General features: G+C 39.4%; 4 protein-coding genes and 1 long non-coding RNA gene across 5 annotated transcripts in view; 3 read left to right on the top strand and 2 right to left on the bottom strand.

Moving 5' to 3' along the window:
• nf2a (NF2, moesin-ezrin-radixin like (MERLIN) tumor suppressor a) overlaps positions 1-10,891 on the bottom strand; it is a 46,486-nt gene extending 35,595 nt beyond the window's left edge. The window contains exon 1 of the mRNA XM_083527386.1: positions 9,023-10,891. Within this exon, the coding sequence (XP_083383512.1) occupies positions 9,023-9,136 (114 nt within the window). The 5' untranslated portion in view covers positions 9,137-10,891. The remainder of the gene's footprint in view (positions 1-9,022) is intronic.
• Positions 10,892-11,041: 150 nt separating this feature from the next.
• On the top strand, positions 11,042-25,661 carry fbxo21 (F-box protein 21; the record flags this gene model as incomplete). The annotated part of the gene is made up of 12 exons (XM_083527370.1): positions 11,042-11,265; positions 13,238-13,373; positions 15,092-15,201; positions 15,308-15,429; positions 15,623-15,769; positions 17,195-17,331; positions 17,411-17,547; positions 19,297-19,476; positions 19,605-19,737; positions 22,129-22,319; positions 24,393-24,550; positions 24,877-25,661. 12 exons carry the CDS (start codon positions 11,042-11,044, stop codon positions 25,104-25,106), a joined length of 1,905 nt encoding a protein of 634 aa, XP_083383496.1. The 3' UTR covers positions 25,107-25,661.
• A 2,363-nt stretch (positions 25,662-28,024) lies between these two features.
• Positions 28,025-37,177, top strand: tesca (tescalcin a; the record flags this gene model as incomplete). Its single annotated transcript, XM_083527535.1, has 8 exons — positions 28,025-28,202; positions 31,957-32,026; positions 32,362-32,442; positions 34,602-34,741; positions 35,649-35,710; positions 35,967-36,074; positions 36,912-36,959; positions 37,076-37,177. The coding sequence occupies exons 1-8, from the start codon at positions 28,139-28,141 to the stop codon at positions 37,175-37,177; spliced, it is 675 nt and encodes a 224-aa protein (XP_083383661.1). The 5' UTR covers positions 28,025-28,138.
• Positions 29,668-29,995, top strand: LOC310718597. Its single transcript, XR_014531201.1, has 2 exons — positions 29,668-29,797; positions 29,828-29,995. It is a non-coding gene; the product is annotated as an uncharacterized lncRNA (long non-coding RNA).
• A 939-nt stretch (positions 37,178-38,116) lies between the features above and the next one.
• fbxw8 (F-box and WD repeat domain containing 8) lies at positions 38,117-69,471 on the bottom strand. Its single transcript, XM_083527367.1, has 11 exons — positions 68,941-69,471; positions 65,904-66,008; positions 64,704-64,868; positions 64,484-64,572; positions 63,206-63,363; positions 62,932-63,128; positions 62,146-62,391; positions 47,187-47,314; positions 42,802-42,975; positions 39,903-40,019; positions 38,117-39,398 (listed from the first exon to the last, which is right to left on the bottom strand). Exons 1-11 carry the CDS (start codon positions 69,331-69,333, stop codon positions 39,230-39,232), a joined length of 1,941 nt encoding a protein of 646 aa, XP_083383493.1. The 5' UTR covers positions 69,334-69,471; the 3' UTR covers positions 38,117-39,229.
• Between the last annotated feature and the right edge of the window lie 2,618 nt (positions 69,472-72,089).

The raw sequence follows: 72,089 nt of genomic DNA, 5'->3' as shown, positions 1-72,089 counted from the left end.
AACTTTTGTACTCCGGTTGTGGTTGGACTGAGATACCAATAGTTACGAAAATTTTATTTGGTATATGACAGGAAAAAACGAGACTGTTATCTGAGGAGAACAAAACATCGGCATGGGACGGACACAAGCTAATTCTATTTATGGTAATTCGCCAATTCAATAGATGATGCAGCTTCAGGAGAACAAACAAACAAACAAACAAACAAATGCTGAGGTAAAATAAAACTGATTACAGCAGCTACCTATAAACGTGTTCTAAATCCAAAAGTTACATGTATTGATGCTAATTGAGAACCTAATTGGTTGGTTTAACTTTATATTATGAGGTACTAAAAGACTGAAATAATCAGTGATGGACAGTAACGAAGCAAATGTAATTCGTTACTGTATTTAAGTAGCTTTTTCACGTATCTGTTGTGAAATCAGTCCACCAATCCACCAATCAGGGTCGAACGTGTGCTCCGTTTTGAATGTGTTTTGATCGGCGCTTGGTGTTACAGTTCAGCATCAGTTCAACAGCAAGCAGAACATTTAGAGAGGAATAAATGATGAAGAAACTCTTGTAATAAAAATGATAATAGGAACATTATAATCATATTATATCATAGTACTTTGGATACTTAAGTGCATTCGAAGACAAAAACTTTTGTACTTTTACTCAAGTGAAAGTTTAAAGGGATCTTTTACTTTTACTGGAGTTACCGAGCGCATCACTACTTGAGCTGTAACGATTCTTCGATTACTTTAGTAATTCAATCAAAAAAATTCTTCATTGAGGCAAATTCATTTATGCTTAGTTTAGTCCATTTAACTAAACACGGAGCACTGTGTTTCCCCACGGACCATTACTACTGACACACCCCCCGCTAAACTCTGGAGCGCTCTGGACAGGTAACACAAAAGATGCTGCAGAAAGAGAGATGAAGGAACAGAGAGAAAACAGCGAGGGGAAGAGGAGAAGATTTAAACCAAAGAAAATATCATTTTAAACTTGAACATAAAGAAAACCCCGTACCGTGCGGTTACCGTTTTTAGAGTCATTTATAATTGATTTGCATAATTTTATTTATATACAGTGCAGTCGAAAAGTACAGCGGAGTAGCGGAGCGCTTTTTTAAAGCCGGCGATAAATACATGGATTCAGTGCGTGGAAAACTTCTAACAGCTTTTCGGAGACAAGAAAAACCACAACTGGGCGAGATTTAATACATAAATACATGTGTGAGGATAATAAGAGTTTCATTAAACTAATAGTTTCCCATAACCTACTTTACGCGTCCACTGCGGAGAGAATTTTTGAATAAACTTTATTTGTATTTTGATGTAATTTGGCAATTAAATGCACTAAATTGGTTTAGTTTTCACCAATATTCTTTTATGCAAATTTCACTAATAAAATCTTAAATTTTTTTTCTAAAAAGAAAAGAAAAATTACTTGTTAATTTTAAGAGACCCGTCTTACTTTCTCTTGTATATTTAGTTCAGCTTTTTAATAAAGAAAAAATACTTCTTATCCGATTATTCTTCGATTAACCGATGGAATAACCGCTAGAACTCAAATTTATGTACTTCGTCCACCATTGGAAATGATCAAATTATTTCCAGGATATCGATAAACAGATGATTAAGGCAATTGTACGAGACATCTGTCCTCTTAGTACTTAGTAATGCTGGAGGCCCACGATGGGTAGTAGCATGAAATAGTGAAATAGTGAATAGTGTATATATAAATATCTGAAGTTGCTGGACTTGCTTTTGTTCCCGGTCCTGCATCAACAAACCGGGGTAGGTATTAAGCGTGTCAGGATTTCACGTGTGTATATGTACACAGCTAGCTTTTTCCTACCTGGACGAATAGAATATTTAGTAGCTACTGAACTAATGAGGACTAAGAGCTACGTCTTTGTGGACATTAGTGTAGATGGATTTGAGTTAAGTGCTTGAGCCTCAATGCATGAAAAAAAAAACAATCGACTTCATTAAAAACTGCAGCGTCAGGATCTACTCAAGGTGCGTTTCCATCTGGCCTAATGTTTATGGTTTGGCGATGTGCCGTTTCCGCATTTGTCCCGATAAGCGCGCTCGTGTTCCCTTCTCCAGGTGCTAATGAGGCGGCAAGGACACATACGATCCAAAGAAGGATCCGAATGGACATACGCGATTAAACCGAATCCTTTCGGATGCCCGGTCTTCACATGCAAATAGTATATGGACTAAAATACGGCGACACCCGACTTTTCCAGCTGTATGTGGTTCTTCGTCAAACTGTTACCACGAAGTTGGAGTCACACGATTGTATAAAAGGGATGTGGTAGCATGAATATTAAAGGGTGACAGATTCATAGATTTTGCAGATTCATCGGCACCGATAGTTGATTGCTATTAATCCATACCAATAGTTTTTCCGGGTTGCGATATTCAGTAAGATATCGGCCCCTAGAGGCAAATCACTGATGCCATACGTTTGTTAGAAGCTATTTTTCTTTATTTTGGATGAAACTGTTTTTGGAGTGTTACTTTTTGTTTTGGCTTTTATCATTTTATTATTTTTGTAATACATTTTAGTACATTTAACATGAAGTGTTATGTTTTTTTTTTTTATTATTCAGTACATATTTTAAAAAACATCGGTTATCAGCAAGTACGATCCAACCTAACTATCAGTATCGATCGACCTCTAACACACACACACACACACACACACACACTTTGACGCTCTATTTAGGCAAATTCACAAACTAGAAAGAACAAAAAGCCTTCATCATCCCCCCCAACCAGAGTCCCATGCAGTGTTGCTCACGGTCACAGTAATTAAAAACCCATTACGCGACTTCAGCCTGCGTCTCCACGCAAACACGTCGTGCAACGTTCCTGCCGTGTTTGGGGAAATCACAGAAATCACACGTCCAGAACCATGTCATTTATTCTCTCTGGTTTCAGGGCAGAACTCCACACTCCACTCTGCACTCTCCACATGATCGTCTTAATCACAGCCCTGCGGTTCATATTAGCTCAGCAGATGTTTCCATCACCCTGAACCGTCAAAAAAAAAATATATATATATATATATATTTCTCCACCATGGCCCCTGGCTCCAACCCAGCATGGAAAAATACAGATTACAGATAAGAATGTGTACATTTAATAAGTGTTCTTGCTTGGAAGCAGACTGGTAAACAGTAACCCATGAGTGTATGCAGCAAAAGAAGGAAAAAAAAAAAGGAAGTGAAGGAGCACTACATCGTAAAGACATGCTGCCCCCTAGTGGGGTACCTTAAAAGATGCAGAACGCACTGCAGAGTCATAAATCATTTAATGTGATTTACAAGAAATTGAAATTTGTGTGCAAAATATAGATTCAGGGTTTTTTTTTTTTTTAACATGATACATTCTTTTCCTGTGTAAAAAACGGTGCCTCAATTGATGCCATGCCATGTATATGAAAAGGTAAAAAAAAAGAGAGGTAAAAAAAAAAAAAGCATTTGGAAAAACTTTTCTTTCTCTCATTAGAGGTCAATGAATAGCTGTTTTAGGCCTTAAATTCTATAGTACAATAAATTCAATAGTTTCTCCTTATACAGGTTGGTGCAGGAACATTTTGGAACTAGGAGTTGGCCAGCATGGGATTTTGCCCACAGTCTGGACCCGTTGCTCTTTCAGAACCCCTCGCCATTAGTTATAATGGAGCAGTCGAGTAGTCTGCATAACATGGGTGCATAATTTCGAGGAAACGCAGGTGGTGTTCAAACAGCGCCCACACCAGGGAATATCGAGGATGTTCGAGCCGCCATCGTATGGAAAACATGACTCCGTCATCTGCATTTTTTGTATTTAATTTCAATTAAATAAGAGGAAACATGGCGACTAAGTTGAATATAACTTTTGGTATATTTCATCCCAGTTTGTGTGCGTCACCACCTTTAAACCAAACAGGATTCAGAATACAACAGCACTGTTGTACAAAGCGTTGCGATCATCCCTACACCTCTCATTCCATTGCGAGTTTTATCCTGCATATAACTGTGGTAATAATACATTTAAAAAAATCTTAAATCTTGAATCCATAGCGCTAGCATTAGCTGCTAGCCACTTCCTGGTGCTAGCGCTATGGATTCTGTGTTAGTGTTAGTGTTTGTCCAACTTCAAGAATTTCTCTTCACAATACCACATATCGAGGGGGTGAATGAATGAAAAATGGAAGGAATAAATACATTTGTTTAATGAAGTCTATTGCATTAATTTGATTTATTCTATTTTGATCAAATATATAAAAAGAATATGAATTTAATTATATAACAAAGCAGGCATTTTATTAAAAATGTAAACAGTTCAAATGTTAATGATCACAAATGTCAATATAATTATAAAAGCAATTCTATGTTTTGCATTTCTTCCCACTGATCGTACCGAAATTAAACCGTGTACCGTGTGTGTGTGTGTGTGTGTGTGTGTGTGTGTGTGTGTGTGTGTTTAAAGGTGAGGTCTAATGCTATTTCATACATTGTGTGTGTGTGCGTGTACACATGTGATCGTATCAGAAGGAATGTTCAAGGACCTTTTACCTCAAAACGAAAATGCTAGCTTTCCAGTTTTCAAAGTGAGTTACATTGCTGATGAGAGAATGAAGGACACGAGGAGCGATGGACAGATGGACAGGGTCAAGTGAACCGATATACGTAGGCCCCATCCTCCAACTGTTTCCCATTTATTCGGGGGAAACGAGAGAAAAATTCAGGAACGTGTAGACGAGGTCACGTGTTGTGTGTAAATAATAGGCAGCACACGGGCACCTGCTCGTCCCTGCAGCTCAAACACACGTCCTGAGTCAATAAGAAATAAACAAAGAGACAGAGCTGGAGAGGCGTGGGTTTAGGAGATTTCAGATCTCACATGGATGGAGATTTTTTGGACCAACGTGTGAAATTCAGGAGACATTTAAAATCTGCAAAAAAAAAAAAGAAATGAATGGAGAGGGGAGTTCAGTTTCCTACAAAACCGCTGCCGTGTCCATTTACTAATTATGACTCTGTGCTGATGTGCCACAAAGACAAAAAATTTATTGCTAAATCCAAAAGTGGGTTTTAACCAAATCTTTCAAGTTTCTCGCAATTCTGTGATTTTTCGTGAAATGTCCCTATTTTAATCTTTGCTTTCCTTCGACTCCATTCGCTAAATATTTCGACTTTATTCTCGTATCGCTACGACGATAAGAAAAAAAATGTTTACGATGTGAATTCTCTAATCTGACTCTTCGGTTTGACATTCAAACGATTCCTGCCGTGTTCAGGAAGCTCCGCCCACGAAGCTCTATGGTATGAACCAGTAGATTGGATAAAAACTGAATGACAGCGAAATGTCTTACAAACTTATTTGTACTTGTAAGTGAAATAAATCAACTAATGCATGTTTGAGTTGGGAATAAGACACACTTTCGCCAGACAGAGTGCGAGAATCAAGATGGCAGCCTGCATGCCAAAGATCCTTATCTGAACAAACTTCCAACAGCAATAGACAACATAGACCACTCAAATATTAACTCATGGACATCTCCAATAATAACTCATGACACCAACAGTAATTTAGGAAGGTGGTAGTTTAGTGATTAAAGCAATCGAATTTGGCTCTGAAGGCTGTGAGTTTAAATCCCAGCCACAACAAGTTGTCACTTCTGGGCCCCTGAGCAAGGCCCTTAACCCCATATCTAATCAGCTGTATGAATGTGATAATTGTAAGTGGCCCTGGTTAAGGGCATCTACCAAATACCATATATGTAAATGTGACGGACATGTAATGGACAATTCCTGTGGTAACTCATGTACAAGATATATATACTTCCAAATGTAACTTATTACATGGGAACTTTAATTAGTATCTAATAAACAACATGGGCACTTTAATTAGTATCTAATAAACAACATGGTCACTTTAATTAGTATCTAATAAACAACATGGGCACTTTAATTAGTATCTAATAAACAACATGGGCACTTTAATTAGTATCTAATAAACAACATGGGCACTTTAATTAGTATCTAATAAACAACATGGGCACTTTAATTAGTAACTAATAAACAACATGGGCACTTTAATTAGTATCTAATAAACAACATGGGCACTTTAATTAGTAACTAATAAACAACATGGGCACTTTAATTAGTATCTAATAAACAACATGGGCACTTTAATTAGTATCTAATAAACAACATGGGCACTTTAATTAGTAACTAATAAACAACATGGGCACTTTAATTAGTATCTAATAAACAACATGGGCACTTTAATTAGTAACTAATAAACAACATGGGCACTTTAATTAGTAACTAATAAACAACATGGGCACTTTAATTAGTAACTAATGAACAACATGGGCACTTTAATTAGTAACTAATGAACAACATGGAAACTTTAAATAGTAACTAATAAACAACATGGGAACTTTAAATAGAAACTAATAAACAACATGGGAACTTTAAATAGAAACTAATGAACAACATGGAAACTTTAAATAGAAACTAATAAACAACATGGAAACTTTAAATAGTAACTAATAAACAACATGGGAACTTTAAATAGTAACTAATAAACAACATGGAAACTTTAAATAGAAACTAATAAACAACATGGAAACTTTAAATAGAAACTAATGAACAACATGGAAACTTTAAATAGAAACTAATAAACAACATGGAAACTTTAAATAGTAACTAATAAACAACATGGGAACTTTAAATAGTAACTAATAAACAACATGGAAACTTTAAATAGAAACTAATAAACAACATGGAAACTTTAAATAGAAACTAATGAACAACATGGAAACTTTAAATAGAAACTAATGAACAACATGGAAACTTTAAATAGTAACTAATAAACAACATGGGAACTTTAAATAGTAACTAATAAACAACATGGAAACTTTAAATAGTAACTAATAAACAACATGGGAACTTTAAATAGTAACTAAGAAACAACATGGAAACTTTAAATAGAAACTAATGAACAACATGGAAACTTTAAATAGAAACTAATAAACAACATGGAAACTTTAAATAGTAACTAATAAACAACATGGGAACTTTAAATAGTAACTAATAAACAACATGGAAACTTTAAATAGTAACTAATAAACAACATGGAAACTTTAAATAGAAACTAATGAACAACATGGAAACTTTAAATAGAAACTAATAAACAACATGGAAACTTTAAATAGAAACTAATAAACAACATGGAAACTTTAAATAGTAACTAATAAACAACATGGAAACTTTAAATAGTAACTAATAAACAACATGGAAACTTTAAATAGTAACTAATAAACAACATGGGAACTTTAAATAGTAACTAATAAACAACATGGGAACTTTAAATAGTAACTAATAAACAACATGGAAACTTTAAATAGTAACTAATAAACAACATGGGAACTTTAAATAGAAACTAATAAACAACATGGGAACTTTAAATAGTAACTAATAAACAACATGGGAACTTTAAATAGTAACTAATAAACAACATGGGAACTTTAAATAGAAACTAATGAACAACATGGAAACTTTAAATAGAAACTAATAAACAACATGGAAACTTTAAATAGAAACTAATAAACAACATGGAAACTTTAAATAGAAACTAATAAACAACATGGAAACTTTAAATAGTAACTAATAAACAACATGGGAACTTTAAATAGTAACTAATAAACAACATGGGAACTTTAAATAGTAACTAATAAACAACATGGGAACTTTAAATAGAAACTAATGAACAACATGGAAACTTTAAATAGAAACTAATAAACAACATGGAAACTTTAAATAGAAACTAATAAACAACATGGAAACTTTAAATAGAAACTAATAAACAACATGGGAACTTTAACATGGGCACTACTAGAATTAACTCATGGACACTTTCAACAGATCTGTTCCTCACTACCATATACTTGCAACTATTAAAAATGTTCCTATAAAACAATGATACCCAATATAATAATAATAATAATAATAATAATAATAATAATAATATAAGACTCTTACTCTCGTGTTCATATCCATTACACTTAAATGTAATTTTTTACGGTTAAACTCATTCGCCTGGTGTCTTTTATATACTTTTGGTGTATCGTAATCTAAGCTTTAAAAGGTCAGTAAATAAGACTGAAAGGTGCAATAGATTTGTGTTTTATATTAAAATGACGACGCTAAAAGAACAAGACAAACGGAAAGTACATTCGAACTTAATTTCTAAGAGTGTTGGAAGAGAATAATGGCTGAGTAAATCAACAAAGGATTTTAGTCCATAAAAAAATTATCCACATTTTCACCAGACACACAGTATCGTCTCAGAGAAAAGTTTGTGGACACCTGACAAGAAGATTTACTTTTACATTTAGCAGACACTTTTATCCAGAGCATTTAACTTATTCATACAACTGAGCAGCTATGGGGTTAAGGGCCTTACTCAAGGGCCCATGAGTGGGAGCTTGGAGGGACTGGGATTTGAACATGACCTTTGATTCCAAATGCTTTAACCACGACCACGTTTTTTTTTTTTTTTTTTTACATCCCATTCCACATTTCATCTCCATCACTGTTATAATTCCCTCCACTCTTCTGGGAAGATGTTCCAATAGATTTTGGAAAGTGCTTGTATACATTTGTGGTGAATTATCTTTATGGGTGGTTGTAAAGTCAGGTTCTGATGTAGGTGAGAAGGTGAGGAGGCCTGGGGTGTAGTCAGCGTTCACATTCATCCCAAAGGTGTTCAATAGAGTTTAAAGCCCTATAGAAGATCTTTCACCCGTAACAATGTGAAGTATATCTTCATGGAGTTGGAACAGGTTTGGGGTCTCTTAGATCAAGTGAAGGAATCATTTCATGCATCCAAAGACTCATGAATGAAAGAACTGCTGAAAAATCCAAAGTATTTCTCAGCACGATCTAAGATATGAAGCATCTACAGAATCATCGCCATGATGTACAATAGTGAGGAGGAGATTCGTTCATCTCCATCTACTCACCTCACAGCTGAACTCCAGGTCTGCATCAGTCGTCACGATCCTTACGCTGAAGGTCTTGGGTTGTTTTCTTCTCAAGGAACTGAGACTCATTTTTAATCCAAGTATACTTGCCATATTCAATGGAGGGAAAAACGATGATCTACTATCGATGCCTACTTACTGTCAATAACACACTTTTTTAATTATTATTCTTAACAAACTAATGGAGATGATTCTTGATCATCTTCTCTCAGCTGATTGCTTCCTTGCACCTATTCTAATGATTTAGTTCTTATTAACCACGTGTTATTGTTGACATTTTTTTTTTATCTTGAATTTCTTGAAAACATTGTCTCAAACTACATCATTTGCAGGAGACATTTGAAAGTCTCCCAATAAAGCAAGTGATCCAATGATACATGGAGCCCTACTATCGATGCAACAACAACAACACACAAACACACACACACACACACACACACTTCTTCAATTCAGCTTTTCCTATAATAAATAATTTGTTTACCAACAGAAACTGCTCCGTCTGAATTCTACTGCTCTTCTAATGGATCTGGCTGCACTTGTTGCTAGCACCATTCAATACTAATACAAGTACATCATTTATAAATAAAGGCAACCTTTTCCACCAAATATGATCCAATATACGAAAACAAACAAGTCGATTTAGCTTAACATGATCCACCGTCAGAAACATCAGAATGATCTGAGACCATAATAATCGCCAGTAGCTTCATTTCCTCATGCCATATACGAGCCAGCAGCCGCCTGGTTGCGTTCATATGCATCAACACGCCGACGCTTTTGCGCAGTCTCACGCAACAAAAGACAAAACAACAACAACAACCACAAAGCCAAAGCGCAAAACCAAAGGGTAAGCGTGCTTTGCGCATCAACACCACGTTCCTTCTGCGCATATTCTTCGTCCAAAACAAAAATAAAAAGTGAAAGAAATCATATCATTTGAAATGTGATTTAAATATGAATCATATAATATACGACCTGTTAGGTCAATAAGTTTGCTATGGCATACATTATAGTGTAGTGTAGTAGTTTAAGTTAAAATATAATTATTTATATCATGAAAATATCTGAGAAATGACATACAGAGTAGTAGTCAAAGTAAAACGTGTGCAATCAAGAGCTTTTAACAAATAAAAAAATCAAATGTTTAATATATAGATCCTAATCCTGATCCAGATTTATTTATTTATTTAAATGCAAAGTAATGGACAAAAAGAAGAAAGAAAAACTTGAAAGAAAGCAAGCAGCTTGTAAGATAATAAATGAATTCATATTGTAGTTAAAAAAATATATACATTTTTCAATTAACTGCTAATTGACCCCGAGCAACAAGCCTGCTGGTTTCATCGTTTTTGTTTGGTGTTGTAACTCAGCAACTGACACATTAATACATTTTCTAAAAACGTATTTAAAAATGAATAACAAATAAATAAATGTAGAAATACAGAAAAAAAAAATCAAAGAGATTCCAAGGTTAATGTCAACACCACTGTTGCTACAGTAATTAAAAATGACGTATCACAACACTACGGAGACCGAGGCGTGTCCTGAGAGTCACGCAGAATACAGATTAACATGGCAGAGGTAGAGCTGTAACTTTCTTGAGACACAACAGAAAAAGAACATCTGGTTTAATTGAATCTTTTTTTTTTTTTTTTTTTTTGCACTACAAAAGGCCTGTATGTAGAAGGGCGTTAGAAGTCAGAAGACACTTAATAAATTGATGATTTGTGTTTATCTGATGCAAAGAAATAAAAATCAGTAACACATTAAATTGAATAACAATATATTTCTTGCATCTATTGCATTAAATCTCATTGTGTTCAATAAAAATCGAAATCGTATCCCATTGGTAGTTTCTTCATCTGTATCTTCAAAGTATCGTATCGTTGGTCCACGTGTATGTAAAAGGCGGTGCAGGCGAAGCCCCGCCCCCTGCAGCATAAAGTAGGCGTGTGCATTTCCGCCTCGACCATGAGGTCATCGGGGTAAACAGTAAAGATGGCGTCGTCTTGCAGCGAAAATCGCGTCCCGGTTGCAAGTTCAGCCGCAGCGGAAAATCTGGCTAAAAAACTCACGGATTTACCGACGGAGCTGTTAGAATACATCCTGTGTTTCCCCACGCTGGACCATATCGACATCTCGAACGTGTCCTGCTGCTGCAAGCGGCTCCATGAAGTGTGTCACGGCAGCGGGAAGGTCTGGGGACACCAGTACAAACTCAGGTGACCTCCAGTGTCAGTGCGTTCAGAGCCCTCAGTTGTCCATGTGTCAGGTCTTCTGGTCAAAACCTGCCACTGATGCGTGGAGATCAGCCCATGGTGCATGTGTGCATGTTCCTCTGGCTTTGAGCTCTGCAGTGCAGTACATCATAGTGTGATATACACATGAAGCTCACAGGACAGGAATCATGCACATCTGCTTTCTAACATCTGCATAGATGCACACATGTAGTACCATAACTGGGTATGCGTTCCTTAGTAGAACTATGAGTACTAACAGAACTACACCATATGGGTAAAACTTGGTGCTTTTTAATTGGACATCCAATTCCACATTTGGTCTAGTGAGAAGATCAGATCATTTTAGTGACCTGATCAGGTCAAGGTAAATATAATAATATCATGTAATATTACCTACCTACCTTTTTTCTTTTACTCTTACTTTCGATTTCATTTTATACTGAACAAAAGCTGAACTCAAAGATCTAATCTTTTGTGATTAGACAGCGTGATTATTGCACAGGTGTGCTTTAGGCTGGCACAATAAAAGACCACTCTAGAACGTGCAGTTTTATCACGCAGCACGACTGCAGGAACGTCTGATCTGTTCCTTCTGAATTGAATGTTCGTTTCTCTACCATAAGTCGTCTCCAAAGGCGTTTCCGTAATTTGGTAGTACATCCAACCTGCCTCACAACCTGCAGACCACGTGTAACCATACCAGGACCCCCACATCCAGCATCTTTACCTCCGTGATCGTCTGAGACCAGACACCCGGACGGCTGCTGCAACAATCTGATTGGATAACCGAAGAATTTCTGCTCAAACTGTCAGCGTCTCAGTGAAGCTGCTCGTCGTCCTCATCGGCGTATACGTTCCTGCCGATATCCAGCATCTTCGCTCAGCCATTGAAGAGAAGTGGACCAACGTTCCCAGGACACAATCAACCACCTGATCTACTCTATGTGAAGATGTGTTACACTGTGTGAGGCAAATGGTGTCACACCAAATACTGACTGGTTTTCAGACCCCCAATACTGTAAATCTGCACAGTTTAGAGTGGTCTGTTATTGTGACAGCCTAAAGCACACCTGTGCAATAACTACTGTCTAATCAGCATCTTGATCTGCCACACCTGTGAGGTGGATGGATGATCTCAGCAAAGGAGAAGAACTTACTAACATAGATTTATGAACAATATTTAAGAGAAATAGGACTCTTGTGTACATAGAAAAAGTCTTGGATCTTTGAGTTATACATTTGTTCAGTAGATTTCTTTCCATTTATTATTTTTTTCTTTCTTTTTATTTAATTTCTTTCCATTTGATTTTTCTTTCTACTTGATTACTTTAATTCCACTTTCTTTTTTTTTTATTTCTTTCTTTCCCTTTTTTTTCATTTTCATTTTTTGAAATAATTATTTTTCTTTCTGTTTGATTTTCTTTCTTTTTTTTTCCCATTTTCTTATTTTCTTTCTTTCCATTTTTCTTACTTTCTTTTTCTTTTTCTTTCGGTCCTTTTTTCTTTCTTTTTAATTTCTTTCTTTCACTTTCTTTTTTTTCTCTCTTTTTTTCTTTCTATTTGATTATTTCTTTCCTGATTACTGACTACTAACTGAACAAATATTTTTTTTGGAGTCATGTAGTTCATTTAATTAAAAACAAAATGTTACATGTTTATTTAATAAGAATCTCCACAAACACAATCTAGAGGAACATCTTCCCAAAAGAGCGGAAGGAACTATAAGAGCAAATTGGGACTAAATGTGGAGTGCGATACCCAAAAACCACATACCGCACTTATGACCAGGTGTCCGCAAACTTTTGACAATAGCGTATTTAGTGTTGTGTGTAAACTCCGCAGAACATCAACTTTTTCTAGGGAATTATGTAAAAAAAATAAAAAATGGCAGAAATTCTTAAAAGAAAGAATGAAATCTTTACTACATGCAAACTCTCATGGTGTTGGTTCTCAGGTGGCCTCGGCTACAGAGACTTTATCGGTCGAACGAATCCTACGACTGGCAGCAGGAATTCCGGACCAGACTCAGGGTTTGTCTTCAGATCCAACGCACCGTCCTGTCCATCTCCAAGAGATTCTTCGCTGAAGTCGTAAGTCGTATTTATACGCCGGTGCTATTGAGGCACAACCTTTAATTGCAGATTTGAGTATACAGTCCAAATATTTATTTATGGGTGTATAACATAACACGTGGGCCAAACGTGTAAACAGTACAACCCGTTCTGTTACTTTATGTACTTTATGTATCTACGTTTACACACAATCACTTTCAAAATAGTCTCCTTGTGCTATTCGCGCCGGATCTCCACAGCGGTGTCTTTCGGTATTACCTCTTTCTTTCTTACCATCTTTTATTCTTTTTTCCATTTTTTTTTTTTTTTTGATTTCTTTCGGTCCTTTTTTTTTTTTTTTGGCCCGACCTTTGAGCCGGGAAAAGGGGGCGAAGTCCGAGGGAGTCAAACCTGGCAGGTAGGATGGGACAGAGTGCATGCTGTCTATGATGCGATCGCAGACGTGATAACGCACGTGGTCAGAATAGCACCAGTCGCACAGCTCCCGTTGTTCACAGGAAGGTCGGGGCTCCCTGTGACTGTGTGTGCAGCCTCGTACTGCCATCTGGTGTTGTTACATAACTAGCCTCGAAACCTTTTAATGTCACTTCATATAAGCTGTTTGTGTAGCAATGACGAAACACCTCCATTGGTTTGGTTAATTACATTTTATTGGTTATTTGCTGTCATGGGAGAAACAAGATGAGCCAATCAGGATCAAGAAACGTAGTTTCTTTCTTTCTTTCTTTCTTTCTTTTTTTAATTTTTTTTTTTCGTTCGTTCTTTCTTGATATTTTTTTTTCCATTTACTTTCTTTTGTTTTTCCTTTTTTTCTTTCTTACCTCTTTCTTTCTTTTTTTCCATTTTTTCCTTTTTTTTTTTTTTTTTTTTTTGAGCCGGGAAGAGGGTGAAGTCAGAGGGAGTCAAATCAGGCGAGTAGGGTGGGTGCGGAAGTGAGATCGTGTCGTCGTTGTCATGATGCGATCTCGGACGTGATAACGCACGTGGTCAGAATAGCACCAGTTGCACAGTTTCCGTTGTTCACAAGAAGGTCGGTGCTCCCTGTGACTGTGTGTGCGCAGCCTCGTGCTGCCATCTGGTGTTGTGTTTGTTTTACATAACTATCCTCGAAACCTTTTGCTGCCACCTCGTATAAGCTGTTTGTGTAGCAATTACGCCAACAGGTCAGTGACTTCATCATTCTTCTAAATCCTCCTCGGACGTCCAAAACACGTCCATTGGTTTGGTTAATCACGTTTTATTGGCTAATTGCTGTCATGGTGAGAAACACGATGAGCCAATCAGGATCCTCTTTTCAGATTTCCGTGGCTTTGATCTAGCACCTTCTAAACCTGTTCCAGCATGGCAGTGTTCCTGTACACAAAGCCAGCTCCGTGAAGGTACGGTTTCCACGGGTTCGAGTGGAAAATCTCCTGCTATGGAGCTCTGACATCAACCCTATTGAAATGAATGTGAATGCTGACTGCACCCCAGGACTTCTTACCTACATCAATCTCACATAAATCTCTACAAGCACCCTCCAAAATCTAGAGGAACATCTCCCCAGAAAGAGTGGAGGTTATTATATTATAAGAGCAAATGGGGCCAAATGTGGAATGGGATGTTCATCAAATAGTCATTAGGGTTTTTATTATTAGAAATTTATGGAAATATTGATGAGGTTGATGTTGGATTGAATACATAAATCGATGAGTACAAATTTTTTAAGTCCTAATGCAAGCATATGTGGATCTTAGCCTTGCGTTGGTCAGGTTCTGGGTGACAGCTTTACAGAAATCGAGTCTCTCGGGGCGCCTGAACACTTCTGTGAAGACGAGCTGCTGTCCATCCTCAACTCAGACAGAAGGTCAGTATTTTTATTGTGTTCTCAAACCTGACTTTTTATTTATTTATTTATATTTTTCATGTCCAGAGTGTTTGTTACAGCTTCTCTACTCTTTTCTTTCCTTCAGGAAGAGTCTGACTCTTAAGTACTACGCAAAGAAAATTCTCTACTTCCTTCGGCAACAGAACATCCTGAGGAGCCTGAAGGGCTTTCTGGAGAGGCCTCCAGAGCAGCAGGAGGCCCTGGAAGGTCAGAATCGCATCACGGTATTTTGCACATCTGAGCAAAGATATTTAGCTTTGAGTGTCGAATCCAAACCAGGCACCGATTCCAGGCACTTTGGAGAAACAGACTTTGTTCTACAACCCTTTTTTTTTGGTGCAATTTTCCCACAAACAAAATGAATTTTACACAAAATCCTACACATGGCTTGCTGTTGAAGGTGCGGTATTGGTGGATCAGTATTGTAATCCCCTGGCTGATTTTACCCTCGAGAGCATTTCTGCCCAGCTGGAGGACATCAGGGAGAAAGTGAAGAAGTATCTCCGAGTGAAAAACCCTTCTCATCCCAGCCTGAGATCAGCCCAAGGTGAATATTGATTGATTGATTTTCTTTCTTTCTTTCTTTCTTTCTTTTTTCTTTCTTTCTTTCTTTCTTTCTTTCTTTCTCACCTCTTTCTTTTTCCATTTGCTTTCTTTCTTTCTTTCTTTCTTACCTTTTTTTTTGTTTCTTACCTCTTTCTTTCTCTCATTTTTACCTCTTTCTCTCCTATTTTTACCTTTCTTTTTCTTTCTTTCTTACCTCTTTCTTTCTTTTTCCATTTGCTTTCTTTCTTTCTTACCATTGTTTCTTTCTTTCTTTCTTTCTTTCTTTCTTTCTTTCTTTCTTTCTTTCTTTCTTTCTCACTTCTTTGATTCTTTCTTTTTCTTTCTAACCTCTTTCTTTCTTTCTTTTTCTTTTTCCATTTGCTTCCTTTCTTACCATTTTTTGTTGTTGTTGTTTTTTACCTCTTTCTTTCTCTCCTTTTTACCTTTTTCTCTCCTTTCTTTCTTACCTCTATGTTCTCTAGAAGAGAAAAAAAATACACTATGTTCTTCTTGGTGATCTGCCGCCAAACGTTAATGAGAACACAGCGTGTAAATGCAGAGCAGTATTGGGCAAACAGACGAACGCCGAGAGAACCCTCACTCCATACATTTACATTTATGACAGACGCCCAGATCCAGAGTGACCTTCAACCATGCTCAAGGACCAGCTTGGTGTGCTGGAATCTCAACTTGTGACCTTTTGATCCAAAGTCCAATGCCTTAACCACTGAGACCACCTCCCTATACCTCCTGTACACACTGATTATTTTTATATATATATATATATATATATATATATATATATATATATATATATATATATATATATATATATATATATATATATATATATATATATATATATAATATTAGTACACACTTCTAAAGAACCCTGGGGTTACACTTGTTGGCTCTTAGCCAGGTATTGACCCAGTGTTGATTATATTGCAGGGTTTCCAGGGTAATTAAATTCACTGTTCTTGGTCTTAAATCATTTAAAACAGGTCTTAGATTTCTGATGTCAATGTAATACCTCTAATGCTCATTGAAATGCTCCCGCAGCACTTCAGGAGGTTTTACGAAAGTAAAACTGGTCCAAATATACTTCACTGTATTACGACTACAAATGAGACCAACGTGCAACAGCCAATCAGCTTCCTGTTATTGGTGTGAATCTCTCGGATTGTACCAGAGACAGAAAATGGATTTTACTTGAATTTAGGGCTTGGTTAAGGCCGGTTATTTGTGTGTTTTTTTATGTGATCCAGGTCTTAAATTTCATTCATAATGCTTTTTAAAAAAAGTCTTAAATTTGACTTAGTGAAACCTGGAGAAACCCTGTATTATAAAAATTATAAATGCCTCAAAAGAAAAAATAACCTGCTCTTTTTCCGAAAGTCCGAAATGTCCTCGTGTGTATTTGTAGGCGAGTGTGTAGTAGTGCGAGAGTTCGAGCTTCAGCGCCAGGTCCTCAGCGCCCTCAACGCGGTTCTCTACGAACAGCTGCAGTTTAAAGGCAACGAATGCGACTACTACAACCCGATGAACTCGTACACACACCAGGTACGTCAGCGTCCTCTTTATTTTGAAACCTCTGCTAGACTTCTGGATTGTTCCTGATCATCCTGTCATGTCTGTTCAGGTGCTTTTACGGAGGACTGGCATCCCGATCAGTCTCTCTGTGCTTTACATGACACTCGCCAGGAAGTTGGGGGTCGTTCTAGAGCCGGTCAACTTCCCCAATCACTTCCTGCTTCGCTGGTGCCAGCGCCGGGTGAGGTAAACACTCTTTATACTGACCAGTCCAGGTTTGCTCTCCATTCTTCTGGGCAGATGTTCCACGTGATTTTGGAGTGTGCTTGTTTGAGAAGATTCATGCATCTGGTAAAGGTGCTGATGTGGGATGAGGAGGCCTGGGGTGCATGAAAAATTCATCCCAAAGGTGATTAATGGGGTTTGAGCTCTACAGCAGGAGATCTTTCACTCCCAACCCATGTAACACACATCTTCATGGAGCTGGTTTTGTGCACAGGGAGCAGGTTTTGGACCACGTAGTTCAAGGAAGAATTTAATGCTACCGAATCCAATCGAATGACTGTTGTGGTAACAGTTTGGGGAAGAACCACATCTGGATGAAAAACATCTTCATACCATGGGTCAGGAAATGAGAGGGAAATTCGCACGGATTTAGTGTATTTATCCAGCTGCTATACCGTGGCATAGCTGAACTATTTGTACATGAACTACAGTACAGACCAAAAGTACAGTACAGTACAGTTTGGACACACCTTCTCATTCAAAGAGTTTTCTTTATTTTCATGACTATGTAAATTGTAGAGTCACACTGAAGGCATCAAGGGCTATTTGACCAAGAAGGAGAGTGATGGGGTGCTGCGCCAGATGACCTGGCCTCCACAGTCACCGGACCTGAACCCAATCGAGATGGTTTAGGGGTGAGCTGGACCGCAGAGTGAAGGCAAAAGGGCCAACAAGTGCCAAGCATCTCTCGGGGAACTCCTTCAAGACTGTTGGAAGACCATTTCAGGTGACTACCTCTTGAAGCTCATCAAGAGAATGCCAAGAGTGTGCAAAGCAGTAATCAAAGCAAAAGGTGGCTACTTTGAAGAACCTACAATATGACATTTTTCAGTTGTTTCACACTTTTTTGTTATGTATATAATTCCACGTGTTAATTCATAGTTTTGATGCCTTCAGTGTGAATCTACAATTTTCATAGTCATGAAAATAAAGAAAACGCTTTGAATGAGAAGATGTGTCCAAACTTTTGGTCTGTACTGTATATTGACAAAAGTATTGGGACACCTGACCTTTCCTGCCGTATTCAGTGATGTAGTAAAACGTACAGAATCTGATGTAGGCAGCGTCTTGAACAAGCCGGATCGGATCCCTAAAGGAGAATCTGCAGGATCGGAATTTTGGGTTTGGGCAGAAACGTTGGTTCTTTTCCACAAGTCTCTGTGAGAGAGGTCACTTTCTTCTTAGGAGCTTTTTCACGTATCCGTACTTTTTACTGAAGTATTTCCATTCAGGGGGATTTTTACTGTAACATTTTATAAAGGAATAAATGATGAAGAAACTCCAGACTCGAATTCGCCACAACACACATGACCTCATTCACACGTTTTTTTTTTTTTTAAATAGTTGAAAAGGTGTAGAAATCAGTGTTTGTCATTAATATCATTCTATTAATAGATCAGTGTGTGGAGTCACATTCAAGTCTTTTTACATAAACTGAGGTGATTAAGTAACAGGATCATAGGAACATTAAAGCCATAATAAATCTTAGTAGTTTGGATTCTTAAGTACATTTGAAGGCAAAAACCTTTTGTACTTTTTACTCAAGTAAAAGTACAAAGGAGTGACATTTTACTTTTATGCTATTAACCTTTGATCTCCATTAAAAAAAATTTCAAGTTTATGTGCTACACTATATTCTCTTTTCTTTATTTACTTCAGCAGGTATCACAATTCAGTATATGAATTTTTTTTCCTGTTTGTCCTCCACAGCAGTGGCGATATCTACGACTACGTTTACATCGACGCGTTCGGAAAAGGAAAGCAGCTGACGGCAAAAGAGTGTGAGTACCTGATCCGTCAGCAGGTGACAGCAGATTACTACAGCTCCATCAGCACCACCGAACTGCTCCTGCGCATGGTGGGGAACCTCCTCAACATCGGCAAGAGGGGGTGAGTACGGCTCTGAGGTTCCGTATGACCGTATAACGTCTGTACCATAATATGTTCACATTATTTTTTCCCTTTCTTTGGTACGTGACCCGGTTCTGATCCACTGTGGGGGTTTTATCTCCGCACAGCGAAGGCAGCGAGAAGTCGTACCAGCTTCTGAGGGACTCTCTGGATCTCTACCTCACCATCGACCCTGATAATGTGCAGTATCTGCTCCTGCAGGCTCGACTCTACTTCCACCTGGGCATCTGGCCCGAGAAGGTCAGCAAACTACTCGCAGCAAAACAGAGCAGTTCAAAATGTGTCCAAATTTTGTAAATTCTTTAAGCCTATTATGTACCCAGTGTATAAACTAAATGTTGGTTTTTGGAGCCCTCTGCTGGCTGGTAAGGGAGTTTTACTGTACGGTTCATATATTCTGCATATAACTATGTTTTTAGACCAAATAAAAAATTGTGAATTTCGAATCCATTGCACTAACGTTAGCCACTTCCTGGCTAGCGGCTAGCGCTATTGATTCTCTGCTATGATTTCATGCATACCAGAGGTGGCAAAAGTACACACATCCTTCACTTTAGTAGAAATACAGATACTCATGTTTTTAAAATTCTCTGGTAAAAGTTGAAGTACTGACTATAATCTTGGGTTAACTCATGACAATCGTGCAAAAAAATATATAATCACAAATCAATCGCACATTTATATCTGTTCTAAATGTACCTTAAATGAATAATTTTCAAATTTATTTATACTCTAATCAAACATGTGCATGAACAAATATTGCATTGATGCAAATGTATGTTTATTGTTAATGAAACCAAACTCAACATGGAGCATGAATATTCTTGTAAATAGTTAAAAAAATAATTACATTATGGTGCTTTTAAACGACGTAAATCTTAGGACACCAAAATGGAAAGTTTTTCTATGTTTCCACACGGACGGTTAATGGGGTGATACCGGAGAAACTGTACCTCATAAAATTCTGAGCTTTCTATTCATATATATATTCTGTCAGTAAGGCAAATATTCACTGAGATTTAGGATATTTGTGTGTCTGTGAAGAGGAGACAGGAATGGCTGAGAGCGCCCCCTGTCTGTTTTGCTTTACTTTACAACAGCACAGTGTTTTGTTGTTATTGGAAATCTACAAATAAAAGTAGACCTTTTTTTTTTTTTTTTTTTTTACAGATCTGAATGATGTATTGCTCTTATCTGTACAATCAAAGAAGACAGTCATTTCTGTTCGTTTTGGCATTATGAGGAAAAATGCCACAAAACACGCCACGCGTTTGTCGCCCCCTACTGGAATAATTGTGCACATCATGGCGGATTTTGGTGCTGATTTTGAGACATGTTGCATCAGTAAAACAAATGTTTACTGTTACATTTTTCGGTGAAGTTTATTTTATTTTTTATATCAAAGTAAAGAAAGGACGTCGTAAATAAGCGTGCGTTGCGTAGAATGTTTTAATTGCGCTACTTCTATATTTGTTTTTATAAAAACGGTCAAAAAGAAATGCATTAATCGCGTGTTAATTAACATGGTGCCGTTCAAATACATTTTAACAGCCCTTATATCATTTCTTTTTTTATACCCCTGGTATTGTTTATGTTTTGAAGTTTAAAAATAAAAGTTTGAGACCGAGATTAAACAAACTTGCGGTCCGCCACTTAATACGTTCCTGAGTAAACTCTGATTGTAACCATGTTCCACACGTAAAGGATTTCATGCGGTACACAAACCAAAAGCCCTGTACTGTGAAATTTCGGTACGAATACGTGTATCGTTACACCCCTCTTTTTTTCTAGTGATCACCACTTAATTTTCTTGCGATCTTGACATAATATTTTTTCCTTGTGATCAGTACTTCTGTGTAGAGCAAGCAGCATCATGAACGACAACATAATCATTAATTATGCATAGAGTTTTACATACATTTACATATATTTACATAACAGCATTTGGCAGATGCCCTTATCCAGAGTGACATTTATCTTGTTCATACAATTGCAGCTATGGGGTTTAAGGGCCTTGCTCAAGGGCCCAGGAATGGCATTTTGGTGTGACTGGGATTTGAACGCCAAAATCCAATGCCTTAACTATCTTTATTTATATATATGTGTGTATATGTATGTATGTGTGTGTGTATATGTGTAATAAATATATATATTGCTGTTATTATTATTTTATTGTAAACAATATAGATTCCTATAAAAACATGTCAGTTGTTCCTAAGTACCGACGTGCCCCAATTCACTATTTCAGTTTAGCTTCTACCTGCAGCTAGTTTCGTTTCATTGGGTTGATTGAGAAGAATGATGAGATCTTAAGAGTAGCACGCATGCATTCGGGAGATGATCTTATCTAGAACGACTTACAATTATCACGTTTATAAAACCGAGCAGCTCAAAGGTCCAGCAGTGGCCTAGGATTAGATCTATCAACCTTTCGATTAGAATTTCACCATTTTACCCACTGAGCTACAGATTCCCTCAAGTAGCTCATCATTTGTATAATGATTTCTGTACTGTTTGCTTGTCATTTTTCTTTTATTGCAGCACTTTTTTCAGTATTTTATTGCTATTTTCTTTGGCATCTCTAATGATTTTCTGTTTATTTTTTATTTTTGTACCTCTGCCCTCATGCAGGTGCTGGACATCCTGCAGCACATCCAGGCATTGGACCCGTCTCAGCACGGTGCCGTGGGTTACCTGGTCCAGCACACGCTGGAACACATCCAAGACAAGCGACACGCCTTGGAGCCCGAAGTGAAGAGACGCAGCGCTCCTGAACATAGCCAAGTGCAGTATTCTGTAGGTCTCATCATGAAACACAAGAGGTTCGTGTTTCTGCGAGAGCTGATTGAGAAACAATTGCCAGATAGTTTAATTTGAATAGCTTTCCGAACAATTTGCAAGGCAAAGAACCGCTCAGGAGCAGGAAGGTTTGACTAGGGCAGGGGTGGCCGAGCCGCATGCGGCTCTTTGCCTGGTTTCATGCGGCTCTTACATTCATATCGAAGTTGGTGCTTGTGTTTTTTTTAATGTGCGTGTTCGCTTCGCTTGAGTTCAATGCGGTATTTTTAAGGCTTAAATGAGCTCGCCCCTACTGGGAAACTTTGCAGTATTTTCATCTCACGCACATGCGCATTTGACAAAAATACTGTATTGAACTCAAGCAAAGCGAACACGCACATAAAAAAACCCCACAAACTTCCATATGCAAATTGTTTACTTAAATTTTAAGTAAACAGTTTGTGTCAAGTTCGCTTTCAAAAAGGCAGGAAAAATATGAAGATGAAGTATGAAGATGAACACAGGACGTTTTTAACAGAGTGGGAGAGTTTATATTTTTTTTGTTGAACGTAATGGCAAGTCATTCTGCCTCATGGCAGGCGTCATTAGCGCATTTCAAATAACAACTTGCTGCTTGTCACATTTCATGTACGTGTGATTTCCATGCTCGTGGCGGAAAACGTTCAAAGGCGTGGGCTCACGCTATAAAACCAGTGTCCCGATGCAATAATATGCAGGAGCGTAATATTAAACAAAGGAGGCAACACTAGTAATATAATCGAACATTTACAAACAAAACACGCTTCAAACTGCTGCAATACGCCGTCATTACCAAAAGCACAAAGTCACAAATTGCGTTTACTCGCGTTACTGTAATTGAGGTTTTTTTTCTATATTTTTTTTTTTTTTAACTAATACTTTAGTACTTAAAAAAAAAAATTGTCATTTTACCTTTTACTAAAGTATATTTTGTTTGAAGTGTTGTACTTTTTAACTACATTTTAAATCGTATCCGTTACGGAGTAAACTAAAAATTTTAATAATGCAACAGGGAAAAAATCGCACCCTGAAAAACTACTGTTTAAAAAAACTCATTTAAAAAAAATTTGTTTTGTTTTTTTCTTTTGCTGTGAAAGTGCATAACCCACATAAACTGAAGTCATACATTTGTCTTTTTTTAGGTTTTATTTTCATTTTAAAAATCTTCCTTTAATTTGTTTTTAACAAACTCTGTACTTTAAGTAAAATTTCATTGAAGGAACAGTACTTTTACTTGAGTAGAATATGTATTGACCCTAATCCTGCACCCTTCTGCAAGCGCAACATAAATTATTATAAAATAAGTCTTTAGTTAGTACTAGTAGTCTTTGGGAACACCTCATTTGGTTTTAAAATGTAAAATGAAATATGTGTAAACCCCACAGGAAAGGCGGGGCTAGAGAAACGGTTTCAGACACCCAGGAGCCGCACATTCACCAGAGCAATGCATGGGAAGATGAGAAGGTGTCATAGGGCTGTCACTACAGTTATAGTGAAAGATTTATGGTCCTGTACTCCAGTGGAGTCGAGCTGGTTCACGTAGAGTAGACAATATGTGCTTTTTTTCAAAACTGTTACCACAAAGCTAAAGGTGCTCAATTGATGAAATTTTCCATTCACTTGAACTATGAGACCCAAATCTGTGCACAAAGCCAAGTCCAATGCATGGGGTTGGAGTGGAAGATCTCCTGCTTCAGAGCTCTGACCTCCACCCTAATAAACACTGCACCCCAGACCTCCTCACCTCACCTCCATCATTCATACCTGATATAACTAACAACCTTATGGGTGAATGAGCACAAATATCCACAAGTACACTTTTAAATCTTGTGGAACATCTTCCCAGAAGAGTGGAGGTTCTTATAAGAGTAAATAGGGACTAAGTGCGGACGTGTGTTTAAAAGCACATATGAATATTTTGGCCAGGTGTTGTTAAACATCTGGCAGTATAGTGTATGTTGTGCTGTAGTATGATGAGGAAATCTTCAGTACCGGTATCGATCAAGTTTAAACGATACCCATCTCTAGTTCTGTACCGTTCCCGGGTGGTTTGATGGTTTTCCTGTTAATCTGTGTAGGTCTGGTTATAACTGCGTCATTTACGGATGGGATCCAAAATGCTCCATGAGTCCCGAGTGGATCGCCACAATGCGAGTGCATCAGCTGACCCATGGCTCCAATCAGCCGTTCTACAACGTCCTGGTCCAGGATGGAACATGCAGATATGGTGCACAGGGTGAGAACTTTGAGTTCTGTGCTAAAGACACTCGAGTCCTGCTTTCATTCATGTAGTAATGTTCCTAAATCTCTCTCTCTCTCTCTTAATCTCGATGTGGATCTCTTTGTGTCTCTCTGCCTTTTTGTCTCCCTACTTTATACTTTCTGTGTCTCTCTGCACGGCTCGTTCTTGTTCTTTCCCTGTTTCTCTCTTTCACACTCTTTTTGTCTTAATCTCGTTTTTTTCTCTCTGTTTTGTCTACTTGTGATGTTTTATCTCTTGTTTGTGTCTGTCTCTTTCTCTGTCCCCCACCCCCCTCTGTGTTTGTCTTTCTGTGTTTGTAGAGAATCTGGAGCCGCACTCAGCTCCGTTGGAAATCAGTCACCCGGAAGTTGGCCGCTACTTCAGCGATTTCTCCAACACGCACTACTTGGCCAACGAAGAGCTTCAGAGGCATTACCCAGAGGACACTGCTGAGACACAGAGAGCCGTAGAGGAGCTCTACCGCTCTCAAGGCTCCGACTCGGGACACGCCGCAAGCTCGAAACCTGACCCCGACTCCACCGAACATTAAACTTAACTCGCTCCGGTCTCAACCACCCCCCCACCCCCCTCTCTCACGTCTCACAGTTCTAAGTATAAACATATAATGAGATCATCTTTAAAGCCTCATGACCGGGATCCTAATTTGCGATCCTGGAATCTGAACTAATCCCACTTCTAACTGAGATTTATTTATTTATTTTTTATTCCAAACCATAATCCTGGATCGGTCGTGTAGGATAGTTCAGTGTTTGACTTCGTAATCCGCAGCGAGCTCGTCTTCATCGACCATCCCGATTCTCACGCACTTACAAATAACACTTTTTTTCTATTATATTTACAATTAAATAAATAGTAAACAAGAGCTTGTGAAAGATATCATGTAAAAAACGATGGAGTGCTTCAAAAACGGTTTTGGAGAAAGGAGAACTGACCCCAATAAAAAAAAAAAGAAGCTCAAACTTACTCATGGTATATTTTTATTTTCAAGAATTTAATAACTATAAAATTTTAGAGGTTTTTTGCCATAACACACATGAAAATAAATAAAATACACACACAATAAAGCACATGACTGTGCTAGTAACCAAACTCGGGGTAACCATGGCTGCTCCTTTTCTTCTCTCATTGCTAATCTAGCATGTTTAGGTCGATTCCTCATGTCGAATTTGTCCATTTCTCTCCACCCGTGTTGTTGAGGAACTTGTTCAGTCACTCGTCATCTCAAAACTGAACTCTGCATCATTTGTAACATTTGCCTCTGTAAAAAACGAGTTATTTATATATAATTAGATGTGCAATACTTTTATTATTTAGACAGTGACCAATATTTGATCACAACACTACAGAGGTTTTTTCTTGAGAGTCACATAGAATACAGATTAACATGGCAGAGGTAGAGCTGTGCCTTCCTGCAGACACAACAGGAAATGTTTTTGCACTATAAAAACCTGTTCGTGAAGGGAAACAGAAGTCAGAAGGCACTTGGTTTGAACCAAGGAAATAAAAGCGAGCCATCGGTACCATATTGAATTGCAGAGCATCATATTTCTTCCATTGTGTTGAATCAAATAGAAATCGGATCGAGTCGAGTCACGCAAGTAGCCGCTTCATATGTATCTGTAATGTAGCGTATCTTTGGGTACGCGTCGTGATGTGAATCGCGTCCGCCTCGTTATGGAGGTTCTCTCACACCACCTTACGTCTACGCTTTCTCCACTGGCTTCAAGGGACACTCCTGCTTGCCTACAAAGCCAGAAACTCCTGTACCTCTTAGCACTAATCTCACACTGTACTGTACCACACTTCAACCACTGCTCAACTGGTCCCACCATCTCTCAGGAGACATGCTTCAAGGCTCCTTTCTGGCACCAAGGTGGTGGAACGAATTGTGTCTTCAAGGTGCTGGTATTTAAAAAAAAAAAAAGACTTGCTTTATGACTATTTTCTCTCCTGGCCGAGATTTAAATGGATACCAGTTTTACTCTGTGTCCTAATAAACCTGTAGTAGAATGTATTTCTAGATGCAGATTTCGAAGCACACCATCTGCCAAAGGCCATAAATGTAAATGTAGATGTAAATCCTCCTAGAGTACCACAAGCGCGTGAACTTTGATCAGTAAAAATTGTGGCCATGTTATCTCGGTGAAACTGTTCACATCCTGCTTTGTGTTTAACCTTCAAATGACCCCCATTAGTTGCAGTTATTACTTTTCAGTAAATCTCAATTTGTAGCTTTCCATAACTATAAAAGCGCTATAATAAGGTGTCTAAATATGTATAAAAAAAAATATATATATATATAAACATTGAGATGTAAATTGTATCAGGGTCCCTGGTGGTCTAGTGGTTAGGATGCGGCGCTCTCACTGCTGCGACCCGGGTTCGATCCCCGGTCGGGGAACCAACCCCAGCCACTCTTAGTGCCGGTCCCAAGCCCGGATAAATAAATAGGGAGGGTTGCGTTAGGAAGGGCATCCAGCGTAAAAACGTGCTAAATCAAACATGCGGAAGATCCACTGTGGCGCCCCCTAATGGGAGAAGCTGAAAGAAAGGTTTTTTATGATGTAGATTGTATTACTAATCATTCGTTTTTATGGCCTGTGTACCGCATAAAAGTAATGACGATAGCCAGAGTTTATTCATGTGATGAACAGCACGAGGTTAGTTTATGCATGTACGAGGAATCGGAAAAAGATCGAGCGGCGCAGGTGATAGGCTGCACAGGAGGCATCGAGACAACCAATCAGCACACAGAGAGAATCTATTGGTGCAATTGGGGAATTCGGAATTTAGTTAAAGACAATTGAACAATTATTACTGCTGTTTAAGTACAAATAATAAATACTGAAACAATAATAATAATAATATATTCTTATTTTTACTTACTATTATTTAATTTCTAGTTTATTGCTACTGTAAAAACATCAACAAAATGATTATAACAAATACCCTATTTTATTAAATAATTAATTCCTGCTGTTAATAATTTAGCAAAATCAAATTAGTGCTAATAATATTAATATTAATGAGGAGAAGAAAAAAAGATGATGATGATGGAGTCGAAGATGAAGAAGATAAAGATGATCATGATGGCGATATGATGAAGAAAAAGATGAAGAGGGAGATGAAAAACCAAAGTAAAGAAAGGACAAAAATATGATGATGATGATAAAGATGATGGATAATGATAACAATAAAGGTGTAGAAGAAAAAAGGACAAGTCGAGTATTTCATTACTTTTCAAAAAAATCTAAATTTTGTGTGTGTGTGTGTGTGTGTGTGTGTGTGTGTGTGTGTGTGTGTGTGTGTGTGTGTGTGTGTGTGTGTGTGTGTGTGTGTGAAGACTGGTTAAAGATTAAAGGAGGAAGTGTAGAGACTTGTTCCTCTTTATCTCTCAGGTTCCTCTTGATTTTGATGTGATTTTTCTCGGTTTCTCGTGCTGAATTAAGTTCTTACCGTAAAGCAGTGTGTAGATGCGCATTAGGTTGCTGTTGTTAGAGGTGGGAAGCGGTAACACACCTGCGCGCGAGCTCTGTCTCCCTCGACGCTGCTGGAGTGAACATGGGCTCCTCTCAGTCTCAGCTGCAGGAACATGAAGTCCAGGATCTCTCTGAGAAAACCGGCTGTGAGTACACCACCACTCTCTCTCTCTCTCTCTCTCTCTCTCTCTCTCTCTCTCTCTCTCTCTCTTTCTCTTTCTCTTTCTCTTTCTCTATTTTTTCTGCTCTTTTCATTCCGTCCATTTAAATGCACGGTGCGTGTGCGTGTGCGCGTTTTTGCATTCGTTCTGTTTCACCGATTTGGGAAATGCGTCATTTTCTGGGTCTTACAGCTAAAAAAAAGCTTTGAATAGGACTTTAGAGGAAGTTTGCTGGCAATTCTGGTGCCTATATAAAAGCATGGTGCCCTCCAGAACAGCTCCATTCACCCCTCTAACACACACACACACACACACACATAAAAAGACACAAGTTGCACATTTTTGTTGCAGTTGACGTTGTTTTGTTATTATGCTTTTGTATTTATATTATGTCATTTTAATCGTATGACTTCTGGTCATGTGACAATAGTGTTTCTATTGTAAGACTGAAAAAAAAAATAGGATGTGCACTGTGCATGACATAACTCTCTAAATGTAAATATACATATAGACCAGTGTTATGACCCCATAATGTCATGGACAGTGCATATACTAATATATATATATATATACACACACACACACACACACACACATACACACAAACACACACACTCTTGTATATACTGTACATCTTTGATGATGAGCCATTAACACAGTGCTTTGCAATAAAAGTACTTATAAATAAACAAATAGAGCATTAATAACAAAAAATACAAAAATAATTGAAGATTACGAGAATAAAGTTGTCGCACTATGAGAAAAAAGAAAAGTACGATTATTAGAACAAAGTCATAGCAATACGAGAATAAAGTCGCAGAAATATGAGAATAATGTGAAAAAAAAAAATCTACGATTATGAGAATAAAGTCAGAGCACTACGAGAATAGAGTCGTATGTTATTTAGGTACAGGGCTAGCTCAGTGGTTGGGAAATTCACTGTCTTAATAAGATCATATGGTGTAGATTAGTGATTCCCTAGTGATCTTTGATTTGACCTGCTATGCCATATTCAGTATCTCACAAAAAAACATTGTATTACTGCTCAAGGGGCAATACAATGGAAATAAAATGTGCAGCTTGTCCTCAGGTTGTGCGCAGGTTGTTGCTGGGATCCTCTTCAACTCATACACTCACATAATGACATCACGGAGCTGCTGGATGTCAGACACATGGCACTTCTCCACCTTCCGCTTGAGGAGCCCCCGGGTGCTCAATAGGGTTTAGGGTCTGGAGACATACTTGGCCCCGTTATCACCTTAAGTTTCCTCAGAAAGTCAGATGTCATCTTGGTGGTGCGTTTAGGGTTGTTTTCATGTTGGAAAACTGCAGTTGGGCCCAGTTTCTGAAAAGAGGGCGTCATGTTCTCCACCAGAATGTCCATGTTTCCCTCAATGAAGCGCAGCTCCCCAGTACCAGCAGCCCCAGACCATAATGATACCACCACCATATTCTTATTACTCCTCATCAGGGCAAAACCACACATGCTGGACACCATCTGAGCCGAACAACTTTATCATCAGACCACAGGACATGGTTCCAGTAATTCATGCTCTTGTGCAGGTCGTCTTCAGCAAACTGTTTGCAGATTTTCTTGTGAGCAGCTTCAGAAGAGGCTCCTTCTGGGTCGACTTGTTCAGCGTACGTTCTGAACACTGACGAGCGGATCTTCCACTCCTGCAACCTCTAAAGCAATGCTGCAGCTTCATGAGTCTGTTTTTTGAAGCAGCTTCTGCACCTGATGCACAGCACGAGGACTCAACGTCTTTGATGGACCCTTGCGAGTCCTGAGTGGAACCCGTCTTGGGAAACCTCTGTATGACCCTGACCACTGTACTGTAACTCAGTTTCAGGGTAATACTGATCTTATAGCCTCGGCATCTTTGTGGAAATCAACAATTCTCAAATCCTCAGACACTCTTTATCAGGAGGTTCCATGTTGAACATCCAGTGGTCAGTATGAGAGAATTGAACTCAAAGCACCAAATTTTAAATGATAATAAGGGATACACAAATTTGTATGGTTCTGTTAAGCAGACAAAAACATGAACATGATGAATAAGACGTGTGGATTTGCATCGTTACACAACGTACAGCATAAATCACTTACTGTGTACAAGCTACACATTGACTACTCTAAAATATTTCCAAATTTCATTTTTATAGTATTGTCCCTTTGAAAAGATATGATAAAATGGTTGTCGAAATGTAAGGGGTGCACTTACTTTTGTGATATATATATATATATATATATATATATATATATATATATATATATATATATATATATATATATAAAATCTAAGAACTGCCAAGCTGCCACTCCTGGGCCCCTTGAGCAAGGCCCCTAACCTTTAATCACAAATTTCTCTATATACAGTGACTTGTATTTAAAGGTTAGGGGCCTTGCTCAAGGGGCCCAGGAGTGGCAGCTTGGCAGTTCTTAAATTTTTTATATCAACCGTCTGATCAAAAGTCCAACGTCTTAACCTCGGAGCCACCAAACAGGTTTGTTTGTTAAGAATTGAATCTTTCCATTATTGTATAAGACGTGATTCAGCAGCTTTAAAGCTCAGGTAGAACTGCTATTCCGTCACGTCTCTTTGTGGCTGCTCAAATAACATACCCAAGTGTTTTCGAAACGTTGTTTGATCCAAAACCAGTTATTAGTTGTGCACAGCAAAGCAACACAATTATACGCAACGTCTGCACACACCTGTGATACGCCGGATTGCGGGTTATGGAGTGTACAAACACGGCCTGTTGGATGACGTGTTAATTGCAATGTAAGCAGCCAGTCTGAGCAAATTCTATTTACCTGAGCAATAGTTTCTGTGTACACACATTTTCCCATGTGCACATGGTGCCCAAACAAACCTGTTTGTTTGAATGTGTAGTGACTGGTTTGATTCATTGCATATAGAATTTCTATTCTGCTTCATAGTGTTGCTTCATAAAGCCATTTTATTGCCATGGGCTAACAGCAGCTTGATATACAGTACCATAGCAGGAAACCCAGGTGTGATGTGGAACAGCTGGAAATCAGAGAGACAGATGGAAGTGAGGGAAGTGATGGCAAAACACTGAAAACTAGGAAACAGCTGGAAATGAGGGAAGGGTTGGAAAGACACTGAAACCTAGGGAACAGCTGGAAATAAGGGAAGAGTTGGAAAGACACGTTAAACACTTTAAGCTGGAAGTGAGGAAACAGTTAAAAACCAAAGGCACTGAAAACTGGGGAAATGTTTGAAATAAGGGAACAGCTAGAAAGACACTGAAAATAAGGGAACAGCTGGGGGGGGAGAGACGTTAAAAATGGGGGGAACAGCGGGAAATGAGGCAAGGGTTGGAAAGACACTGAAACCTAGGGAACAGCTAGAAGTAAGGGAACAACTGGGAAAACACTTACAACTAGAGAGCAGCTCGAAATAAAGGATAGGTTGGAAAGACACTGTAAACTAGGGAACAGCTGGAAGTGAGGAAACAGCTGGAAACCAAAGACACAGAAAACTAGGAAAAGTAAAGACCTTCCTTCCTTAATTCTGAACCTCCAGCTGTGTACCTGCATAATTATATAACTGCACCGCTGCCATTTGTTCGGCTGATTAAACGAATAATCAGGTGCATGGGGGTCCCTAACAAAGCGGTCACAGAGTAATTTAGTTTACAGTACAAGTGTGCTCCAGATGTTTGACATATGAAAACCTATCCACAACATCTGTTTTTCTCATCCACCCAGTTTCTCCAGAGCAGATCAGAAACCTGCACAAGCGATTTAAGAACCTGACCAAGAACAGAGACACGTTAAGGTACTCCTCACCAAACAAATACATCATAAACCATAAATCACAATCTATTAAGTACCTGATGTTGATGTAACTTGAGTGAAAGGTATGTGTAACATGCAGTTATAAGGTGAAGAACCTGTTCCAGCATGTACAGTAAATCATACATCAGGTCTAGAAAACAGGAAGTGAAAAACTTTTTTTTTTTTTCCTTTCTCAGTTCCAACCATTGGCTTGTGGTATTCAATCAGATATCATCATGTTTCTAAAAAAAAAGCATGCAATACCCATAACCTGGCCACTAGTGCTGCTTAGTGGATGCTCAATGTAAATTCATCCTTTTTTGTCTTGTGTTTCAGCCGAAATGACCTTGAGAACATCCCAGATTTGACCTTCAATCCCATTCGAAGCCAAATCATTAATGCCTTCTTTGATAAAAGGTACTTTATTTAAGGTGTAATATTTTTCTCAATAATTTTTTTCCCTCTGATTTCAAGAATCCATTGTTGAACTCTGAGGCAGATTCAGCGTTTTGGGAACATAGGAACTAGAGGAAGCAGGTGCACTGAAAGGGAGGAGGAAGGAAACACAGGAACATTAGGGTGCTAGGGAGACATAAGGATCGAAATGAATGCCTAGTAAATTAGGGAGCACCTCGAAACTAAAGACACCAAGGAACATCTGAAAACATCTGAAGAGCTGGAAATGAGGGAACATTTACAGTCTAAAGACACTAAAAACTTGAGACCAGCTGGGAACCGAAGACATGGTAATCTGTGGGACGCCTGGGAACTAAAGCCTTAAAAATTATGAAACAGCTTGAAAACTAAAGACACTAAAACGAGGTAACAGCTGCCAAACTGAAAACATCTGGAAAGGCGATAAACTATTGGAGACGCAAAAACTAGAAAACAAAACCTAGAGAACAGCTGGTACTGAGGAAACAGTGTGAAACTGAAGACCCTAAAACCTGGAAAGAGCTGTAAATGAGGGAACATGCTAAAACTAAAGACATAAAACTGTAGAACCCCTGAAAACCAAAGACACCTAAAACTTGGGAACAGCTGGAAATAGGGGGGACCACTGTAAATAAGAGGAACAGCTGGAAACAAAAGACAATTATCCTGACTTGACATTGGAAATGCGGAAACATTTTAAAAAGTCACTGGAACAGATGCAAATTAAGAAACAAGTAGAATCAAGGGAACAGCTGGCAACTCAAGACATTAAACTCTAGAACGCCTGAAAACCAAAGACAAAGAAAACTCGGGAACAGTTGGAAATAAGAGGAACAGCTGAAAAGTGAAGACAAAGAAAACTCGGGAACAGTTGGAAATAAGTTGAACAGCTGCAAACTAAAGACAGTGACAACTTTGGAACACCTGCAAATAAATGGAACCAAAGGAACAGCTTGAAAAGGAAGACACTAGAAATAAGAAAACAATTTAAAACGTCACTGGAAACAAGAGAACAGCTTCCAACATGGAAACAGCTATAAACAAAAAAAATCGAAAACTTGGGAACAGCTGCAAATGAAAGAACAGATGGAATCAAAGGAACAGCTGGAACTAAAGACAATAAACTGAGAGACACGTGAAACTAAAGAACAGCTGGTACTGAGGAAACATTGTGAAACTGAAGACCCCGAAATCTGCAAACAAGTGGAAATGCGTTGAAACTAAAGAAATTAAACTGTCGAACACCTGAAGAACCTAAAAACTTGGAAACAGCTGGAGACTAAAGACAATGAAATAACAGATGGAACCGAAGGAAAAGCTGAAAAACAGACACTGGGAATGAGAAAATGTTTAAAAACATCACTGGAAACAAGAGAACAGCTGCCAACGTGAAAACAGCTGGTAACTAAAGACACTGGAAACTTGGGAACAGCTGGAAACTAAAGACACTGGAAACTTGGGAACAGCTGGAAACTAAAGACACTGGAAATGAGGAAACATTTTGAAAACTAAATTGACTGGAAACTAGGAAACAGCTGGAAATCAAACACCCTCGTATTCGATGTGAAATTAAGACATTAAAAAACTATGCAACATATGCAAACATCAGAACAGTTGGAAAGTAAAGACTCTAAACTATAGAACACAGAAACTAGACAATGTTTACTGGAGAACAGCTGGCAAAGAGGAAACAGTTGGAAACAAAGAGAACATGTTGAATCTAAATATAATTAAGTGGAAATAAAAAACACTGGAAACTAAGCAACCTTTTGGGAATTAGGAACACTTGCTTGGGCACAGCTGTAGATGAGTGATTATAAGAAAATAAAGAAACAAGTTTAACCAGCCTGTGTTTGGCATCAAAACAGTTTTTGGGAGTGAGCTGGATTTCCACCTTCCAGCATTTTTTCCCCCAGTATTAATGTTCTCTTGTTAGACTGAAGTACGAGTTGAAGGGTTTCCAAGCTTTTTCTGGTTTAAAAAAAAAATGCATGATTTGGTAAATTGTTTGGCTTGCACACACACACACACACACACACACACACACACACACACACACACACACACACACACTTTATGAATAATCAAATACTTGTGCTGAGGCTGTAAACAGACGTGGGTTCTCACTGATGCTGGTGCAGGAACTTCAGCCGGGAGGAGGTGGGCGCTGTGGAGGAGATTGTCTTCGAGGAGTTCCTCACGGTCATGTCACACTTCAGGCCGCTAAAACAGAACTTGACGCAGGAGGACAAAGAGAGGATTAGAAAAGAGAAACTCCGCTGTGAGAGTGCACAAACACAAACACACACACACACACATATATATATACATATATCTGTGTGGTTTTATATACAGTACAGACCAAAAGTTTGGACACACCTTCTCATTCAGAGTTTTCTTTATTTTCATGACTATGAAAATTGTAGATTCACACTGAAGGCATCAAAACTATGAATGAACATATGTGGAATTATATATGGAATTATATACATAAAAAAGTGTGAAACAACTGAAAAATGTCATATTGTAGGTTCTTCAAAGTAGCCACCTTTTGCTTTGATCACTGCTTTGCACACTCTTGGCATTCTCTTGATGAGCTTCAAGAGGTAGTCACCTGAAATGGTCTTCCAACAGTCTTGAAGGAGTTCCCCGAGAGATGCTTGGCACTTGTTGGCCCTTTTGCCTTCACTCTGCGGTCCAGCTCACCCCTAAACCATCTCGATTGGGTTCAGGTCCGGTGACTGTGGAGGCCAGGTCATCTGGCGCAGCACCCCATCACTCTCCTTCTTGGTCAAATAGCCCTTGATGCCTTCAGTGTGACTCTACAATTTTCATAGTCATGAAAATAAAGAAAACTCGTTGAATGAGAAGGTGTGTCCAAACTTTTGGTCTGTACTCTATATATTCATATACGCATATTCATATATGCTCAACAGTTCTGGGTGTTCTTTGTTGTGTTTTTGACATTTCAGCACCCGGACTCTTCTATTACAAAATCATGTTATTGTAGTATGTCTGCACCTTTAAATTCAAAATGACCCAAATTTTTGTTTAAAATGGTATATTTTCTTTGTTTAAACATTTAATATATTTTCGATGTGGGAATAAAAATATGGGTTTATGAGATTTGCAAACCATTGACTGTTTTTCTTCACATTGTAAACCCCTAATCCGTCTTCTTTCTTTAGTTCTCTTCAACATGCATGACAAAGACAGTGATGGCATGATCACTCTAGACGAATACAGAAAGGTAAAACAACTTTTCAACAGTGCAGTCTGTCAGAAATTCTCTGATGTGAAATCCATTGCTTACACACGTCCAGAACTATTGAGTTTACATGAGTTCACAACTGTGTACATGGTTGGTTTGTTCCTCTATCAAGGCATAGTCATGGGTTGCCAATTCTTTTGTTCATTCCAGTTAAAAAGACTCTGATCTTTGAGCTGCTTTCAGCTAAAACAAGTGCATGTGCATGTGAAATTTACACCTTTGTGTTGTTGTGCAGCTGGTAGAAGAACTGCTGTCCACCACACCAACTATTGAAGCAGAAACAAGCAAGGCAATAGCAGACGCTGCTATGCTGGAGGTCGCCAGTGTCACGATGGGTCAAATGGTACAGTATCTAGCTCCAAAAATGTCAGCTCTTTTATTGAGTCAAAACAGTTTGTGTTGGGGAAATGTCTTACGTTGTAAAAAAAAAAACGTTTGTAGACACCTGACCATAAGATTGGTGTGCTTTTTCAAGAAAACTAAAAAATCCCATTCCACAATTAGTCCCTAGTAGGGTTGCAAATGGACAAAAATCTTTCCACGGCACCTTCATCTTTTTGGGAATAATCCAAGTTTGAAGCTTATGATAAATTTATGGGAATTAATTAGAAATTTTCTGAAATTTCTATAAACCGTGTCATATACAAACAAATATTTTGTTTGGTCATAAGCTGACGCATGCAAACGAATAGATAAAAAAAAAAAATTTTGACTTTAATTTGTTAGTATAATTCACGTGTGTTATGAAGGAACGCACAGTGCACGTAGGGGGTGTGGCCTCAGTAGCCCCGCATCTGATTGATGAATATGCAGGTAGAAATTTAACAAAATTTGCATAAAATCTGCTTGTTTTAACCAAAATTGTCCTGCAAGATTTATTTTTCTTTCAACCTCATTTAAATTCCCTGTTATTGACAAACCTGCCATTTTGTAAATTCCCAGTTTATTCTCATTAATTCCCATGGAACGTTCCCAGAAGAGTGGAGGTTATTAGAACAACAAATGGGGACTAAATGTGTTGGAATTTTAATAAAAAAAAGCACATACAATCTTATGGTCAGGTGTCCACAAACTTTTGTCTATACGATGTGTAATTCTAATGACGATTTGAACGTTTTTAGGGATAATTCGTCTTGTTTGTTCTTATATTTCCCATGGATCCATTAAACCGATGATCCAGGCTCCAGACGAGGTGTATGAGGGAATCAGGTTCGAGCATTTCCTTCAGGTATGTAAACTGCTCTTCTCTCCTTGTGTGTTATTTTCAAATATATATATATATATTTATTATTATTTTTTTTTTTTTCGAAAATCCCACATATATTTGCGATGTCTCTCCTTTAGATTTTGAATGGCGTTGAGATCGCGTCGAGGATGTACATCCGCTTTCTCTACGTAGACACCACGACGATGGGCTGCCCGGCCTGGGTCCCTACACCGCTCTAAATCTTCTACGTCCTCTTAACGCAGTCAAACAGGAAGAACGGCATTTTATTACAAACATATCTTTGATCTGATGTACGTGTGACATCCGCACAGGTGTTTAGTGCTGGAATGGCGCATGACTGAAAGGTGGATTGTTTACTAATCCTTTTGGCCTGGTCTATATTTGGGTGTCTTTGAGTAGAGGGTAAATTCTGTACCCAGTTAGCACTTGTATTTATATCACACACACACACACACACACACACACACACACACACACACACACACACACACACACACACACACATATATATAATGAATGCAAAACAAAATTGCTTGTCGTTTTTCTATTAGCACAAAGCTTTTTACTAAACATCAACAGTTTACATTTGCATGGTTAAATAATATTTTATACAAATAAAATTGAATAAATCGAATTAATGCACTACGCTTTTTATATTATTGATGAATTGAAATGAGTAATCATTTAAATTGACAAATTCAGTTGATTAAACAAAAATAAATAAATGGAAAAATTAAAAAATAGTTCACCTTTGTCAGACCCTAATTTGAGTAATACAGATGTCTGTAAGTGTGCGTGTTTTATATTTTAATATTGAATTTTCTGAAGATATGATCTATTTATCTATTCTACTGATTTCACCCTTTTAAGAGAAATTCTTTAAGCTGGATATAAAATGTTGAAGAATCCAAAGCGCCAACTCTCAAATCGGCACCGCAGTGTCTCTGTGGCGACTCGCTCCGTGCTGGAAATACGATTTGTTTTGTCCATGCATTAAAACGCTAAAGAATCCATAGCGCTAGAGTTAGCCGCTAACCAGGAAGTGGCTAGCGGCTAACTCTAGCGCTATGGATTCTTTAGCGTATTTAATGCATAGACAAAACAAATCGTATTTCCAGCACAGAGCGAGTTTTATTGTTTTAGCGAGTTTTAGCGTATTTTTATTATTCTATAGCGTATTTATTTTTCATAAAAACAGTCAAACAGAAATGCACGCTGCATTAAACGTTAAAATGAGTTTGCATGATCATTTTGACAGCCCTGATTTATAGATTTGCCAAATTCGACATCAAGCTACACAAAAAAAAAATTCAAAAATTTTCCACTCTTCCATGTTCAGAGCTAAAGGTGATGTACAGTAGATACATGTAATCGGAACCTGTCTTTAAAACCTATTTCAGAACCCACATCCAAACGAACCACAACAATGCTATGTAGAGTGAAGAGAAAGAAGTGTGTCTCATTTTCTCTCTCATATTTAAATAGGGACAAAAAGTATTGGGACACCTGATTTCTCCAAATCTGGAGATACACAATCCTATTGGACATCTTTAAATGTGGCAGCGTTGAATTTGCCTTCACTCGAACTAGAAGATCCAAACCTGTTCCAGCATGACGACACTCCATGAAGATGTGCTTTACATGGGTTGGAAGATCTCCTGCTATAGAGAACCCTATTGAACACCTTTGGGTGTGTCTGGAGAATCGTATGCTTTCGAGTCTACTAGTTACATGTGTAAAGATCAAACGAGAACATTTACAGGAAAAAAACACAAACTTTAGTTAGTAAATGTATCTGATAGGAATTTATACACCATTGGTATTTTGGAGAACTTCAGATCCTCTCTCGTTCAAGGTCCTCGCCCAGAACAATGAGTCATTTTAGAAGAAAAAAATAGAGAAAAGAATCAAGGTGTTGCAGTTCAGCACAGTCCTGATTATCACATGACTCATGTGTACAGACCAAACACTGATATTAAAGCTAAATAAGAGCTTTAAATGTCTAATCGGCGATCAGGGTTTTATCTGAAAGTGTACTTTTGATCCTTCAGACATTCCGATCGTAATTGTTTCCGCAGCGTCTTTGTGACTGGGATCATTATATACATTTATATAAAAAATATCCCTAAAAAATATCACCATTGTAAATACCAGATGTTCGAGTCTGTAATAAATCAAGAAAACAACCTTATTATAATGTCAAATCAGAACCAGAGAAAACCATCAACTCCTCATTGACTCTGATTGCTCTTGCCCAGGTGCATTGTGGGTCAGAGCCCGGAGCTGTGAGGATCAGCGAGCGCGTCGTAAGGCGTAACGAGGCCGATGTTGTAGCTGTAACCGCTCGTCTCGGTGTAGTCGGACCTGCAGATGGGGAGCACGTGGTCCTGGGAGGAGGAATCCACAGAGAAATCGTAGAAGCAGATCGCCCCCCGGTGTCTGCACACAGAATAACAAGCGAGTCTGCAAATTATGTTTAAAGTAAAAGAAATGCATTTATCTTACTCTTAAATGTTAAACATTAGTATTTATAATGTATGAGGGGAAATTAAATTAAAGCTTAGATGGTTTTCTTTTTCTAAAAAAATGTTTTTTTAATAATAAAATGATAAACATGCCCTCAATTTGCAGTAAACCATGCAAACTAAAATCAAAAAGAATTCAAAATAAAACAAAAGAAACATGCAGATGTCTAGCAAAAATACATTTCCAAATTATTGACAGGCACTTATTATTATTATCATTATTATTATTATTATTATTATTATTAATATGCTGCGACATTGTTGCCATCATCAGCCTCATAACAATAGGAGAAACCTAATGATGTCTAGATATTAGTAGTAAAAAAACAAATCTATCGAATAAATCTGTGTAGAAATGTTTTGTGCAACAGAAACCCATGATGAGTGGTGTGTTGTTCTTGGTTGCTCGGTCTGTTACCTGCGGTGAGCGGTGAGATCATCATCAGTGATGCACGCACCACGTGGGTTCTTTTCATCGGGGATGTTGGCCGTCACCAGGGTGCTGCTGTTAAACCGTATGTGACGGACTGGGTGTCTACACACACGCACGCACGCGCACACACACACACACACACACACACACACATGCTTTACTATGTTTTAGGATTTTATCATCATCATTTTTTAAATCAATGCCCAGGGAATAAATTGCAATTAGGGCAACTTCTTGTTCCTGTTCAAAATGTGTAAACAGTATACATTTATCAACTATACATATACAGTGAGGAAAATAAGTATTTGAAGACCCTGCTATTTTGCAAGTTCTCCCACTTAGAAATCATGGAGGGGTCTGAAATTGTCATCGTAGGTGCATGTCCACTGTGAGAGACATAATATAAAAAATAAAAAAAATCCAGAAATCAATGTATGATTTTTTAACTATTTATTTGTATGATACAGCTGCAAATAAGTATTTGAACACCCGAGAAAGTCAATGTTAATATTTGGTACAGGAGCCTTTGTTTGCAATTACAGAGGTCAAACGTTTCCTGTAGTTTTTCACCAGGTTTGCACACACTGCAGGAGGGATTTTGGCCCACTCCTCCACACAGATCTTCTCTAGATCAGTCAGGTTTCTGGCCTGTCACTGAGAAACACGGAGTTTGAGCTTCCTCCAAAGATTCTCTATTGGGTTTAGGTCTGGAGACTGGCTAGGCCACGCCAGAACCTTGATATGCTTCTTACAGAACCACTCCTTGGTTATCCTGGCTGTGTGCTTCGGGTCATTGTCATATTGGAAGACTCAGCCTCGACCCATCTTCAATGCTCTAACTGAGGGAAGGAGGTTGTTCCCCAAAATCTCACAATACATGGCCCCGGTCATCCTCTCCTTAATACAGTGCAGTCGGCCTGTCCCATGTGCAGAAAAACACCCCCAAAGCATGATGCTACCACCCCCATGTTTCACAGTAGGAATGGTGTTCTTGGGATTGTACTCATCATTCTTCTTCCTCCAAACACGTTTAGTGGAATTATGACCCAAAAGTTCTATTTTGGTCTCATCTGACCACATGACTTTCTCCCATGACTCCTCTGGATCATCCAAATGGTCATTGGCAAATTTAAGACGTGCCTGACATGTGCTGGTTTAAGCAGGGGAACCTTCCGTGCCACGCATGATTTCAAACCATGACGTCTTAGTGTATTACCAACAGTAACCTTGGAAACGGTGGTCCCAGCTCTTTTCAGGTCATTGGCCAGCTCCTCCCGTGTAGTTCTGGGCTGATTTCTCACCTTCCTTAGGATCATTGAGACCCCATGAGGTGAGATCTTGCATGGAGCCCCAGTCCGAGGGCGATTGACAGTCATGTTTAGCTTCTTCCATTTTCTAATGATTGCTCCAACAGTGGACCTTTTTTCACCAAGCTGCTTGGCAATTTCCCCGTAGCCCTTTCCAGCCTTGTGAAGGTGTACAATTTTGTCTCTAGTGTCTTTGGACAGCTCTTTGGTCTTGGCCATGTTAGTAGTTGGATTCTTACTGATTGTATGGGGTGGACAGGTGTTTTTATGCAGCTAACGACCTCAAACAGGTGCATCTAATTTAGGATAATAAATGTAGTGGAGGTGGACATTTTAAAGGCAGACTAACAGGTCTTTGAGGATCAGAATTCTAGCTGATAGACAGGTGTTCAAATACTTATTTGCAGCTGTATCATACAAATAAATAGTTTAAAAATCATAAATTGTGATTTCTGGATTTTTTTTTTTTTTAGATTATGTCTCTCACAGTGGACATGCACCTACGATGACAATTTCAGACCCCTCCATGATTTCTAAGTGGGAGAACTTGCAAAATAGCAGGGTGTTCAAATACTTATTTTCCTCACTGTATATAAAAACATACACACACTATATTTCCAAAAGTATTGGGTCACCTGACCTTTCCTGCTCTATGTGGTTCTTCTCAAAATTGTTACCCCAAAACTGGAGGCACTCAATTGTACAGGACGTCTTTAGATACACTATAATACAATTTTGAATTCACTTGAACTTGGAAACCCAAACCTGCTCCATCATGGTGATTCCCCTGTGCACAAAGTGAGCTCCTTGAAGATCTGGTTTACATGCTTTGGAGAGGAAGATCTTGCTGCTATAGAGCTCTGATCTCATCCCTACTGAACACCTTTGAGATGAATGTGAACTCTGACTGCACCCCAGGTCTCCTCACCTACATCAGTACCTGCCTTTCATAACACCCTTGTGGCTGATGAACACAAATATCCATAAGCACACTCCAAAATCTAGTGGAACATCTTCCCAGAAGATTGGAGGGATTTATAAGAGTGAATTGGGACTAAATGTGGAATGCAACTCTCACAAATCACATACCAGTACTTGACCAGGTGACCCAATACTTACCTACTTACTAATAGTGTGTGTAAATATATACAGTATATACATACACACACACACACACACACACACACACACATTCATATATTGTATAGTTTAGATAATACGGTACTGCTCCGTTTTGCTAATCTGTGTGCTGTAATTGAATTTGAATTAAATTATTAACAGATTGCAGTACACTACCCCATACTGATCACCATTATTCTCACTTCTGTGTAGGACTTATTATATTTTTAAAGGTATGATGTCATGGAACGCATCTACAGCGTAAGCCTGTACAGAAAATAAATCTTTCACTGCTATGTAAACGCAAGAGCTGGATCATTTGCATTACCATCTTATTGTAAAACAACTGTCCAGAGCAGATCTCTGATCTTTAACACCAATTATGAACTTGAGTGATGTAGCTGAGGAGGAACTTTTAATGCCTCTACTTCGGCTTACTCCCAATCTAATGATCTCACCTGTTGTGCATCTCCCAGAGCTTGGCCCCCATCCTCATTTCCCACACGCAGACTAAACCCTCTCCGCCGCCGCTCACGATCTTCCAGTCGTCCACCTGCACCGCGGTCACGCCCATGTGATGGCCGTACAGCGAGACCACCGAGGAGCCAGAACGCAGGTCAAACACTCGTACCCTGAGCAAGAAAAAACCCACAAAACAAAAGAAAAAAAGGAACAAGGTTATAGCAGAGACTTCGAACTAATTTAGAAAAAAAGTCGCCCCCACGCTTGTTTTTTTCCAACCTTCAAAGCGGCTTTGTGAGGACCGAATGATTGGCTGGCAGCCAAAGCAAACATAATAAGTGACCAAGAAAAAGGCACAAAGGATTTGGAAACCATCTGTGCCCACTGTTGCTTAATGGTACCGAAAGCAGCCAAAGGATAAGTGCACACGGACATGCTCCTAATCACCGAAATCTAATTACGCTCAAAAGCTACATATCCAGTTTTAGAGATATTGAGCCTTTGATGCATGTCTAAGCGCGATGTAACGACGGAGACGCCGCATCGTAGTGGACGCTGCATGGACGTGTCTTTGTGGCGTTTTAATTTCATTGAAACGCTCTTTGTCTCGCGCTCGTGAGCGAACGGAACTCGTGTTTTCCTGGCCGTTCCTAACTTTCATTAATCTCGCGCTGGAACGCAGGGCGACTCGGGCGAGCTGTCGACAGACACGTTTCCTTCAATTAATCAGACGTGCGGCTTTCCAACAGGTCCCGCACCAGACGCTCTGGGGAGCAACGTAAACGTAGTGACAGTTTATTCCTAACATTCAGTCGCATCGTGTTTCTGTGGAAAAATAAAGAACCAAGCATCAGCTATTTTCCTTTTCTTTTTCTCTGTGCCTCAAAATGTAGATTTGCTCAGATTTTAAATTCAAATTAGTAATTACTGATATTTAATCTATCTGCCTGTCTGTCAGTCTGTCTGTCTGGGCCTGCCTGCCTGCCTGTCTCTCTCTCTCTCTCTCTGTCTGTCTGTCTGTCTCTCTCTCGTTCTGTCTGTATCTGCCTGCCTGCCTGTCTCTCTGTCTGTCTGTCTGTATCGGCCTGCCTGTCTGTCTTCCTGTCTCTCTGTCTTTCTATCTGTATCGGCCTGCCTGTCTGCCTGTCTCTCTGTCTGTCTGTCTTTCTGTCTGTATTGGCCCGCCTGCCTGTCTCTCTCTCTCTGTCTGTCTGTATCGGCCTGTTTGTCTGCCTGCCTGTCTGTCTCTTTCTCTCTCTCTGTCTGTCTGTATCTGCCTGCCTGCCTGTTACTCTCTCTCTCTGTCTGTCTGTCTATTTGTCTGTCTCCGCCTGCCTGCCTGTCTCTTTTTGTCTGGCTACCTGTCTCTCTCTCTCTGCCTAATTGCCTGTCTGTCTGTTTTTCTTCCTGCGTGTCTGTCGGTTTCTCTCTCTCTCTCTCTCTCTCTTTCTCTCTCTCTCTCTCTCTGCCCGTATGTCCCTCTCTTCCTCTCTGTGTCAAATTAATTGAAAGGAGGGATGAATGCATGCATCAGGGCCTGGCCTTTGGCCACTCTAATGGCCACCCAGACCTAAATCCCCTCCTGTTTCCGCTCTGGGGGCTTGGACGGAGAGACGGACTCTCTGGCACTCACACAGATCATTTTGTTGAGCTCCTCAATCACAGAGAAAGACAATAGGTAAGAGCATCTTCCTTGCTTTCTCTCTCTGTATCTCTGTATCTCTGTATCTCTGTATCTCTCTCTCTCTCTCTCTCTCTCTCTCTCTCTCTCTCTCTCTCTCTCTCTCTCTCTCTCTCTCTCTCTCTCTCTCTCTCTCTCTCTCTCTCTCTCCTTATTGCAGATGTGCAGATCCAAAGAGCGCTCTGAGGATGCAGTGATGATTAAAAGGGGCCACAGCTGGACCCAACAACATGGGGCCCTCAACCCTTGGCTGTGTGCTTAGTGCCCGAGTGAAAACGCAGCAGGAGTTTATCTACAAAGGGCTGCTAAGCTTTTCTTCACTTGCCAAATAGTGCTTCCGCTGTCCAGGCACGAGTGCAACTGAAAGCCTCTTTACTTGGCACAGCGACTCGTACTCAGAAAAGGAGCTTCCAGATGTGTTTAGAGGCTTGTTTTTTTCTTTTTTTCTTTTCATGACCAATGCGTGCTCGCTTTCTCTTTTTCCAGAAGTAGTCCTTTGTCTGCTTAATCAATCTCCTTGAAGGTGATGAGGCTCAGATAATAACACGGTCCTTTTATCTGTGGAGTTTTTAGCCGCTTTACCTCCTAAACCATAAGTGTCTAAGTCTTTCAAATCCTTTTTACACAACCGTTTCAAAAGGTTAGACAACAAAAAAATAAATATATAAATAAACTAGAAAAAAACACCACATGACAGGATGGGGGCTTGTGCTTAACAAATATTATATTTTTTCATTATGGGATGTACTAAATAGATGTTTTTAAAATAAAAATATTATGGAAAAAATATGAAGGGAAACTACATAGTAAAAAAAAAATGCAAAAAAACAATTTCTCATTTTATATATATATATATATATATATATATATATATATATATATATATATATATATATATATATATATATTATTAGGAAGTTTTTATTTTAGAGTACAGTGGTACCATAGAATACGAATCAAAATTGATTTACGTATCGGTTTCCGCATAGAAATTCAGAATCTCGTGGGCTAAAATTTAAAGAGATTTAAAAAAAAAAAGGTGAAAGTAGTGAAACGAAGCAAAGTGCATTAAAAAGAAGAGAAAAATAAGCGATAACAGTGATGCGTGTGACAGTCTGCCTGATATCATAGTGGAAGGAGATTCGTCTCCTTCCAAACAATAATTCTCCCTCCTTCATCTCCATCATAGTAAAGAACCCAGTAAAGATAATGTTTTCCTCTTAGATGTTAAGGCACCATTATTAAATATTAAATACTAAATAATTCCTTTGAAGCGAAGCCAGGAGCATGAAAGCACAAGGAACAAGAGCGGTAGATAGTCCAGGTGATCTACGGTCATAACTAGTAGATCGGACGATGAGTGAAGGGGAATAGGGACCTTATATAGGGGATGGTCCAAATGAGTCTGGTTCCTCTCAAGGTTTCTTCCTTATTACATCTAAGGGAGTTTTTCCTTGCCACAGTCGCCACGGCTGCTCATCAGAAATAAATACACACCATTCACCTTAACTGTTGATTTCTGTAAAGCTGCTTTGAGACAATGTCTGTTGTAAAAAGCACTATAGAAATAAACTTGATGGTAAATCAGGTGTAGGTGATTAGTAGGAGGAAGAGGCTAAGCGAGAGTGTGGAGTAAAGGAGGGAGGTGTGGCTGGTGGTTCTTTCACAATAATATTAGTGCATATTGGTGATATTTAAAATTTTTTATAATAATATTGAAGGTCGTTCGGAACGAATTATCCCACTTTTCATTATTCCTTATGGGGAATTGATGGAAATTCATATTGAATATTTCAGAGTGCGAATCGTGTTCCGGAACGAATTCAATTCGTATTCTGAGGTACCATTCCATTTTACTGATCCCAGAGGGAAATTGAAATATTTCTTCGCAAGAAAGAAAATAGAAAGAAAGAAAGAAAGAAAGAAAGAAGTGTGGCAGCTTGGTGATACTTGGTGATGATATCCCTCTAATAAACTCATTTCTAATCCTGTCCATCGTGGTCACTCCCAACGAAAACCTCAACATCTTCAGCTCTGCTACCTCCAGCTCCACCTCCTGTCTTTTACTCAGTGCCACTGTCTCTAAACCAGACAACATCTCAGGTCTCACCACAGTCCCATAAACTTTCCCTTTCACTCTCACAAATACTCTTCTATCACAAATCACTCCTGCTATCACTCTTCTCCACCCACTCCACCCTGCCTGCACTCTTTTCTTTACTTCTCTAACACATTATATAAAGTCGAATAAATGTGTTTTATTGGTAGTTTTACGTATTAGTTTATACACATTATGACTGATCAGGAACTCACTGAACCTTATTTTTCCAGCCACATGTGGTTCTTAGAGGCACGCAATTGTCTAGGATGCATTTCATGAATATTTCTCTTTATTATTATTATTGGCTCATGTTATATACTATATAAAACTCCAAATGCAACTCGGAGAGAAAGATGGCAGGCGTGTTTTGGGAAGAATCAGAACAACTCGATTTATGCTAATGCTTTTCTTATAACGAGCTTCTCCCTTACCTCCGGCAAAACAATTCATGGCAGTGTAGAAATGCGAGATGTTAGGTATTAATCCCAGCTTGTTTAGGACACTTGAGGTTTCCAGGCTTATGCAGAGATGACAGAAGTGTGAGTGAGAAAGTGCATGCTGGATCATTTGCGTGTGCGTGTGTTTTGTACGTGACGCACCGCCTGTCTTTGTTTCCACACACCAGCAGATGAAGGGGGGCATCTCTCAGGCTGATGCAGGTGAAGTCTCCAGCTGAGCTCCCCAACACCAGCTCAGTCTGGCTGGTCTCCAGGCTGTACACCCGAATCTGAGGACACAGAAAGAAGCTGATGGTGTGGACGGAGAGATAAGCGATAACTAGAGAGAGAGAGACGGGTGTGATCAGAGACAGACACGTCTCTGACGATGGCAGCTTTCCAACTCGGGCACCTGCTCCAGAGACCTCACTTAAACGCTCAAACATCTCACACGTCTCTGCAAACTCCAGATAACAATCTGTATACTACATTAAAAAACGTTTTTGTTTTTTTTTACTTTTGGATTTTGGATTGTGGAGATTTGTGGAGATTCATTCAACTACAAGGATGTTAGTAAAATCAGGTACTGATGTAGTTGAGGTGAGGAGACTTGGGGTTCAGTCAGTGTTCACATTCATTCATCCTAAAGATGTTCAGTAAAGTGGAAGTCGGAGCTCTATAGCAGGTATTTTCACTCCACAAATGTACACTTTATTTTACTTAACTTCGGACGGACGGACGGACAGATGGACGGATGGATTGGGATGGGTGGATAGATGGGTGGATGGATGGATGGGTGGATGGATGGATGGATGGATGGATGGATGGATGGATGGATGGATGGATGGATGGATGGATGGATTGGATGGATTGGATGGATTGGATGGATTGGATGGATTGGATTGGATGGATTGGATGGATTGGATGGATAGATAAACAAGTTGTCGGATTTTCTTCTTCCAGTATTTGGAACCACTGGTGTTTTAGTCTGTCTATAAATATGTGATATTGTGGATTATGTCTGGGGTTTTTTTATGATTTATTTTAAGTTTATCGATTGTTGGTTTGTTTATTTTGTTTGCTGTATCGTCCGTGTTTATGGACCATGTGTGCCCTTTAATAAAGTTTAAAGTAAATTAGATCTTAGGTTTGGTTATAAGAGCTTTAACTCTATTCACTACACTGCAGTGGAGGTAAGAGATTTATATTGATTTAGTCGCAAGTGTACAAGCAGTTACTATAATTCCACATATATGACTGTTACCCCTGTGAGACCTCCACCATCTCTCCAAATCGTTTGCCAAATCGTTTGCTACAAAAAAAAAAAAAAAAAAAAGAATTATCGAATAAAACAAATTCAATGCTGACAGCTGGATGAGAAACAGCTTTGGCTGGCATCATGGCAGCTCCAAAATTGGCAAATTGCTGGTTGTAGCTACCAGCTATACACTGCAAAAGGAAGGGGGGGGGGGTGAAGCAAGGAGAATAGCCAAATTGGACATGAATAATTGAACCGGCAGATAAAAAAATCAAACAAAAGCAAGGCGAGCGAAAAGGGAGCTGCATGATGTAAGTTTTGTGAAGGTGCCAGATGTTTAGTGGCACCAGGACGGGCCAGAGACTCTTAATTGAGCGCTGGACTCCGGCGAGCCAAAACCTCAGCAAAATGCGGAACATGACAAGCAAACGGATTGAGTGAAGGAAAAAAAAAAGGGAGTCTTTGTTCTGTGTTAAATTTCTTTCCTTTTTTTTTTTTTTGCAATGCTTCCTTAATCGATCCATGCTTGAAACTCTTGTTGCAACTAAACACTAAAAAGGACCCAAAGATTGTATTGTGCATATTTTAATTAAATTCAGACGCACTTCTTCGAAGTCGATTAAACTCGGCCGTCATATACTACATGTACGTCCCATATTGCAGCTAGATGGCGTCTCGAGTACTTAATTATAGCCGAGCGCTAAAGAGGCACAGGAACAAAGCCTGCATTATCATGCAGATTACACGGTAATGTTGCTAAGGTGTACAGAGAAATTCATTCACGTTAAGAGATTGCTTCACTGGATTCGATGTACGTCCTATACCCTGTTTATCCCTCCTAATTACGCCTAAATGGATACCAAATTATTTCATTTGTGTGTGTGTGTGTTTTTTTTTTATGCAAGTCTAACAGGAATTCTCTTGAACAAGCTCCTCTACAGCTCACAATTTCAGCACCCAACGGTGCAATACGGTGTTGTGTTGTTTTTTTCACCAGACAGATTGTCTGCTAAATGCGAAAGTGGCGCCTCTGGGTATGCCAGCATGAGTTGGGCGCATGGTGTGTGTGTGTGTGTGTGTGTGTGTGTGTGTGTGTAGGGCTGGCTTTGTGTGTGTGTTCCAGAAACACACTGAAAGTAAGCAAGTTTTACACACACACACACACACACACACTCCAGAAATAGTCCAAGGATTTGATTTCTTCCTACGATCTGAAATGAAACTGGGGAAAAAAAAAAAAAAAAAAAAAAAGATGCATACTGTACCACATCTTAACTGAATGCAGATGTATCAAGGGACAATTGAACTGGTGCAGCAATCACCCCAAGGATATGTTTTTACATGACGTAGCTTCTGCATCATGAACGCGAAGGCGTTTTGATATTACTAACAATAAATATCCTTGCAGGCAGAGAATCTTTTTTTAAACCGCAAACCCCAGTGTGAGCTGTGTGGTGAAAGAACAGGAAAAAAACAGCGAGGCTAAATCTCAGTGTGAGTTCTAGATAATCATCAACAGCTTCAGCATCTTTAAAAAGAAAGAAACACGACTAATCCTCTCACATTCCTGGTTGGCAGGTCTTTAAATATTGTTTTCTGCCTGTCAGCTGTTTGGTTGTGAAGTGGAAGTTCGTTCAGTTTAACTCTGTGCCAGAACACTAGAAACGTCTTGAAGCATGCTTCCTAAGAACCGGAGGAAGTGTGGTGCAGTGAGGGGTGAGAGCAGGGCTCTGAGGGGGGCTGTCTGTTTTCAGCTTTGTAGGTGAGAATCAGAAAAGGTGTTTTATACTTCTCATACAGAGAGCAGGGTCAGAGCACGGGGTCAGTGCATGGGGTCAGAACGCACAGTCAGTGCATGGGGTCAGAGCATGAGGTACCCCAAGAGTGAAAGCTTGGTGATAGCAGGGTTTGAACCTTCCAAGCAGTAAACCAGAGCCTGAAACACTGAGCTACTACCTCCCCGAAAGAAAGAAAGAAAGAGAAAGAAAGAAAGAAAGAAAGAAAGAAAGAAAGAAAGAAAGAAAGAAAGAAAGAAAGAAAGAAAGAAAGAAAGAAAGAAAGAAAGAAGGAAAAGAAAGAAGGAAAACACGTGTCCTTTCCCATTCAGTAAATTGCACCCGCTAACAGCTGATGAAATCCAGTTGGAAAAGCAGAATTTCTCGATTGTAACTAGCCAAACACGGTGGCAGGTGTGTGAGAGTGTCTTCTTCTTCTTCTTTCAGCTTCTTCCATTAGGGGTCACCACAGCGGATCATCCGTCTCCACACCCCCCTGTCCTCTACATCTGCCACTTTCAAACCAAACCTCTTGCGGCACTCTGTCGTACGCTTTCTCTAAATCCACAATGCAACTACTTCTGACCTTCTCTATACTTCATCAACAGCCTCAAAGCAAATAATGCGTCTGTGGTGCTCTTCCTCGGCACGAAACCATACTGTTGCTCACAGATGGTCACCTCTTCTCTCAGCCTGGCTTCCACTACTCTTTCCCATAACTTCATGGTGTGACTGATCAACTTAATTCCCCTGTAGTTACTGCAGGTCTGCACATCTCCGTTATGCTTAAAGATCAGTACCAGCACACTCCTTCTCCATTCCTCAGGCATCCTCTCCCCTTCCAGAATCCTGTTAAACAATCTGGTTAAAAACTCCACTGCCATCTCTCCTAAACATCTGCACGCTTCTACCGGTATGTCATCTGGTCCAACCGACTTTCCATTCTTCATCCTCTTAATCGCTGCTCTCACTACCTCCTTACTAATCCTATATACATCCTGCTTCACCAACTCCACATCCTCCAACCTTCTCTCTCTCTGATTTTCCTCATTCATCAGCTGCTCAAAATACTCCCTCCATCTTCTCAACACACTCCCCTCACTAGTCAACACATTTCCCTCTCCATCCTTTATCGCTCTAACTTGCAGCACATCCTTCCCAGCTCGGTTCCTCTGCCTGGCCAATCGGTAGGTGTGTGAGAGTGTATATGTTTATATATGATCTATCGTCTGTCCTATTTTTTAATTGACTGATGACTATTGGCTGGATTTTTGGAGGCATGGCAGGCAAATTTACAGCAGGGAAAAAACATATTGGAAGATAATTAAAATCAGTTGTAACTGCTAAGAATCTGTTGAAAGGAATTTCCTGGCAATTGTCAAAGATTATGGTGGAGGACAAACAAATGATTGTGGAAAAAGTGTCTTTCTATATATTCGAAATAAAACTGGCTGTTATAGAAAAGTAATTTACTTAACCCAGCCATTAGGGGGGCACAAGCCAGTGTACTCTTAGTGCCGGTCCCAAGCCCGGGTAAATGGGGAGGGTTGCGTTAGGAAGGGCATCCAGCGTAAAACATGTGCCAAATCAAATATGCGGATCACAAATGAGAATTTCATACCGGATCGGTCGAGGCCCGGGTTAACAACGACCACCACAGGTATCGTTAGCCGACAGGGTACCGGTGGAAATTGGGCTACTGTTGGCCCGAAGGAGGAGAAGGAGAGGAGGAAGGCGTCTACAGAGACGGCAGGAAAAGAAGCAGTGTAGGAGAGTAGAGGTTCGGGTTGGTACTTTAAATGTTGGTACTATGACGGGTAAAGGGAGAGAGATAGCTGATATGATGGAGAGGAGAAAGGTAGATGTGTTGTGTGTTCAGGAGACCAAGTGGAAAGGGAGCAAGGCCAGGAACATTGGAGGTGGGTTTAAACTGTTTTATCATGGTGTGGATGGGAAGAGAAATGGTGTAGGGGTGATTCTGAAGGAAGCGTACAGTAAGAGTGTAGTGGAGGTGAAGAGAGTTTCTGATAGGGTGATGATCGTGAAGGTGGAAGTTGAAGGGATGATGATAAATGTCATCAGTGCCTATGCTCCACAAGTTGGCTGTGAGATGGAGGAGAAAGAAAGATTCTGGAGTGAATTAGATGAAGTGGTAGATGGTGTACCTAGGAAAGAACGATTGGTGATTGGGGCAGACTTTAATGGGCATGTAGGTGAAGGGAACAGAGGTGATGAGGAGGTGATGGGTAGGTATGGTTTTAAGGAGAGGAATGTGGAAGGGCAGATGGTGGTAGATTTTGCTAAAAGGATGGAAATGGCAGTGGTGAACAAGTATTTTAAGAAGAAGGAGGATCAAAGGGTGACGTATAAGAGTGGAGGAAGGTGCACACAGGTGGATTATCTTCTGTGTAGGAGATGCAACCTGAAGGAGATTGGAGACTGTAAGGTGTTGGCGGGGGACAGTGTAGCTAGACAGCATCGGATGGTGGTCTGTAGGATGGTTTTGGAGGCGAAGAAGAAGAGGAGGAAAGTAAGGTTTGAAAGAAGAATAAGATGGTGGAAACTGAAGGAGGAAGAGTGTAGTGTGAGGTTCAGGGAAGAGGTCAGACAGGGGCTTGGTGGTGGTGAAGAGGTGCCGGATGATTGGGCAACTACTGCAGGAGTGATGAGGGAGGCAGCTAGAAAAGTACTTGGTGTGACATCTGGAAATAGAAAGCAAGACAAGGAGACGTGGTGGTGGAATGAGGAAGTGCAGGAGAGCATTAGGGAAAAGAGATTGGCAAAACAGAAGTGGGATCGACAGAGTGATGAGAAGAGTAGGCAGGAGTACAAGGAGATGCGGCAGCAGGTTAAAAGGGATGTGGCGAAAGCCAAGGAAAAGGCATATGAGGAACTGTATAAGTGGTTGGACACTAAGGAAGGAGAAAAGGATTTATACCGATTGGCCAAGCAGAGGGACCGAGCTGGGAAGGATGTACTGCAAGTTAGAGCAATAAAGGATGGAGAGGGAAATGTGTTGACTAGTGAGGAGAGTGTGTTGAGAAGATGGAGGGAGTATTTTGAGCAGCTGATGAATGAGGAAAATCAGAGAGAGAGAAGGTTGGAGGATGTGGAGTTGGTGAAGCAGGATGTAGATAGGATTAGTAAGGAGGAAGTGAGAGCAGCGATTAAGAGGATGAATAATGGAAAGTCGGTTGGACCAGATGACATACCGGTAGAAGCGTGGAGATGTTTGGGAGAGATGGCAGTGGAGTTTTTAACCAGATTGTTTAACAGGATTCTGGAAGGGGAGAGGATGCCTGAGGAATGGAGAAGGAGTGTGCTGGTACCGATCTTTAAGCATAAGGGAGATGTGCAGACCTGCAGTAACTACAGGGGAATTAAGTTGATCAGTCACACCATGAAGTTATGGGAAAGAGTAGTGGAAGACAGGCTGAGAGAAGAGGTGACCATCTGTGTGCAACAGTATGGTTTCATGCCGAGGAAGAGCACCACAGATGCCTTATTTGCTTTGAGGATGTTGATGGAGAAGTATAGAGAAGGACAGAAGGAGCTGCATTGTGTATTTGTGGATTTAGAGAAAGCGTACGACAGGGTGCTGAGAGAGGAGTTGTGGTATTGTTTGAGGAAGTCAGGTGTGTCAGAGAAGTATGTGAGGGTGGTGCAGGACATGTATGAGGACAGTGTGACGGCAGTAAAGTGTGCAGTAGGTACGACAGACTGGTTCAGGGTGAAGGTTGGACTGCATCAAGGATCGGCCCTGAGCCCTTTCCTGTTTGCAGTGGTGATGGACAGGTTGACGGACGAGGTCAGACAGGAGTCTCCCTGGACTATGATGTTTGCAGATGATATTGTGATTTGTTGTGAGAGTAGGGAGCAGGTTGAGAAGAGCCTGGAGAGGTGGAGATATGCGCTGGAGAGAAGGGGAATGAAAGTCAGTAGGAGTAAGACAGAGTACATGTGTGTGAATGAGAGGGAGGGCAGTGGAGTGATGCGGTTGCAGGGAGAAGAGGTGGAGAAGGTGGAGGAGTTCAGGTACCTGGGGTCAACAGTGCAAAGTAATGGAGAGTGTGTTAGGGAAGTAAAGAAAAGAGTGCAGGCAGGGTGGAGTGTGTGGAGAAGAGTGACATGAGTGATTTGTGATAGAAGAGTATCTGCAAGAATGAAAGGGAAAGTTTATAGGACTGTGGTGAGACCTGCGATGTTGTATGGATTAGAGACAGTGGCATTGAGTAAAAAACAGGAGGTGGAGCTGGAGGTAGCAGAGCTGAAGATGTTGAGGTTTTCGTTGGGAGTGACGAGGATGGACAAGATTAGAAATGAGTTTATTAGAGGGACAGCACATGTAGGATGTTTTGGTGACAAGGTGAGGGAGGCGAGATTGAGATGGTTTGGACATGTGCAGAGGAGGGACATGAATTATATTGGTAGAAAAATGCTGAAGATGGAGCCACCAGGTAGGAGGAAAAGAGGAAGGCCAAGGAGGAGGTTCATGGATGTGGTGAGGGAAGACATGCAGGTAGTTGGTGTAAAAGAGGCAGATATAGAGGACAGGGTGGTATGGAGACGGATGATCCGCTGTGGCGACCCCTAATGGGAGCAGCCGAAAGAAGAAGAAGATAGAAAAGTAATTAACTTCATGCCAGACCGCATCCCAACTTCTTATTAGACTTATTATGTTATATAAACACTATTTGATAGATAAAGCTACCTGACTGAATATTATGCATTTTCAATGATTTGCCATTTACCACCGGCAAAACATGCTAACGTTGGCGCACTGTTGTCTTTATCGAGGCGTAAAATTCACCACTGTGACAATGCAGAGGCAAAGACACTTCGGAAAGTGTGAATCTTTTCACCGAGTGAACTCGGGATGCCTCTTTCACTTCATTAACAGGTTTTAATGAGTCGTATGCCTGCTCATTAAGGAACATAGAAACACCTCGGATCTGCCAGTGTGTGTGCTGGCAACTCGAACTTCCCCTCGCGCGGTATGAAAATCCCCGTCAACACACGGCGCCGATGGCAGACATGACAATGACATGCAGGCAGAGCAGGAAAAAGGTGCTAATAATGAATTGGCAAAAAATGGAGGGATGTCAAAGATCAGTGCAGAACTGAACGCAGGATTGTTTGATGGGAACTTAAAGCTGCTACTGGGTCAGTGAGCTTTGCACTTTCACTGGATAGAAGGGTGTAGTTTATATAGATAGTCATCTAGCCTCTGAACTTTCCAGACATTCCATATTACTTTCTAAACCTCCTACTGAAGATGGACCAGTGGTGGACAAAGTACACAAACCATGTAGTTGAGTGTTAAAGTGAAGATTCATTCTGTTAAATGTGACTCCAGTAAAAGTAAGTGTTCCTTTAAAGTTTAAATGGTCACTTGAGTAAAAGTACAAAAGTTTTTGCCTTCAAATGTACTTCAGTATCCAAAGTACTATGATTTATTATAGCTATAATGTTCCTATGAAGTTGCAAAACATATTTGTCCTTTAAATGAATGTAATGAATGTAATTGTAGTAGCAATTTATACCTGCAAAACTAAATTAGTGTTAGCAATTTATACCCATTTGTGACGTAGGAACGTCGCGTCACGGAATAGATGCTCGGATATTTTAATGAACTGTTCATATATTGTCCGTCTGTGTCCGAGTAGTCGTTTCCGCTCATCTCCGGCTGGGTACTTCTCAGCAAATGTTGTCTGCTTCGTTTGGAAACGTCATTTGACTACTTTTTTTGCTCATCACATATCAAACATGCCGGCATCACTGGCAGTAAAAGCGAATGTATGTGTCCAGGCAGAATTAAATTGTCTTTTTTTTAATCTGAGATTTTTTTTTTAGATTTATCCATAGTTAGTTTACGAGAGCTGGGGTCTGGACATTAATATCAGCTACTTGCTGACTCCTGTGCTAGGTGATCGAGCAGTGAATTGGCAAGGCAATGGTCCATGGGATGGTCAAGGTGATGGGCCAGGGGGAAAAGGCCAAACAGAAGGGCCAGTTGAAGGGACCAGGTGACTGCCTGGTCTATGGCCCAGAAAAACGACCAGGTTGTCACCAGGTGAAAGACTAGATAATGGAGCCAGCCTAAGGGGCCAAGTAGTGTGTCGGGCCAAGCAACGGGCCAGGGCAGGATTTCTCAGTTCCAGTCCCATAGTCCACAACAGACTCCCTACTATGGGACCTGTAATTAATTTTGTTAATTATCAGTAGTAAATCTGGTCTGGCAGTAAATTCGTTGATAAATGTTTTGCAATTACATTGTCACCATTTTTTTTTAAAAATAGTGGTGCTGCATTTCAAAGTTAAAACTAAAAGTATGTTGTATCACAGCATTGCCTCAAGTTAAAGAAAGATACATGCACTGCTTTTCAAATACCTAGTTGGAAACAAAGTTTGGTTTTGGCTCTGTACTTTAGAACTGTTTTTAAAAGCAGGTAAATGAAGTTAAACGTGGTTGATGGTGTCCCTATTTTAGGAGATCACGTGTTGCTTTGGAGTATTTCTTGAATCGTTCTTAATATTTGCAAACCATTTGAAAAACAATTGTGCAAACAAAAGCAAAATTTATCACTGGATAATAAATGAATTATTTGTTTTTTTTCCTCAAAATTCTTAATTCATCGGTCAAAAATAAGTATTTGTTAATTTGCATGCACTACTGATCTAATTGTTTGTGGTTGCTTTGAGTGTATTAACTTGAATAGAGAACATCATAAGTGAAGATTAAAGAAGAACAAAAATTCTCTCATGACACCCCACCTGTCATGCCTTTATTCCCCACTAGAGGGGCGTGCCCAACACTTTAAAAACCATTGACTTAAACAATGAACTGATGGCTAGATGTTTTGGGAGTTGAGACTATTCAGGTGAGAACCGGTATAATATATTTTGCTCAACATGACAACAAGTGACTTTGTAGGAAACAACAGAATGAATTCAATGAATGTACTAAAGTATTCGTCATTTGTTCAAAGTGATGAGAAATTGTTTTTATGACATGGAGGCTAAACAAGTAGTTATGAGAATTTCATTGCTGATCTGAGAAATGCACCAGAGCAACTGAGAAAAACTGTAAAGTACGAAATGGAGGTACAAGAAGTATGCGATATTAATTTGTGCATGTGTGGCACGCAAAGATAGTCTTTTCTACAATCTGCTGAAAGACTCTGGCAGAGGTGTACAGTGGTTAACCGCTATCAAAAGCCATTGTCGCTTCTGCCTTCAAGGTTTTTATCTGTGCAGCTCAGAGTGGTTAGGGTGAATGACTGACTTGACCACTCACCTCGAGAGTGAGCCATTTTTCGTCTCTGAAAAACTACAAATTGTTTCGAGCACGAGGTGCAATTTCTGCACTGTGAAGTGCTGCCCAATGTATTTGAAAGGGTTCAGGCGGAACTCTCAACCGGTTGTTAAGGTGATTTTGTTCACTTCGGTGTTCATTTTGCACTCGCGTCACATCAATAACAAAGACAAATGGTTCAATTTCACCCCTCCTACCCGTCCGGGGTGATGGGAATTACCTGGATGGTGCATGTGCACATGTATGCCTGGAGCCTCGACAAAAATGCAGTAGTGGTACACGACACTGTACGAGGTGGTATCAAAACGTTTCGAGACCTGTTTCATAACACATCAACAGATGTGAGCACAAGGCACAGGGATCTTCATAAGTAATCGTCCTGTGTACATTGGTACACCAGTGTAGAACAATAAGCAAGGCTGAAATTCGGCGTGAATCCTGACAAATCTGCCGCAGAGACGTTTGAAATTATCAAACAACGTGATCTCACTTCCGCATCCACCCTACTCCCCAGATTTGGCTCCTGCGGACTTCTTTCTCTTCCCAAAGATGAAGATCTAGCTTAAAGGTCGCTGTTTTGACACCACTGCGGAGATCCAGCGCGAATTGCAGAAGGTGATTGACACGCTCCGAAAAGAAGACTTCCAGGACATATTCCAGAGGTGGCAGGAACCCCCTTAGGTTATATTCCAGAAGTGGCAGGAACCCCCCAGGTCATATTGCAAAATTGGCTGGAACCCCCCAGGTCATATTCCAGAAGTGGAAGGAACCCCCCAGGTCATATTTCAGAAGTGGCAAGAACCCCCCAGGTCATCTTCCAGAAGTGGCAGGAACCCCCCAGGTCATATTCCAGAAGTGGCAGGAAGACACCCCCCCCCGGTCATATTCCAGAAGTGGCAGGAACCCCCCAGGTAGTTTTCCAGAAGTGGCAGGAACCCCCAAGGTCATATTCCAGAAGTGGCAGGAACCCCCCAAATCGTATTCCAGAAGTGACAGGAACCCCCAAGGTCATATTCCAGAAGTGGCAGGAACCCCCAAGGTCATATTCCAGAAGTGGCAGGAACCCCCCAAATCATATTCCAGAAGTGGCAGGAACCCCCCAAATCATATTCCAGAAGTGACAGGAACCCCCCCAGGTCATATTGCAGAATTGGCAGGAACGCTGCGGGCGCTGTATTGCTGTGCATGGTGACAATAATTAAAGGTGATGGTGTGTAAACGTAGATAAATAAAGTACTTTCTTGTAAACAGAGCTCGCCTTGAAACCTTTTGATACCACCTTGTATTTGCTCCTGCTGCCAGACAGTGGCGTTTCTTTATGTCTGTATCTTTCTAGTTATTGTCTTGTACACATGCCAGACCCTAAAAACACCTTACAGTGCTACTCATTTATTATCATTACTAATATTTATTAACAGCTTTTTTCTTTTCACATTTCTATTTAAAACATAATTATAATAGGCTGTATATTAACTTATTTAAAGAAAACTGGTAGTTCTGTGTGAAATGAGACATTGAGCACCCCCATGTAATCAAAATGGAACAATCCTCAAATCTTCAAATATTCGGGGTCACCCCTACTACCGATGCGGCCCATTAAATGCTTATTTCCTTCTACTGAAATGAGTGTTTACGCATTTCAAGCATATTTCAATCATACCCTATGCTTTAAATGAGCGTTCCTGTTCCTGCTATCCTTATTATCAATACTCAATGCACTCTCTGTGAGATATATCCTCCCTAAGGTTGCACAATTCTTGGAGGTTTCAAGACTTGTAACTTTCCATGGGAATTAACAGAAAATTTGGGAAATAAAAGGAATCAAATTGAATAAAATGGGAATTTACAAAATTATAGGTTATAACAATGTAGTTTAAACTTACTACATTAAACTACATAAAGAAAAAAATCTTGCAGGATAAACAACCAGATTTAATGCTATTTCAATTGAATTTCTACCCTGCACTGCCATCAGTCACAAAAAAAACCCCAGTAATATTTGAAATATAGGTTAAGAAATATCTATAATTGTTCTACTTACAAAGTAAAAAATAGTTATTTTTTTATCTGTATAAGTTTGCATGCATGTCAGCTTATGACCAAACAAAATGTTTATATTTATGTTTTTTTTATATGATACAGTTTATATTAATTTCCCCAAATTTCTAATTAATTCCCAGTAAGTTTCCAACTTGTACTATTTCCCAAATTCCCCAGTTTCCACAAAGTTTCTAGAAATGTACCAGAAATAGCTAGATAACTCTTATTCTCCAACTAGGTCAGGTTCTTCCTCAGCAACAACATCTTACTACTTAACCTCTAACCAACTTAAGATCCTGTTAAATGCTGTGCTGTGAATGCGGTTACGCAGAGTTTTTGTACCATTGTGTATCATTCAGTCTGGTAAGTTAGCCGGGACCCTGTTCCTCGTTGCCCCTTGCTAGCACGGTTAAAATGCATTTCACCAGTTTCCATACCAACAATCTGCAGCAAAATATCCAACAATGAAATCAGAAACCAATTTAAACTCTTTGAAGTAAAGAAAAAAAATAAAGAAAATATATGAAAAACAAAAAATAATCAATCAAATAGAATAAATACAATACAAATAATGATGTTAAATATCATTAGCGTAATTGTCAGAATTCACTGAGAAATTTCACCACAAATAAAAACAGCAACGCTATGAAACCAAGCTGAAATTTATTCATCATTTTGCTTCAGCAAAAAGCTGTTCGAGGGTGAAATATTCCTCCCCTGACATCATTTAGATGAAACGGGGCTTTGAGAAATTGTTCTGTCACTCAAAGATTCGCCGTTCGGTTCGCTGTAGTTTTTGAAGCCCGTCTCGCTAATGAGTGCGTTTAAATGGCGGTGATGTCAGCGGGAAAGCAGAGCCAAGCTATTGTCTAATACGGAGGGACACCATCTGCACACATCCATCATGCACTCATCTAATTACCATCTACAGTCATCCTGCGGTACACATTACTCCAGCTACCGTTCGGTCCGGTTCTTCCGGGAGTTGGACCTGAGCTCAGGTGAACATCTCTGAAGACCAAAGAGGTCTTTTTAATTTCTCGGGAAAGTCTCTAGCGACATTAGTAGTTTATTATAAAAGCGTTTACACATCGGACTTAAGTGTTGTTAGGCTTTTTTTCTGCATGATGACCATGGTGATTAACACTGTTTAAACTCTAATAAGTCCCCTGGGTTTTTATTTCTTTTAGTCCATCTCTAACGTGTTTGGGGCACAGACTAAACAAATAAAGCGCCGTTTCTCTGAAACGTCAAGACTAAAAACAAACAGAAGTCTCCTATGAGAAACTTCAGGACCCAAGGCTTATTGTACTCAAGTACTAATTATGTGAGTGGTCCTAAAGGAGAGGAACTATTTTTGAAACGACCCCAAATGTACCAGCTCATAACAGCCATGCTCTTGAGAATTTACACACACACACACACACACACACACACACACACACACACACACACACACACACACACACACACACACACACACACACACACACACACACACACACACACACACACACACACACACACACACCAAGAAATTACCATGTAACAAAAATGTGTTATAAAAATAGGGCAAAATATATAAATGAGAAACTATTTAAAAATCTATTTCCCACCAGATGATATGAACGCACAATACCAACTTGATTGATTTATGATTTACACCTGAGCGGTTGAGTACTAAAAGCCTCGCTCATTGACCCAGAATTGGAAGTTTGGGATTTGAACCCCCTTCCTTCTGATCCAAGGTCCAAAACCACCGAGCTACCACCTCTCCACAAGCGATTTTACCTGGTTAACGCATGATTCCATTTCTGTAGCTTTTTAAAATAAAATCTCTTTAGCAAACAACAACACAAAAAAACTAGCACTTCTTGCAATCTTCCTGAACAAACAGTGGTACGATTTTTGCAAAGGATGGGAAAGCCACCTTCAAAAGCCTCTTTCGCTCTCTTTCTGTTGATCTACGCGTGCTCCTGAGCTACTCATCGTTCTTTCCAGATCTGCCTAGTCCATCTATGGACTGGAATTTTGTCATCATTCTGGAATAATTCCAGATGAAGATGTTTAAACTCAACAATTATGCAGATGGATTTGGATTGTAATTGATCAAAGTTTTCTATAATGGTTCAGGACTACGGTTGCCATGAACAGTTTTGCATTTAAGTCTCCATCAACTGGACATTCATTACACATATGAATGAATGGGTTCCCTTTTGAGTCTGGTTCCTCTCATGGGTTCTTGCTCGTACCACGTATCTCAGGGAGTTTTGCCTTGCCATCATCACCACTTGCTCGCTCATAAGGGATCGTTTATGATGCTAAAATGTAATATTTAGAATTTATTTCATTCTGTAAAAGCTGCTTTGGGCCAATGTCGGTTGTTAAACAAAAACTCTTAGTGAAGAACACTGATTATCTCTCCATCATGGCATGGCAAGTGGGTATTTATTAGGCAACAAGTGAACATTTTGTCCTAAAGTTGACGTGTTTGAAGCAGGAAAAATGGGCGAGCGAAAGAATTTGAGCGAGTTTGGCGAGGACCAAATTGTGATGTCTAGACGACTGGGACGCATTGCTGCACGTGGGGAGCGATCGCTGTTCTGTGTGGTCAGATTCAACAGACGAACTGTTATGCCTGATCAGTGTATAAATCTGGGTCTCCTACAATGTTGATATTTAAGTAAATCATCTGTTAGAATTACGCCTTGTGTAGTACGTTTGCAGACTGACCTTGTTTCCTCCGTCGTTCATGCCCCAGCCGCAGCTCTTCACTCCCACCGCAGCTCGGCATGCGCTCACACCCAGGCAGGTCACGGGTTGGCCGTACACCGAATGAAGAACTCGAGCTCCTTCTTGCTTCTCTTCCTCATGGTCTTCCTTTCTTACACTTGGACCTAGCAGATACACACTCTCAGCAGCCCAGGCTGAAACCAGTGGGCTCTCACGCTTTCCTGGAACCACCAACACCCCGTCCACCTAAACAACCAGACAAATAAATGTCGATTTTTTTGAAGACCATTGATACCACACGCACCATTTTTAAAATAAAAGTCTTACACAGTGCATTCAGAAAGTATTTAGACACCCCTCACTTTTTTTTTTATATTGTTCTGTTGCAGCCTGAAACTTCAATTGTTTTGTTTTATATTCATCGGGTAAAAACAGAATTCTAGGAAAGAAAAATAAATATGACATGTACATTGAGAAGTTTGCTCAGGTGCCTTCCTAGTCCTCTCGAAACGTTCCCGAGATGTTTCTACGCCTTCGCAGGAGTCTACACATGTGCATCAAATACTCCACATAAAGGGTTTAGAGACGTCTATTTAACATTTTTGAAAGGAGTCTCCAGTGTCAGGGTTTAGAAAAAGCCAGATGTAAAGCAGGAAAGGCCAAACTTGCTGCAACAAATGCTTACAGCTGCTTACAACATATGTGAAAGCAGCAACTGATGACTACAAAAAGGTTTAAATGTATGAGTCATGGTTTCATTGTAGTCGTCACTAAATATTCACTTACAGGTTTATCCAACTGGGTGAGACACACGGTGCTCCAGTAGCCCCGATCATCTGGAGCATCCACTCGCACCTCCGACCCGGATGCAGAGGAGACCACTGGCGTGTCGGCGCTCAGATCGAGGGCACTTACCTGCTGCAGGTGCTGATAGTGATGGATAGGCTCTCGACCAGATCTGGTGCTCCAGACGTTCACACACCCTAAACATTCAGATTTATTTTCACACTTTATGGTGATGATAATAAACCAATGAATCAAAACCTCTCAAACCTCGCACCGTTCTCGTAAGCAGCGCAGGCCACGGTATCGGTGACTCGCACCGCACTAACGTATGCCGATGGGGTCTCAGCTCTGGTGCTGTGGGCAGGCTGCAGGTTCAAAGCACCCGTGTCCCAGTGGAGGGTGTCCCATAGCCGCACGTCACCTGATGTATACCTGGGGAAATGCCTAATATTAGAAGTACTCAAGTATAATGTGTAAGGATGTAATACAAAAAGTACCTTCTCGAAGATACATGAATTTAAAAACAGATAAATGTTTTCTGCCTGGTGGTTTATCTTAAAATTGTATTTTATCGTAGACGTTATTGTTTTTTTGCGTGAGCACAGTATTGTGCAGAATTACTGTGTCCCAAATCGCAACATTACCGTTTCCCAAATTACAGAATAACTGTTACTCGAATCGTAGCGGTTATGTCCCAAATCATAGCATTACTGTTTTCAAATCGTAGTGCTTCTGTGTCCCAAATCTAAGCATTAATGTGTCACAAATTGCAGTATTACCGTTTCCCAAATCTTGCCGTTACTATGTCCCAAAATCATAGCATTACTATTTACAAAAAAATAGCATTACTGTGTCCCAAATCTTGGCGTTACCGTGTCCCAAATCTTGGCGTTACCGTGTCCCAAATCTTGGCGTTACCGTGTCCCAAATCTTGGCGTTACCGTGTCCCAAATCTTGGCGTTACCGTGTCCCAAATCTTGGCGTTACCGTGTCCCAAATCTTGGCGTTACCGTGTCCCAAATCGCAGCGTTACCGTGTCCCAAATCGCGGCGTTGCCGTGTCCCAAATCGCGGTGTTGCCATGTCCCAAATCGTCGCGTTGCCATGTCCCAAATCGTAACGTCACTATGTCCCAAATCGTGGCGTTACTGTGTCCCAAATGGTAGCAGGTTAAAATGATTATTACAGTGGTCCCCGAATGGTATCGTCTACGTCTACTTTTCTAAAGACATATTCTGAGCTGATATTGTATATAACCCCTTGTAAAATTAAAGAGGACTTTTAAAGTCGATTATAAAGTACAAAAAGCTGAACTGCAATATGAACTGAACCGCAACATGGAGCAACAACATTTACTTCTGTTAGATGGGCGCGTTTGTGTCCTGGTACACGTGTTGTTATTTTGTAAGAGATGTCTCTTTAAAAAGTATAAGTATGCAAATTGGGATGCAGCACACACCAAGAGCTAAATCCAAATCGACCTGGGGATTTCTGTAAAGGTGACAGTATCAAAGTTAGCAATAAACGTTAGCTGTGTGTAAGTGGACGCTCACCCTGCGACGATCCGTCTATCAGAGGAACTGACGTCGCACAGCACTTTCCCGAGTTCATACTGCAGCTGGCTGATCGACCCGACTCGATTCTGCAGGATGTACAGACAAAACGAATGTCAATACTGCACATGCACACAAACGCATCTGATCTTAAATCTGATCTCACTTTAATCTTAAAGTAAAGCGTTTCTTGTGCTGAAGACCTGCACCAGTTACTCACCTTCCAGTTGTACTTGACAGTTTTCTCAGTGTTAAAGCAGTCCCTCAGTGTACTTTTCCAGCATGGCGAGTCGGACACGCTCGCGTCTCTCTGATAGCCTTCCTCGAGGAACAACCTGTACCACAGGACCTCGTCCTCCGCTAACACTCTCCACGACTTGCTCACCTGACACACCAGACAATACACTTTATGGGCAAACGTTTATGGGCACATGACCATAATAAGTAATAAGTGATTTCTGGACATCCCATTCCACATTTAGTTCCTTTTTCCACTCCACATATTCTTCTGGGAAGGGGTTCTGCTTGTGAAGATCATTTAGATGTTTAGGTTTCTTCCCATGCACTGGGAACACTGAAGAACTTTCCAATCAGATACTATCAGATAGATTTACTAATTGATGGAAGTCTGTTTTCATGGGTTTTTCGTAAGATGTCTTGATGTTCTCTCTTGAACTGTATATAAAATTTTTTCGTATGTAAACGCAGTTTGATTTTCAGTATAACTACTCAATTTGGATGAAGTTTCATGGACACCTGAGTATTTAATCGGTGTGCACATTCCACATTTAATCTCTAATTGCTGTTATAACAACTAGATAGTGGATGGTACCAATACCGATATCTAGATTGGATCGTACTTGCCGATATTAATCAACCAAAAGTTTTTAAAATTCATACTAATTAAAAAACCAACATATTTAACACTCCATGTGCAATATAGTACTAAACTTTATTAAAAAAAAAAAAAAAAGAAGAAATAAATAAATAAAAAGTACCGAATAATTGAAATGTGCCAAATGAAATAAATATGAATATATTTATTCATATATATATATATATATATATATATATATATATATATATATTTTTTTTTTTTTTAATAATTAATAAAGTATAGCGCTCTCCGTGCAGCGCGTACTCTCACGGGTAAAAACAGCATGTAGTGTCAGAGATTGGCCTCTAGAGGCTGCTCTCGAAGTTTTTCTTCATTTCTCATAAAAAAAAAAAAAAATACTTCCCAACATAATATATTATTTAAAAAAATCGTTCTTAAAGCATCATCTGTACTACAGTGGCATAAAAGAAGTGATCAGGGGTATGAACAATTATCATGATATTGTAAATAATAATAATCTGAACACCCACAGAACATCAGAATGAAAAAAAAATAAAATAAAAAAAAAATTAAGCTGCTTACCTGAGCGCATCGCCCCAGATCAACCCGGGTTAGGAACTGAAAGATCTTCAGAGCCAGTTCATACGGCAGCTCGATGTCAAAGAACGGGATTTCGTTCACCTCGTTCTAAACGGGTATGGGGGAAATCGAGAGTCACTGATTATTCACTGAGGATTTATGCCCATTACTTTGACATACACAGGACGATGTGCATAAATATACGTCAGGTGATTGTCACAGGTCTGTGCTCCCTGTGACTGTGTGCGCAGCCTCGTGCTGTCATCTGTTGGTCACGGTACAAAACTAGTCTCAAAACTTTTTGATAGCAACTCGTATACTGTTTAGGCTAATTTTAGATTTTTTTTAAATCGAGGGGCACATGGTAATATTTGCTGCATAATAATTGTATTTGAATTTGCAAACGAGAGGGTCTAAGAAATTTTCTAAACACAAGGTGGGCAACATTTTGCCAACCCACCAGCACTACCATTGGGCCAAATCTGCTTCTAATTTGGAAGCATGTTTGTGATCATAAATTTTGAACATCCACAGATTCCCTGAATCACAAATTATACAGGTAGTCGTCGACTTACAACCTATGCAACTTACGACCATTCGACTTTACGACCACAATCGCTAGCCGGGAAATAGGTGTAGCCACAGGCACCTTCAGGACAATGACTTAAGGCTATACAACAAATTGTGACAGTGACACCTACTGGTCAGAAGCTGCAATACCATGTTAAAAAAAAGGCTTAAACTTAATTACCATTTTTGCTACTCCTTGATATCCTGCTGTGCTCTGTTTTTCTGTGATTGTTTAGTCAACAGTTGTAACGTGAAAATTTTGGGTGCTTGGTCTCCTAAACATGCTGTTTGCAGCTTTATTTTTAGGAATTTTTTCAACTGTTTCCTAATGTTCCATTTAAACCTGGATAGACAGGTGCGTGTATGAAGTGTGTCTCTGGTCCTTCAGCGAATAAAAGGCCATATTTAATTTCACTAGAATTTCTGCGCATTTTGGCCGTAAAAAAAAAAATATATATATATATATATATATATATATATATATATATATATATATATATATATATATATATATATATATATATCAATTCATAAGTCTCACTGTGTGTACATTAATTGTATAATCAATAACCAATAATGGCAAAATAAAAAATCTTTAGAAATGTCTCTACCTTTTTTTTTATTTTTATAAAATTAAACCGAAAATATCGCACGTATACAAGTATTCAGACCCTCTGCAACAACGCCTGAAAATGAGCTCGGGTGCCTCCCATTTCTCTTGAATGTTCCTGAGATGTTTCTGACTGGTGTCTACCTGTAGTAAATTGGACATGATTTGGAAAAACACACCTCTCTATAAGAGGCCTCACAGCGGACAATAAATATCAGAGCAAAAACCAGGCCATGAGGTCAAAAGAAACTGCCTGCAGCTCTGGAAAATAATTAAACTGGACTGTTGCAAAGTGCGGTGACGACTACAAAAGATTCTGCTGCTCTGAAGCCTCCTGAGAGCATAGTGACCTCCGTAATTCTCAAATGGAACGACTTTTCCAAGGCTGCAACATAAAACAAAAAGAAAACAAACCAAAAAATAAATGAAGGGGCTCCAAATATTAATGAAAGGGTTTCTGCAGGTTTTTAAAGACCATTAGGAATGAAATTTAAATTCATCAATTTGCTAAACATGAACTTCCACATCGCTGAAAAATAATCAATAACAGGAAGCTGATTGGCTGCTGCACGTTGGTCTCATTTGTAGTCGAAATATTATATTTGAACCGACGAAAGAAAATCTTTGACTTTTTAAGACTCTACTGTATAAATTATATTCTAATCATGTATTTATCTGCACTTTTGCACGATTGCTACATTTTACACTTCTGGTAGATGCCAAACTGCATTTCGTTGCTGTGTACCTGTACAATGCAATGACAATAAAGTAAGTAAGTAAGTAAGTAAGTATCTATCTATCTATCTATCTATCTATCTATCTATCTATCTATCTATCGCAAATATATTTGAATTAAGCTTTGGGTAAATACCGCTCTGATTCTCGAACTCCTCGATTGAGACGCTGTTACACCAAACAACACTGACAAACAATTGAGCCAATGGTACAGATTGTTTACATTCATCTTCCGAATATATTAAAATCGGCTGAAAATCCTGGGGTCAAGTGTGCGAATGAAGGGAGAGCGTGTTAGAGAAGTGAAAAAAAGAGCGCAGGCAGGGTGGAGTGGATGTAGAAGAGTGATGGCAGGAGTGATAAAAGATCCAAAAAAAAAGTCTAAGATGATGGTGAGGCCTGCGATGTATCGTTAGGAGACTAAAAGACAGGTGGAGCTGGAGGACGAGGAGTTAAAAACGATGGACAGGGGAAACTAGTATTATCAGAGTGACAGTACTATTAGAAACTAGTTTATTAGAGTGACAGCGCATGATGGACATTTTGGAGACAAGGTGAGGGAGGTGAGATTGAGATGTTTGGACATGTGCAGAGGAGGGACATGGGGTATATCAGTAGATGAATGCTGAGGATGGAGCCACCAGGAAGGAGGAAAAGAGGAAGACCAAGAAGGTGGTTTATGGATGTGGTGAGGGAAGACATGCAGGTAGTTGGTTTCAAAGAGGCAGATGTAGAGGACGGAGTGGTATGGGGATGGATGATCCGCTGTGGCGCCCCCTAATGGGAGAAAAGCAGAAGATCCTTCAAACATATTAAAAAAGATTTTACTCCAAAACCTGAAACAGCACAACACACCTGTCGCTCCTCTGACTGTTATAAGTCTCTTGTACATTTGTATGATTCACTCTGACAATCAGCAGTCAGTCAACATAAAGGAAAAGGGATTAATTGCACCAGTGAGCTCTGGGATAAGATCCAAACTCTTAACACTTCACAAGGTCTTGACTGTTTTCTTCTAGAAACACTTCCAGAAACACGTGACTACAAATCTTTTTATTTAGATCTAAATAAATAATAGGTAATATCCAGTAGTGGATCTAACCACCAATCGTATATTGAACCTACCAGATCGTGAATAAACTGGTCTATAAGTGTAAGACGAGCTCTGTTTGGAGTGTGTGGAGCTGAGAGGAGCTGCTGCGGTTCCTCTCCACGCTCACAGCGCCTCTTCCTCCGCATTCTCTCCTCCTCCATCCTGGCCAGCAGTGGGCTGCTCCTTCCATCCAACAACCCCTCTGCTATCGACACGTACTGGGGCTGATCTTTACATCCATCCCCATCTCTGGGTTTCTTCTCACGTTCTCCAGCACCATGGCCGCTCCTCGGCTCTTTCTTCCCATCCGCTTGGCTACAGTGTCCAAAATCCCCCGCAGCACTCTCCCCTTTTAACCGAGTCGTTTTCTCCAGTTCCTGCTTCCACCGCTTCCTGAAGTCCACAAGATCTTCTCCAGCCTCCATTGCATGTTGAATTTAAGGTTAAAACTATTCGTATACACCGCATTAATACGCTTCCTTTACCCCGCACCTGAAGCAAAACAAACTTCGCGGTCCGACCGCATAATCGCCTCGGCTGGATAATGCGTCTTTACTTTTAATAGTTCCGGGTGCCGCATTTAATGGTTCCGTTTGCTTAACAATATACACAATATTTTGGTTTGCCTTTTTTTTTGGTGTTTAAAAAATGTATTAAAAAATTACAAGACCAATATTGATTTAATGATGAAGCAATATTTCTTTTTTTTTTTTTTTTAGGAGCCCAATTAAACCCGGTAATCAACATTTTTTTGCATAGTAAGAAAAAAATTGAGGTTAATGTGGTTAATAATAGGACACGATACAATAAAGATACATATGAAGCAGCTACCGATGCGATACGATTCACTCCTATTGCGACGCGGCGCGATCTGATTCAACGCAATGCGATTCGATGTCATACGCTGCAATGGGGGAAAAATATTCTACACAATTCAATATGGTACAGTTCACTTTTATTTCTTTGGTTCAGACTTCTGACCTCTAACGCACGGCCCTATAACAAACAGGCCTTTGTAGTGCAAAAAACAAAAAAAAAGGAACAAAGATTAAATAAAACCTGATGTTCTTTTTCCCGTTGTGTCTGCAGGAAGATGCAGCTCTACCTCTGCCAGGTTAATCTGTATTCTAAGTGACTCTCAGGACACGCCTCGGTGCTGAGAGAACGTGCTCGAGAAGATCTGTATATCAATTATTGATCGCAGATTATTAGTCAATTTCTAAATAATAAAAGTATAGCACATCTACTACTAATAATATATAAATAAATAGTTTTTTTCCCTAATACAAATATGTAAAAAAATTGTACATTGAATACAAGTTGGCATTTGCATCTGGAAAAATCGGTGCATCACATCGATAACTTTTATGCCAATGCTCCAATGCGAATCGTGAATTTTACCAATCCTAAAAGACGTACATCCAACTACCGTATATTGTTAGTTTGACTAATATTTGTTTACCTGTTTGTGTCCAAGTCTGTGTTGATTTGTCCCTGCACACTTACTGACAATCCAAGGAGATGTTGTAGTGAGTATTTGTTACCATTCAAATAAATAGATAGAAGTTACCAATTCGCACAATTTGGTATCATATGACGTTGGTAAAAGTGCTGACAATATTTTTACTTTTAATAATAATAATAATAATAAAACTAAACAATACAGAACATGAGAGTGAGAACTAATTATTATTAGTAGTAGTAAAGACTATAATCACACTCTATCACTCAAATGAGGATGGGTTCCCCTTTTGAGTCTGGTTCCTCTCAAGGTTTCTTCCTCATGACATCTAAAGGAGTTTGTTCTTGTCACAGTCGCCACGGCTTGTCATCAGGGATAAATACACACCATTCACCTTAACTGTTAAATTCTGTAAAGCTGCTTTGAGACACTGTCTGTTGTGAAAAGCGCTATAGAAATAAACTTGACTAGACTGATAATAATACAGTAATATTGCTGCCCCTGTAGTGCTCATGAACTCCTCAGCTGCAACACAATCCATTTCCCTTAATGTAATTCCATACAGATGTGTATTATTGAAGTGACAGATGTTTTAGCCTGTAAAGTTTACCCATAATGCACTATTGGATGTTAGTTTTGTGTCACAAAGTTGTGACACAAGATATTCAAGAAAATGCAAATTGAGCATAAACGAGTTTATAAGACATACTTATTTTACTGTGAACAAATACAAACTCATTTTAGGTAACAAAAGACTTGTTTAGGAGCAAAATAAAGATGAACCCAACAGTTCATGTGGTTTAATACAGTTGTAGCATGTGTACAGTAATTAATACAGTTTCTCAGACCAAAAAAAAAAGCAGCTGTTATAAAGTTAATATAAATGACTTACAATTATGAATTAATTATAATTATCCGAGCATTCGGGAGTTAAGGGCCTTGCCTAAGGGCCCGGCAGTGGCAGTTTCTTGGTGCTGGGATTTTAACCACTGAGATACTTCTAATTTAGTAAATAAATAATAAATAAATATTCACAACCTATACAAGCAATTCTTTTTACTTTTTAATTAACAATTGAAATCTTATATGAATTAATGACCTCACTCCTTTTTGTAGATATTTGTTGTAAAGTTTTTAATTTAAACATGTTTTGTTAAGGTATTAAATGTAAATGTATATTACTTTACTGTAAATACTGTAACGAGCCATTTTTTGTTATCGACTTTTAATATACGACTCTGCTGTAAATGTACAGTACTTTACTGTAAAAAAAAACAAAACTTCATGTACAGTACATTATGATGGACACATTTTCAATTAATTTATGTACTTTAATGTAAATTGATTTAGTTAAGGTATTAACTATAAGTGTACAATATTTTACTGACAATATTGTATATGTTTTTTTCATGTTATTTACTGTAAATATATATAATACTTCACTTTACTTAATATTTACATTCTTTACTGTAAATATGATTGTTATGTGCTGTGAATATACAGTACCTTACCGTCAATGTTTTATATGCTGTAAATATGCAACACTTAATACTGTTAATATCCAGTATGTATAGTAAAGTTTAAATAATTTTGCTGTGAATGTGCAGTACCTCATTGAAAATATTTGATTTACTGTAAATGTTCAGTATTTTACTCTAAAACACAATATATTTGCTATAATTTTACAGTACTTTACTGTCAATGTTTTATATGCGGTAA

This window comes from Silurus aristotelis (assembly GCF_946808225.1).
Source record: "Silurus aristotelis genome assembly, chromosome: 23".
Lineage (NCBI taxonomy): Eukaryota > Metazoa > Chordata > Actinopteri > Siluriformes > Siluridae > Silurus > Silurus aristotelis.
Note: the sequence above shows the minus strand (reverse complement) of the source record. Positions and strands in the feature narration are given on the sequence as shown.

Coding starts and splice junctions, on each gene's coding strand:
- fbxw8 (XM_083527367.1), bottom strand. CDS start 69,333: ATGGAGGCTGGAGAAGATCTTGTGGACTTCAGGAAGCGGTGGAAGCAG. Junction 66,009..68,940: donor ACCAGTTTATTCACGATCTG/GTAGGTTCAATA, acceptor ATACCCGTTTAG/AACGAGGTGAACGAAATCCC. Junction 42,976..47,186: donor TGTGGAAACAAAGACAGGCG/GTGCGTCACGTA, acceptor TTTCTTGCTCAG/GGTACGAGTGTTTGACCTGC.